Source organism: Neopsephotus bourkii, unplaced genomic scaffold, assembly GCF_033783945.1.
Source record: "Neopsephotus bourkii isolate Nb327-2 ecotype Australia unplaced genomic scaffold, CSIRO-AGI_Nbou_v1 NB_1350, whole genome shotgun sequence".
Lineage (NCBI taxonomy): Eukaryota > Metazoa > Chordata > Aves > Psittaciformes > Psittacidae > Neopsephotus > Neopsephotus bourkii.
In genome coordinates this window covers 1,942,223-2,003,170 of record NW_026901829.1, presented here as the reverse complement: position 1 = coordinate 2,003,170, position 60,948 = coordinate 1,942,223, and the positions used below count along the sequence as shown (strand labels likewise).

At 44.2% G+C, this 60,948-nt stretch overlaps 4 protein-coding genes across 11 annotated transcripts; 1 reads left to right on the top strand and 3 right to left on the bottom strand.

Moving 5' to 3' along the window:
- Positions 1 to 1,243: 1,243 nt before the first annotated feature.
- On the bottom strand, positions 1,244 to 18,339 carry LOC133219374 (protein spire homolog 1-like). 6 transcript variants are annotated; one of them, XR_009727418.1, is made up of 17 exons: positions 17,865 to 18,339; positions 17,080 to 17,111; positions 16,423 to 16,587; positions 15,661 to 15,786; positions 15,336 to 15,398; positions 12,850 to 13,011; positions 10,696 to 10,761; positions 10,125 to 10,254; positions 9,561 to 9,685; positions 9,196 to 9,271; positions 8,512 to 8,663; positions 7,293 to 7,424; positions 5,855 to 5,919; positions 4,980 to 5,007; positions 4,426 to 4,568; positions 3,090 to 3,216; positions 1,244 to 2,253 (listed from the first exon to the last, which is right to left on the bottom strand). XR_009727418.1 is itself a non-coding variant. In XM_061366647.1 (17 exons), exons 1-16 carry the CDS (start codon positions 18,103 to 18,105, stop codon positions 3,101 to 3,103), a joined length of 1,878 nt encoding a protein of 625 aa, XP_061222631.1. In that variant the 5' UTR covers positions 18,106 to 18,339; the 3' UTR covers positions 1,246 to 2,253; positions 3,090 to 3,100. The 6 variants fall into 6 exon arrangements, 5 of the variants coding, with proteins under 5 accessions (XP_061222631.1, XP_061222630.1, XP_061222632.1 ...); XM_061366647.1 differs by having other exon boundaries at positions 1,246 to 2,253; positions 3,090 to 3,272; XM_061366646.1 differs by lacking the exon at positions 1,244 to 2,253 and having other exon boundaries at positions 2,846 to 3,272.
- A 1,307-nt stretch (positions 18,340 to 19,646) lies between these two features.
- On the top strand, positions 19,647 to 25,551 carry NEPRO (nucleolus and neural progenitor protein). The gene is made up of 9 exons (XM_061366645.1): positions 19,647 to 19,798; positions 19,934 to 20,088; positions 21,095 to 21,171; positions 21,279 to 21,410; positions 21,715 to 21,792; positions 22,700 to 23,061; positions 23,784 to 23,845; positions 24,256 to 24,506; positions 24,996 to 25,551. The coding sequence occupies exons 1-9, from the start codon at positions 19,708 to 19,710 to the stop codon at positions 25,390 to 25,392; spliced, it is 1,605 nt and encodes a 534-aa protein (XP_061222629.1). The 5' UTR covers positions 19,647 to 19,707; the 3' UTR covers positions 25,393 to 25,551.
- Positions 25,552 to 26,663: 1,112 nt separating this feature from the next.
- Positions 26,664 to 28,839, bottom strand: TAF13 (TATA-box binding protein associated factor 13). Of its 2 annotated transcripts, none has more exons than XM_061366642.1 (4): positions 28,738 to 28,839; positions 28,467 to 28,586; positions 27,896 to 27,994; positions 26,664 to 27,014 (listed from the first exon to the last, which is right to left on the bottom strand). In XM_061366642.1, exons 1-4 carry the CDS (start codon positions 28,762 to 28,764, stop codon positions 26,844 to 26,846), a joined length of 417 nt encoding a protein of 138 aa, XP_061222626.1. In that variant the 5' UTR covers positions 28,765 to 28,839; the 3' UTR covers positions 26,664 to 26,843. The 2 variants fall into 2 exon arrangements, with proteins under 2 accessions (XP_061222626.1, XP_061222628.1); XM_061366644.1 differs by having other exon boundaries at positions 26,666 to 27,014; positions 27,896 to 27,993; positions 28,508 to 28,586.
- Positions 28,840 to 32,003: 3,164 nt separating this feature from the next.
- Positions 32,004 to 36,396, bottom strand: GTPBP8 (GTP binding protein 8 (putative)). Of its 2 annotated transcripts, none has more exons than XM_061366640.1 (7): positions 36,082 to 36,396; positions 35,906 to 36,004; positions 35,278 to 35,408; positions 34,867 to 34,966; positions 34,372 to 34,490; positions 33,854 to 33,980; positions 32,004 to 32,202 (listed from the first exon to the last, which is right to left on the bottom strand). In XM_061366640.1, exons 1-6 carry the CDS (start codon positions 36,364 to 36,366, stop codon positions 33,896 to 33,898), a joined length of 819 nt encoding a protein of 272 aa, XP_061222624.1. In that variant the 5' UTR covers positions 36,367 to 36,396; the 3' UTR covers positions 32,004 to 32,202; positions 33,854 to 33,895. The 2 variants fall into 2 exon arrangements, with proteins under 2 accessions (XP_061222624.1, XP_061222625.1); XM_061366641.1 differs by having other exon boundaries at positions 36,133 to 36,396.
- Between the last annotated feature and the right edge of the window lie 24,552 nt (positions 36,397 to 60,948).

Sequence of the window (60,948 nt, the reverse complement as noted above, 5' to 3'; positions counted from 1 at the left end):
ATGTCCTAGCCGGCCTTGTCCCATGTATCCTCACCTTCCACCTCACCACAGCCACTGTGGCTGCCCAGACCCAGTGTGCCAGTGGGAAATGCCCACTGTACTCGCCCAGTACCAGGCTCAGGACAATGCCGTGGGACAGACAGAAATAAAGACAAACGAGGACGATTAAAACCCCTTATGTTCTAGAAGCGGCTAAAGACTGGGCACGGGCAGTAACGGAGCCTGCAGCCAGGCACTGCGAGGCAGCCCGGGCCTCACCGCGCACCTCCACTTGCTCCCGGCCCGGCCCGGCCCGGCCCCGGCGGGCAGCGCGGCCCGCGGCTGCCCCCTGCCGGAGCGGCCTGCACGGCTGGCTGCCGCGGGGTGCCGCCACCTCAGCTCCCCTCGGGGAGGCGGGCGGGCCGTGCCCGCAGGTGCTACCTGCAGGAGCCATGAGGGCTCTGTAGCCGGGCGCCCAGCCGGGAGAACCACCACGCTCAGCGGCGCGCTGCTCGGAGACCCCGCAGAGGCAGAATGAAGGGTGTCCCAGCTCAGTCCTGACTGCCCCTCCGATTAACCGAGGAGGAAAGAAGGTAGAAGTAAACTGGCCTAGACTGCCCGTAGAACGGAACATAGAACCGTTTGGCTTGGAAGGGACCTTAAGGCTCATGTAGTTCCAACCCCTTGCCACGGGCAAGGGCACCTCCCACTAGATCAGGTTGCTCAAAGCACCGTTCTTGAACACTTCAGATCTCCCTGCTCTGCTCCCAGTGGCCCAGTCCAGGCTCCTTGCTATTTGCCAGTAATAACAATTAGACTTCTGTTCCCATTTTTCAGCCATGACTCACTACTGGGATAGGACTAAAAACTGCACCTATGCTTTAAGGCAGAGAGCCATGTGATGGGACCCAGCACTGGAGCTTGTACTTCCTGCAGTGGTGGGAGAATACCAGAATGTCCCCATGTCCATGGGGAGGTTTCGCCCCAGCAGTTGGTTCTTGAGCAGGGAAGGCTCTAGCCCATATGAGAGCAACCCACAGAAGACTAGAAAGAAGATCAAGTCCTGTCCTCCAAATTACCACCTTTCAGTGGCTCCAAACAGAACAGGTTTTGCAGTCACTTCTCCATCCCTGGAAAGGGCTGCTCTTGGAGCCTTTAAAGCTCAGTCCCAGATCTGTTCCACAGGGTAGTCTCCTACTCTGCACCCCAGCTTCAGGCTGCCTGTGCCTCCTCCACCCAACTCCCAGCTAGTCTCTGCTCCCTGCAATGGGCTCTCCTTGGCCACGGCTCTTTTAGCTGTATTTAAAGATATGTACATTTCCAGTAAGCGTGCCCAAAAGCTCTCATTACTTACCTTTGTCAAGAGCAATGGCTGCATGCCAGAGTTGAGAGGACTACATGCCACTCCTGTACAGGTGGACAGAGGTTGCACTAGGCCATTACATGCCAGTGCGACCAGTACAGTGGAAGAGGAGTGATGGGAACATGGGTCTTACTGACAGCTCACTAGGTCAGGGGCAGGGAAGGTGAGGCTGTCCCTTAGCATCCAACTCCCACCCCCTTTTGGCTGTTTGTTCTGCCAGTGAGGGCATTTCATCACTCCACTCACTGCCACAAGGCAGGAAGATAAAAAGCCAGTAGAAAGAGCCCATATGGCACCACAGCAGGTATGCAAGGGACAGAACCTAGAACCACCTTTGCTCTCCAGGCTCACTTCTAGCTATCTCTAAACTACCTCACTCAGCAAGCGTCCAAGAGCACCTCCTGCCCCTGGCCCTGTGCTGTACTCATCTTGCCAGCAAGCGCAGCTGTGGCTTGGCTGCCATTCCCTGCAGCCTGCAAGGAGCCCACCTGCCTGATATGCATGTGCCTCCCAGCAGCACCAGCAATTAGCACATGCAGGAGAGGACCTGGGCAGGCAGGCTGCACCCCTCCTAATTGACTCAAGGAAGAGGAACACTTGAACTTTCTCCAAAAGGAAGCACAAGCTCCAGCTTCCCCACATTTATTTACTCACTGAGCTTGCCCAAACCTGCAAGTAGGCATCAGCTTGCAGACAGACAGATGAGAGGAAGCAGAGTTAGGCCAGCACAAAGCAGCTGGAGGTACTGACCCTTCTGGCAGTTTGGATGCAGACCTTGGGCTCAGCTTAAACATGTCTTTCTTCCCTTCTCATCTCATGGAAGGACTGGCCCTTCTCAGTCATTATTTTCTTCAGCGTGACTCATTCTAGCTACAAGTCCATTGTATCCTTCAACACTGCCTAACCAGGCCCTGCAGAACACACCAGGGAGAGCTCCATCTGAGCACCTATACCCCTTCCATACAAGCAATTTCTGAGAAGCAGACAATCACATATCACATTTTGGTTTAACCACACAATGAATTTACCAGTATTTTTCTAGAATGTCATACATCATAATTGTATAACTTAGAGTAAAGCTTAAGACCAATACAGAGAGCAATAACCTGTTGAGAACAATGTGCTCCTCAGGTGATGATGGCATTGATATATACTATGTAATTCAGTGACACAAACTGAAGAGCTATGGTGGCAAAGCACTGAGAGCACCCAAACAAAAACCGAATCAAGAGCTAGCTTCCCAAGCAAGCAGACTGAGCAGGCTGCCTGACAGCCACCAGAAGTGTTACATGCAGAGCAGTGAGTTTTAAGTGCTTTCTAGTGAGTTACCAGGAAGGACTAAGTGTTTTCAAAATGCATGGTAATACGAACAAATAACCAAGAGCTTCACTTAAGCCTCTCTGTGACAGTTTTAGGTTAAGAGTTCTTACATAGCACAAATTCTGCTCAGCAATGAATGCAAACAATGCCACAGAACAATAACTGCAGATGCAAAGGAGGACATGCTAGAGGCATGACAGTGCTTCAACCTTTATTTTTCTCAAAAACACAACAAGAATTAAAACAATTCTAAAAGCCACAAAGCTTTATAATACTTCACAATACATACATACCAACTGCGCTTCCCACTTAGACTAACCAGGCAGGGAGGTCTTGTATTCAGGCCTTTATGTCTGTGGGTGCATGAAGCCACTTCATTTACTTCAGGTACAGAACAAGTGACAGGACAAACGTATAGCAGACTCACTCCAATTTGGTTCAAGGACAGGAAGTTCTCCTGAGAGGGATGCTCTGCTGTTGACTGGAAGCCATGTTCAGCAGATACTGCTCACATTGTCTACAGATGTCTACAGTCAGCCAGTCTGCCACAGGCCCTGTGTAACAGCAGAGAGGCCGTGCTAGGCAACGGGGTTCCAAAGTAACAGGTACACTGGAGTGGGAGAGGGGAAAAAGAAAAGCAGGAAAGCTGGCACAGGTTTTTGTTGCAGGACGTAGCACTCTTCCACCCTTCCCCGCCTCTGTGGTCCAACAGTGCTAAGTGATTTAGCTAGATGCACGAGTTCAACAGAGCAGCCAGCTTCACTTAGGAAGGCTACTAAGCACCAGAACAGGTTAATTTACTGACACCTCTCTCTTGACAGTATGCCAGCCAAAGGGCTGAGGGCCAATGGGTATCTGATTGATCCAAGGTTATGGCTACATCCTTATCCTGTATGTTTGTGTTTGTTTGGTTGGTTTTTTTTTGCCATCCTGAAGTATGGCAGTAATGCAGTCACTCAGACCTCTTCTGCAGCACCTGCATTATAAGACAGACCAAACCACCACCCCACGTAGCTAACTTCAGTAGTGAACACTACCTCTGTTTTTTGGCAACTGAATTACAAGCCTTTGAACCAGAAACTGCTGTGACTTTGACCCATTAAAGAATGGGTTCAGAGAGAAAAGATGCCTATTCCCCCAGTACAGCATATAACTGATCCGGAAAGATAAGAGATAATACATCTTTTCAGTCCCTAGATATTGCACGTATACCCACAAGGTCATCCTTTTCCACCCAGAACTGTCAAAAGCTCTTTTTGAAATGGTTTCCTTTCTGTGGACAAAAAAGGAAAGAGTGTGTGTATGTATCTGGAGAGACTGAGAAGCCATCTGTGGCATTACTCTTCAGGCACTTGCAGCTGAGACCATTAGCACACTAGGTAGAAGGGGGCTCTCTTGGGTTGTAGTGACAGACCTCTGGCTGCAAGGGACAGAGTATTATAGGGTCTGGAAATTCTCATACAAATGAAGCTGTCACAAAGGAACCTTCTATGTCTGGACTAATATGAACACTTCTGAACCCAAGTAAGAAGTCTGTTAGCTCAAAGAAAAACGGATTTCACCCACACATCCTCCATTTTGGTCATCCAAAATTCATACTTCCAGAGAACAGTAGAGTAGTTATATGAGTGGCTAAACCAGTCATTCAGCATAACATTCAGCTGACCAGCACAATACTACGTACTGCTGTAAGCAAGTCTGTAGACTTGCATATACAGGCAACATCTTTTAAGGCAAGCCAGAACATCCCTGTCCTAGCTTACCCAAAATACTCCCAGTGCTCTATTTCATGCAGCAACTCTAAGCTCTTCTGCTCTTGAGTAGCTGGGTCCTCCTCTCTGGAGAGTCTCAGAAGTTTCAGAAAGTGAAGTGGGAGATGTACACATGTTCTGAAGGGCATGGACATCTGGAATCACAACACAAGTCACCTGAGTTCCCAGGGAAAACATATGCTCTTCCTTAGCAGGAAAATTCACATGGCATGCAATTGATTTATTGGTGCACTTAGAAGATAGACATTAATGTAGTGAACTTTCTGACCCTTGTATAAATAGAGCACATAGTAATCCCAACCACTTCACATAGGATGAAAGAAAAAGGAACCAGAGCTGTATTAGCTAAATATGACAAGATATGTCTGTGGCATCCTGGCTACTTTTGCACCTTGTAGTATTCCCTCTCCTTTATTCTCAGAAACAAGCTGGAGTGTACACCTGAGGTATGAGTGGGATGACAGAAAGCTGCTTATGACTAGGTAAGGTGCAGGGAAAACAGAAAATGTAGAACATCCATATGCTGTTGTAAAGACTAGACTTACCTTGATGCAGCAGTCACAGCAGACAACACTACGAGAAAAAATGTTCCCAGCATTATCATTTGAGCAAAGCTCCATGAAGATACCAAAATTGCAACTAAGGGTGACTCTCCCATAGAAGACTTAATTTGTGACTGTGGCACAATCACTTGATGGCAAAGTAAGCAAGCTTAGAACTATTCAGTTTGCCAACCCTCCTATATATCCTAATTAAAATAATCCGAAATTATGTACAAATGCAGATCTGAAATGAAGCATACATAGTTTGAAGGCTTTAACTGGAAACACCCACTACTTTTCATCCAGCACTACCACCACCAAGTTACTCAGTTTCCAATGGTTATTTACTCATTGCTTCTAATCAATTCAATGCTTCAAATAGATTTAAGATGAGCCTGAAGTTCCTCTTTTGCCCTCCCATGAACGAAAACCCTCAGATGAATAAGTGGATACAAGTAGGTCCAACTCCTTTTCCAGTCACAGGGTCTGAAGTTCAGTTTTTCAGTCCTCACCAGAATATGCTGGTACACAGTCTCTCCCACAACCTGCTCAAGCCCCTGACAGAAGTTAAATCCAGGCTTCAGAGCAGAATGTAGAGCATGATCTCAGAGAAATTTAATCTAATACACGCACAATATATTTGGTTATTGCTAGCTTAATACTAAGAGTTAAAATTGAGATACCACTTCAGAGGCAAGTTTTTCCACATCCTCTGCAGCTGTAGACACTTCAACCTGGCTTGTGCATTAAGACAAAACTGAAGGGCTCAGCAACCTGCTCCTATCCAGTTCTGCAACTGTTAGAATACAGAGTATTTTTCAGCACCGTTTCTTTACTCTTTTTCCCCCTCCTTATTCAGTCCTTTTGTACCAGCTCACCTGCTGCAGAGGTAACAGCTGTAAGGCCACTTAAGGAACATCTGCTTATGGCAGCTGAAACAGATCTGTGGAAAGAAAAGTTACTTGTGAATGCAAATGGTAAATATCTTTGTGCCAACAGTATCCACTGCCTGCCAAAGAGCAAGCATATAAACCAACCTTCTAAAGGCTTTAGATTCACATACAATAACAGAGATCCAATAAAGGATAGCAAAGACACAAGAATTATAAAAGCTAAAAAGGCAAAAAAGGTCTTACTTGTAGGCCAGTGTTTTTATGATGCAGAGGTTTGGGGCAGCTGCCAGATAACAGGAGTGTTAAAAAAAAGCTCTCTTGAGCAAACAATAGCTGTATTGTGCAAGAGTGTAACAGTAGCTAGTTAAGACAGAGAGAAGAAGAGAGACATTCTTTGAGGTAGACTGCAGCAGTCCCAAAGAGATTAAGTTGGGGCAAATTTCAATCGAATCCTGAAGCAAAAAATGAGTCATAAGGAAGCTGATGAGTCACTTGAACTTTATAAAAAAAGGAATACATTCATACACAGCTGGCAGTCAGAAGTGATATTATCTTGAGAAGCAGAGCTTGGGAGAGCTAAAAAAACTTCAGCAGCGACAACAAAGAGAGTAAGAGAGCCATTTTAGAATAGGCAGGCAGCAGGCAAGTTAAAGCAGGGTTAGTAAGTCCTAGGCAAGAAGAACACAAGTCTCAGGAGCATCAGACAGATTGTGGCAGCAGCACAGCTCTGCTAGCAGAACCCTTTGGCTCTGCCTGTACTGCTAAATAAGTGAGGGCAAGAAGCTGACCCCAAAGCCAAGTAGCACAGACTTCCTCACATCTGTGGTGTAAAGGCCTTGTACTCACAACATCTGTTATAGCAGGACTGGTTACAACACCCCATCTAAAGGGGCTCAGTGAATAAGCCAGCAGTTGAGCAGAGTGGACAGCCAACAGGACTGTGCTGCAGGTCGCCCTGTCCCTCTCATCTCACTGAGCTCTGCCTTTACTCAGCAATTCAGCTGCCTTCACAGTCAGCATAACTCAGGTGTGGGAGCCTGAGTTAAGAGCCTTTGTCTGTTTAGCAGTACCAAACACCAGCTGGTTACTTTGTGATTTCAAAGCTGGCCAACAGACTTGGCAGTCTGCTCTCCTAGCATGGAAATAATAGTACAAGAAGTATTAAGCAAAGGCTGGGTTACTTTCTACACAACTCACACAGCTTAAGCTTGATTAGAAGCCATTACCACACAATGTGTTAAAAGATTTTTACAGCCTAGGGCCAAACACAATGTATTAAAGATTTTTACAGCCTAGGGCCAAACATGGATCAGCTGTATGAACAGGATATATTGAGACAGAGCACCTCAGAGTTCAGCACTAAAGGCCACGAAGCCAGCCAGCTTTTGAAAAGGCAAGGACAGCACAAAGAGAAGAAGCATACCTTTGCTCTTGGAAAGACACCATCACTACCTCCTTGGAAGAAGCCTTGCCCTTGCAGCACCATCATTGCATATCTGGTTCCAATCAGCTCAGCAATGGTAGGTGTTGGCCACTTCATAGGAAAGGGACCGTCCTATCAAAAAGACAGAAGTTAAGCATTCAGAGAAAGCTGAAGGAAGTAGATACCTGAGGAGGTCACGCTCAAAACTCAGTCCCAAAAGGCTCAGGAGCATTCATCCCCAAAACTCAGCTTTGCCAGTGATGAGAAACATCAGCTGACTCTTTGACAATACTAGCAAAGGGACTACTACAGGGGTTTTAGTGGTTGCTACAGTTTTCAAGCAACTTCCTGACACCTCATTAGGTAAGCAGGTTACTCGGTCCCCATAGTAGTTAATACCGTGTCCAGAGCCAGCCTTCAGGGAATTTTACCCTTTGGTACAGATCACAGCACAGATGGCCTCCTGGCCCCTCTTTGGTACAGGATCTTTTCCACAGCATAACACTCTCTTGCCTGCTCTTTCGCAAGACTCACTGGGCCCACACCAATGGCAGCTCTGGTCTGGTGATTAACCAGGAGAGACAACAGTGCTTTTATCCCCAGATAAGGAGCCCAGCCCACCTGCATTCACTACTGAATGAAGAGGTCACACAGAATTATGGCCAGTTTAGAGACTTGCCAGGGTGGGTGCAGGAGATGCAGAAGGAAAGGAGGCAAGGGCACAGCACACTTCATCAGGTGGGGCCATAATTCAGAAGGCTGCACAGGTACACCCAAAACACATCATTGCTCCCACAACAGTCATTCAAAGCCTGATGACTTCAGTACCACATATATTTAGAAGTTTGTGATTGTATCAGAATCTAAAATGAATGAGAGGAGAAGGAAAAAGCACAAACAGCCCCACTGTCAACTACAGTCTGCTTGAGGAAGCCTTGACAGACACTTTCAAGTAATGCAGTGGTATTTTTCCCTTCTTGTATGAGGACCTCTATTTCCTATCATGCAAACTGGGAAGCCTCCACAAAGACACTAGAGCATCCAGTCTTCAATTAAGCATCTCCAAGGAGAGAATAATATATCAGCTTAATATCAGTATACAATATGGTGCAAGATGAAAACCACAAAACATGCTTACTGCTTGCAGAGATCAAGGTGCAAGCTCTAGTCGTTACCAGATGTATCAGACCAGGTGTGCTAGCAGACATGCTGGACTTACAAGCTCTTTGCTTTGAAGGCCTCTCTCTACAGAACTGGACCTTCCTCTGTAAGGAGGCAGCTGCATTTGGTCAGCATTCAGGAAGCCATTAGGTTTAATGTCTCCTAGCATGGGTGCACTCACAGGAGGACATGTGCAACTTGCAGCAAGACCTGGAGAGGAAGAGAGTTTGAGGGTATAGAAAACCAGCAGGCAGTTTCTAAGTATTCACCCCAAAAGCTGAATGCTTAAGAGCATTACACTGCCTTCTGAAGGTAGCAAGGCTTACATTTCTCTCCCTCAACACCCATTAGCTCAGATAACAAAAAGCAGAGGTTACAGTAATTACGCTTGTCAGTAGGCAGTGACAAGGTTTCATTAGCACTATTTAGTTTAATAGTATTAAGTGGTGCACTTTCTACTTGAACATTCAAAACACCCATTTAGCTTCTACTGTGGATTCCAATTAGGCCTTTGGGAACATGCTATCATTGTTTTGAAGCTGCAGGAGCTATACAAATTTCAGTCAACTGCAGAGCAATGGTTTTCTAAGGGCACCTCCCCAGAAGCATTACTTAGCACTGGAGCTTCTCCTGTTAAAGTGCTTTCAGGTGATCAAAGGGTACGGTGAGCCCACCCTAAGGCTTTGGGAACCCAGCAGGCCACTGACACCTGGTCTAAATGTGCAGCTAAAAGTACACTGACCTGCACTGTTGCTGGATACTACTGCTGACCTAGCTGAGGCAAGCCAGGAGCTGGAGGGCAGGTTCAGAGTGTTTTCCTATAAGATGGAGGACAGAACAATCACTCCTATGAACATTAAAACTTCTGCAGGATCTAGTTTTAAAAGACCAGAGCAGGCCTTGGCTCTATAGACTGCTATCATGCCACAGTGTTTAAACATGGCATGAGCTTCTGTAGCAGGAAGGACTTCAGGGAATCTAGTAATACCACATTCCTTCACTTTGGAAAGACAAGACTGCCCACACTGGGATTTGAACCTGATGTCCCAAGCTATATGTGTGTGCAGATCTAGTGCCTCTCCAGACTCCTTTCACTTAAACCTTTACCTGAAGTCCTGGTCCCAGATGCTGTCTTGTAGTGTCGACAATTTTAAACCCTGTACTGTCATCCTGGAGAGTCTGGAAACTATCGCTTGGAGATTTCAAGGCAGTATTTGGTGTCACAAGCATTTCTGCATGGGAGAGGGGAACAAAAATCCCCATACACACAGACAAGATAAAGGTATCGTGCTGTGACAAAACAACAAATTTAATATCCACACATCAGAATTTGCTATTTGGCTAGACTTTGTCATGCTAGTAACAATATTTTAGCTTTAGGTAATGGTCAAAATCTTGTTCTTTCACTTAGTGGACAGACAAATTTGAACTCCCATTTAATAAAGGGTAAGTTGAAACATCTTTTGAGACTTAATAAGCCTCAAACAGATTTTCTAGAAAGAACCATTCTTATGCCATACCACCTCTATCACAAAACATTTGCATCCCACCTCCCTTGCATTTTATATGCTATGGAAAAGATGAGTGGTCTTCCATTTCAAAAACCATCTATTACTTTTAGTTAACACTGACTTTACTTGCATGCTTGATAGGTCACTTTGTAGCGGGTACCTTTGGGCCTGCTCCCATTTTCCCTTGCTGCTGATGACTGAAGCTTCTGCAGTTGTTTTACTTTCACCATGAGCTGTTCATGCCAGTTGGACTCCTGTGGCATGTGCTCTTTCAGCTTCCTCTCCAGCACCTGGGAGCAAAACACAGGACAAGAAAAAGTCAAGACCAAAGTGGCAACAGAGCTATTTCTTCAGCAATGGCACTGTTTTAACAAGTGCCTCTCACCCACTGGGCCCTGCACACAAACAAATTCTAGATAATGCATACTAGAATACTTTATCAACTCTCAAATTTGAAACTGAGAACTCCAGGAGTACTTTCAGGACCACAGAATGTTCCAAATGGGAGAAACAGTGGAGGAATTAGGGAGATTGACTATCTTTCTTCTATGCAGATGTCACCCCCCATTTTCTAACCACGCATTTTGGCAGTAGGGTGTGCCCAAAAGTTAAGTGTGATTAATATACCCTCCTCCCAAACCCAAACCAGTAACCCTATATTCCTAAGTTGTCCTGTCAGCTGCAAAATCATCTTGTTTTGCTGTCACTAGACACAGCACCAGGTTACCTACAGGTTTCAGATGAGGCTTGGGGACAGCTACATCAGCTTTGGGGGTCCTGTGTTTCTGCTCGATTACCTGAAAGAACAGAAATTATGCTTGAACAACAGTTCTTTCGCTGCTCCTGATACACACTCCTATTCAGTGGCACACTGAATGACTCAAATCAGGATTTGGGAATGGGGAGGTAGGAAAGGCATGACAAAACTGAGTTGGGAAGAGAAGAATTATGAGATTAATTTACATGGGGTTTGGTAGAAACATATTTACAAGGCTTGCACAAGAAGCATACAGCCTTCTAGCTTGTGAACTGATCTGAAAAGCCACTAAATAACATTGTACTCAAATTTTAATATCAGGAATGATCCTGACAAGCAGGATCACATTCAGCAACAACTCAAGCTCCAGGGTGGAGAGTAACTGAATGGGTTAACAAGACTGTAACAGGAACAGTAGAAGCAGGCAGCTGTATATATACAGCTACATATGTAATGTAGCTTATGCATACAGCTACGTATACGTGCGTAAGCTGTATACATAAGATATATGTAAGCCAGAGACTGGCTTACAGTCCTACACAAACTAGGAACACCAGCAAGATAGAATTGCAGAGCAGGTATTCACAGGAGGCAGACTGTCTCCATCATCAAGCCCTGTGCTCGCTGCATAGGAGAGAGCTGGCAGAAGTTGCACATGCATGTCTTTAGCTGCCCCATTTCACTTATTCTTACTTTGAGGCTATGCCATTTACTTTCCCTGTGTGTACAGCTTCCGAACAGGTGGGAGTGAAGGTAGAAAAACACTACAGCTTCCCACAATAGCTGTAGTTTTCATTCATTTGCAAATTAGAGTACTGTTTGCTAGAGAAGCTTTACAATAGCTGATGAGGAAATTCTTGTTTAAAAGCCTTCACAAACACCTGAGCAGTAGCACTCTATGCTTTCTTCTAGCACTTCTGACTACTACTTTTCAAGCATGTTGGTGATTCTCTCTCAACCACAAAAAAATAAAAAAAAGGAAATAAAATCAAGACCCAGCTCATACTGCCACCTTGAGTTATGGTTCTGTACTGCACAGTGCATTGGTACACAGTGCATTGCAAGGAGCATAAGTAGTTACGATGTACTGTCTCCTTTCCACTACTATTCATTTATACATCAATGAAGATATCGCCTCCAGAGAAATGTCATAGCTTTATCTGGAGGCTGGAGTCACAGTCAAGACAAACAAGACTTGGATTTTATAAAAGTATAGGCTTTCGCTGAGACTTCTAAACCCCCTGCCCTCCAGCAGCACCAACAAGGAGAAAAAACCCCAATGTCTAGTGCTGTATGCAAAGTTTTCACCTTTAAAAATACTCTTCATTACAAGTAGAGTTGTCTCATCTTCTGCCAAGGCGTCTGTTTGCAAAGCATGCCAATGCCACAAAGCCTTATGCCAGTGTTTTAGATCTGCTCATCATTTCCAGCTCAAGCTGCAGCAAGTGAACAGCATTACAAGCCTTTGGAGGCATCCCAGACATTTTTGTCTCTGGTCATCTTCACCAACCAGCCACATTGTTGGAAGCCCCTGCCACTTGAGTCAGCACAGCAGCTGCCCCTGGAAGGGAATCAGCAGTTTTTCTACCCTGAGTAAACTCCTGCAGTAGCTCATGTACACTGCCTAGAGGCCTCTGACTGAGGCTGAGCAAAGGACTCAAAAGTGCTTTTGCACTTGCACATATCCTATATCTGTGAAGGCAAGGAAACAAGTGAGAGATGCCAGGTACAGCTCAGCTAAAGGAGCCTGGGAGGACACAAGTGTCCCAGGTGGGAAGCATAAGTGGGCAAAAGCATTTCATGAAACTGTTGCATACAAGGCAACGCAATTGTTCCAGGAAAGGAAGTCGCTGACCCCTGAAGGGAGAAAAAGTTCACCATCCAGCTTTAGGAAAGAGTGGATACCCCCCAACTTAAAAAGTTATAGGAACTTAAGAACCTGAGTGGACAAACAGGGTGAATTAATGCTGAGCTGCAGCTGAGAGGGTACTTCTAAGTCCAGATGCTTCTGGACTTGAAAGTACCTTTGAGAAAGCCAGTCTTTCGGAGGAGAGGTCTCAACAAATACTATTTAGAAATGAGGTAGAACGGGTGGTTTCAAAGTCGTCCATTGACTGCAGTCACTCACCTTCCGAAGGGTGAACCTCTTGCACTGAATATCATCCAAAAGTAATTCATAGGGAGAATGGGTACGTTCTGCTGGAGGCAAGCGATGCTGTGGCCGCTCAGTAGCTTTACGCAGCTTCACACCCTTCTGCAGCTCACGAACAACACTGGACCACAGGAATGCCTCAGAGAAACCAGTCAGGGCCTAGTCAACAGCTGGCTAGAACACATGGAGTAGATCCCATCCCATACCCTCCCTCCATGTAATGGGGCACATTTAGCAGCTGAAGTCATTCAGAAATACAAGTGTGTCCTTAACACTACTTTCAACTCACTGCCAGATTAGGGCCCAGTACCACAGCAGAGAATTGCTTATCTTTGCAGAAGTTAATTTACAACAAGGGAGCTGGCTCACCAGGCTTATTCCCAAATTTTGTCATTAACTTCATGAACATACTTCAGCAAAACACAGCTTCTGCTGCCAGGTAGCTGGAGCCATTTTCTTGAATACCTGAATGCTTCCTGCTAGTGCTCCAGGTGCCAGAGCTTTTTCATATTATTTGATCCAAGAAAACCTTGGGAATTAAATACCTAATCTTACCATTAAAATCCTCTGAACTTTCAGAAACCAAGGGTTGAAGGGTCCACGGACAAAGAAATACTTCACACACACACACACAATACTACACACAGACAAAATCATACTTCAACTTTCCCAGCAGCCTACATTAGCAGTTTCAGCCTGGAGACACAACCTGGTAATTGACATCTGCTCATCCTGTTCCTGTATTAATATCTGCGGATGCTCAGGCATGCAGTGTAACCCAACACAAGTTAAAAGCAGAAAAAAAAAAATAAAAATCAACTGAATAGCATGTTTAAACACCACTGCAATGGAACTGTTAAGTCAACAGCTTATCTGGATCCCAAAGGCAAACTGAATGAGAACAAGTGATTGTATTATAAACGGTGAAAGGGAAGCAAAATATTTTAGACCACTGCCTCAGCACAAAGTTTGACTTAAACTCCTCTCCCTTTTCCACTTACAGTATGAAGCATCTTCCCTCAACTTACCCCTTCAGCCATTCCATGGATTGTCACACACAAAATGCTGCAACACTCTACACCCACTGCCTTCAGTTCAACAGATGAGTGGCAAGACAGCTATATTCTCACTGCTTAGATTTCAAGGCAAAGATTGTCTTGTGACATGTACGGATAAGCTCTGCAGAGGCTACATGCTATCGGGCTGTGATCTAGGTTTCAGAAGGCCTGCATTGTAGCAGTCCACACAAAAAAGTGTGGCCCAGAGAGAGCATTATCTGCTTGGCACCACTCAAGGCATCAGCTCTAATCTGTGGGATCCCAGTGAAGTTGGCATTCTGGTTATTTTAAACTGAAGAGTTTGTCAGAGCAATGCAACCAACTGGTGCTTAGGGACTTGGAAACTAGACATCCTGCTTTGGAATTCATGCCTCCTGAAGGACGAGAGGCCAAATACACTGGCCTTCAGGCCACATGGCAAAGCCCATGTATTATTCATGTATTCCCTACAGAAAAGAGCTATAGCAGTTGATGAGTTTGTGGTTTCAGATAGCTTGCCAGTTTATTTTAATAGATCACAAAATTGAGAATATGCCCAAACACACATTTCACAAACATTTTCATACAAATAGTTTGAGCAAGCTTCAAAGCAAGTGCTATTTAGACAAAGGGAGCAAGTCCACGAGTCTCTTGGGGCTTGCCGTTTGCCTCTACAGACTCTAGACTACAGTGCATTTGTTTATGCTGGGCAGAGCTCCAGCCAGAAGAGCTATTTGTTTCTGATTGAGCCCTGACGGTGCACGGCCTTGAAAAGACTGAGTTGCTTTATTTGCCCCAAAGAGAGTCCAAGTTCTATGGAAGGAGAGGATGGAAAGACAAGAAAGGCAGTGAGCAGAAGGTAGTGGGTACATCTCCAACCTCGCCCTCCTTCAGCCCTTTGTTTGAGCTGCTGGAGCTACACAACCACAAAGATGGACACAACTAACGGCCTTCAGTTCCCTCCAGCCCTGAACCAGCACAGACTCCACACAGAAAGAGTGAACTAGTCCACCCCAGTGCTGCCACCAACAGTTTGGGCGTTTTTAGTCCAGCTACAAGGGAGGAAGAGATTGCTTTTGGCAAATATCAGTCGCTGCCAAGAGCTGGAGGCTCACTTGCAGGAAAAAACACTTACTCTGAAGACTGCCTCAAACTTCATTTTTAGAAGTTATTTAAGTTGAACCACGAAGACAATCTTTGTGAGGTGTAAATGTCCATGTGGGGTTAACACACAAACTGGTTTAACTTCAAGTCCACTCTCCAAATTGTTTTGGAGATGACTCTTTAGCTACTTAAGCTTTGAACAACCTAACAAGTTTCATTTGATTTCATGCTCTACTTTTCATAGAGGAGTCAATGAAAAGCCACAGAGCCAAGGTAAACAAAAACCACACCCCCTCATAATGAAGGGATTAGGTCCCTTACCCAGTGTTTGTCCTTCTGAAGGGTCTTTTCCACCACACCTTCCGCATCCATTTTTCTCAGACTCTGAGAAAGAAGCACATGAAGTCATGATCTTGTACTGTTCAGTACCAATTACTAATGTTAATCTGAAAAGCCTAGAAGCCTCAGACACCTCAACTATCAAAAGCTACAACTTACTAACATGGTGCAGAAACAGTAGACCTTCACATCGTGAAAATAACCCTTCAGCTAGGTACTGTATTTTTAGTGCAGCAGGAAGGTTACTTTAGAACTAGGTGTGTGAATGCAGAGGGAATAGGCAGCTAAGTAGTGATCTCAAATGTACCTCTTTGGAGGTCTGGATGACAGTTATAAGCTTCTTAAGTTCCATATATCCAGTAAACAGTCTCCTACAGGTAATTTGGTAATGGCTGGTAGCCTCAGAAGACCTGGACAAGTGCTCCTCACAGGCCTGAAAGAAGTGCAGCTAGTTAAGAGAAATCTTAACATGAAAAATAAGTTTGGATGGAATAAAGCAAGATTCTGTTTTCTCAATCCATAGTTAAAAAACATCTTCTTCACAGCCCCATTGTACCTTTCCCCCCAACTATTGCAGATGCAGAGGAACAAAGCAACAAGATGTCCCATCTTGTATGTACAATAATGTAAGTAGCTGTGTTATTTATCTTGTTCTCCATAAGATGGAAAGTTTCTTATACCTTTAAATTATGGTTGAGAGGAAAATATTACTTTGAGACATTCAAATCCCAGCTTTTGCAGAAACTGAACAGTAAGGACAAGTGATACCCCCGCCCCCCCCGCCATTATCCATAGTCTTCTAGGTATTGAAGACTATGTACAGAAGGGCTTTGTAGACACAGCTGTACAAGAGACATGTCCAGTCTTCATTCTTATTTCTTTTCCATAGGCACTTGGGTGCATTTAAACTTGTTTTGTGATTTTTCTCTGATTGGAAAGCCACATGCTCCCTCTATGCCCTCCAGCAAGCTGCTGAGCCTTTTCCCAGAAGTGGTCTTGCCCTTAGTTAACAGCATGGTTCCTCAACTCTTCTAAAGCTATTATATTTATTAAGTGGGAAAAAGGAAACCTTTATAACATCCTGCAGGGTGACTGCTGGTTTCATTGCCCCATCATCCAATTTCAACATTAAGTACAGCAGTTTCTCCAAAGGATCACTCAGTTCTCGCTCCACTTGGTCACTGATTCCCCAGTCCAGGGCTTCATAGATCACTATTCCCAAGTACTCCAACAGCTGCAGACAGAGCCAAAGGAAACAGTGTAGTGCAAAGTGTTGTGGAAAACTTCACAGCTATCACTTTCCAACCATGAGTGCACCCTCCACTGCTTCTCAGGGCAGAGCACCTCTCTCTGGACAAGAAGGCCCCAAAAGGCAGCTAGATGCTCATTGGATAGCCTGAGATACTACCTAAATAAGCTGCTTTAAGATTTTAAAGCAGCCTTAGCTAGCACCTCTAAGTTGTAAGTCATTAAGACAAAAAAAGACTGTGGGCTATTCCACAATAGGCAGCATCTGTCCACATTGTTTCCCAGCCCCACTGGCTTGCTGGAGTTCAGTCCTGGCATTCTGTTTCATTTTCCAGATTGCAAGGGACGGTCACTCTCAAAGGGCACAGCAAGTTTAAGCACTTTCATAGTTTAAAAGACATCTGCATCTCCTGAACTGGCTTTCCATTACAGCAGCATTGTATCTGCACACATAACAAATGTGAAGACACAGACTTACCTTGTCCTCTGACTGCTGAATGCTGCCAACATCTGAAAGGGAAAGAAAAGAGGAAGAAAAAGATAACTGCATAGGCACTGAAAAACAGCTTTTGGAATCCCTCTCAAGAGAGGGAAACTAGAATTCTTGGCAGTAAGGAAACAAACCCCTCTAACATCAGACTCCTGAAAAGCAATACAGGACACTCTCCTTGTTACAAGCATTAACCCCAAACTAACATCTGCAGAATACTTTTATACTTTAACTAATACATATCTAAACACAAGGAAGACCGAGGATCTTTTTCTTCATTCTTTAGTACCAGCTCTTGTCCCTGGAGGGTTAGCCCACCATTGAAAAGTGCAGTAGCGCAGCCAAGCTATGTGTAAGAAAGGCATGTTGCCACTTGCTGGCTAAATGTAGTGACAAAAACAGGGAAACTGACAGTCATAGACCTGTCTTGAGAGATACCATAACAAAAGAACCATAGTTTGGAAGATTTGACAAGGACATATAATAAAACTTCAGATTATTTATTTCAAATAACACAAGCAGTAACAAAATTTTATCCCATCTATACCCTAGAACAAATAACTCACTAGGGCACTACCAGAAAAGCTAGTAGGCTGTATGTGTGTATTATCACCCATCTATGGTCCTTTGAAATTAAGTTCAGGCAGCAGAATAGCTTCATGACAATATATTAGAGGGAAAATGGGGGAGAAGGGAAAGGTATTTCCTCACTTCATGCCCCACATGCCAGCCCATTATAAGAACAAGCCTTGGCAGCCCTTACACACACTTACCGGACTCATGGTACACCATGAAAGAAGCAGTACCATCAGCATGGATAAAGATGCTTTCAGGACCATTTATGAATACAGAATGGAGAAGTGGACACAGCCCTTTGGCCAACTGCTTCATTTTACAGCAACATTGAAAGCAGACAGCCCAGGCTTGCTCCTCACTCAAAGGATGGTCAAAACACCTCAGAATCTCAGCTAGAGAAACCTTTGTAATCCTCTGCTCACACCACAGAAACGCCATTTTCACTTTTACCTCCTAACTCCCAGCCTACCCTAAGAAACCCAACACTCTCCTTCCTAGCCCAGGCTTCTGCCTTTAATCCTCTTTGCCTCCTGGTTTGGTTTGCGCTCACCTTTTTCCAACAGGTGTGAGCATTAATGCTAATTTTGCTCTATAGCTTTAAAGGGACACCACTTTAATCTGCATTTGCATGAGGCTCCTTGACAGAAAACAGAAAGTACACAACAAATGTACTGTAAAGAAATCATACTCAGGTTTTACTCTTATCATTCCTAACAAATCTATTAAGTGGAATACTAATGCTGGCAAGTAAGAAAAGGCTGCATTCAACTTCAGGCAGAGGGAAGGACGGAGGAAATAATGTCTTATACTCAGGAGAGAATAACTCACAGATAACCATGAAAAGTCAATCCATTTCATGGGAAGCTATTCTGGGAGCACTAATACATTACAGCAATCAACTCCACAAGGCACCTGTGTCCACCACAAGGCCCACTCCTGCCTGGCCTTGACCCTTTGGCTCTGCCATAAGAAATACCAACAGCTAGAGCTGGGAGCAACCAGTGCATGCAGGGACCAGGCAAGCCAGGTGAGCACTGAGAGCAGAGGCAGTTCAAAATGCTGTCAGGAATTGCTGCTGGTGTGAATAAGTTACACAGGGTTTTTGCACTTAAGGGTGTGTGTGAGGTAAGAAGGGACAGTTGTATGGCTTTGATAGGGTCATCCCCTGAAGAGCCCTATTGCAGCCACAGTGTCTGCAGCACATTGTGAGGACCTCAGCTGCTCCTGCCCTGGCTCTGAAAAGCTGAATTCTGAAGGCAGGTGCTGAATTACAAAATCCTAGAATGGTTTGGGTTGGAAAGGGCCTTAAGTTCATCCAGTTCTAACCCTCCTGCCATGGGCAGGGATGCCTCTTCTAGATCAGGTTGCTCAAAACCGCATCCAGCCTGGCCTTGAGCACTGTGAAGTTTAAGAACTGTGAATATTTCATATTTATTTCCCTTCTCACTTAATGACATTCTAGGAATGCAGTGTCAGAGTCAAGGCCCGGGCCTTGGAAACATGTTGAGGCCAGTGTGTTCTGTGTCACTACTCCATGTGGTGAGTGCTCACAGCCAGCAATGGCCATCACGGCCGGGCACTGTTTTCTGGGCTGACCCATGGCCTCCAATCTGCCCCTGTGTCCTGGTTCAAGAGCTGAACCCAGGACACCCGGCATCAGCCTGGTCATGGTGCATGGCAGGGCCGCATCTGCACTGTCGTGGGGCCGAGCTGGGCTGGGCTCTCAGGCTCGGCCCTGAAAGACAGGAGGCCCGGGAGCTTCCCCTCCGCGACTCTCAGGTGCCCGCCTGCCAGCGGCCCCGCTGTGCTGTACGGGAAAGGGCAACTGCACCCCAGGCACTGCGGACCCCAGCACCAAGCGCTACCCCAACCAGCTGCCTCTCCGCCCGCCTGCCTCCTCCGGCCCTTCCGCGGGGATCAGCATACCCCCTGGCCTGACTTGGTCCGGCCCGCACCCTCCCTTCCCGACCCGCCAACATAGTCCCGCCCGCGTCCGGTCTCCCTCCTGTCCTGCGCGGCACCGCCTCCGTGTGGGGAAAGATGGCGGCGCCCGAGGCGGCGTGGAACCGGGTGGAGGTGCCGTGGCCGGCGAGCAGCGCCACGGTGGCCCTGACGGCTGAGCACCCTGCAGGTCCCTGCCGCCGGCCGGGGCGGGTGGGGGGGACGTTTTAAGTTACTCTCACGGCGTTCGCGGCGTTTGGGGGGCGTGTGGGGGCTGTCGGGGTACGCGGTTGGTGCTGAGGCCGTGCTTGTGTCCCGCCCGCAGTGAGGTGTCTGCCGGCGCTGCGGCGGCTGTGCGCCATGGCCCGGAAGCGGCTGTCGGGGACGGGCCTGGCCGTCGAGGAACGCGTGCTGCGGGCCGTGCTCTACGTCTACCACAGCAGGCTGCTCCGGCACCGGCCGTACCTGGCCCTGCAGCAGGTGAGGAGCAGCCCTGGCTATGCAACAGGGACCTGGCGGCTGGGCGCTGCGCTCCGGGCCCCAGTCGGCAGTCGCCTGGGGTAGTTCAGTGGGATTCCAGGCTCTATGCAACCAGTGCAATTTCGGCTTTCCAGATCTCTGGAATCAGTACTTGGATTTTTTACACCCATGCTGTAGCCTAAAGTAGATACAACCGCATACGTTTGAATACAGGCTGTGTGTAATATATGGTACTATAGAGTAATACAGTGATTTAGTTTTCAATTAATTGTAAGGGGGGGGGGGAAATCCTAGGCTGCTCTATTAGGCATGTTCTGGTTTAACAACTCTTTAACCAGCTTTCTAGTAAAGGGACTGTTAGTATCTTCAAATAACAGTTTTAAATAGAACAGCAATTATCGAATCACAGAATGGTTTGGATTGGAAAAGACCTTAAGATCATCCAGTTCCAACTCCCCTGCCAGGACAGGGACACCTCACACTAGACCATCTTGCCCAAGGCTCTGTCCAACCTGGCCTTGAACACCACCAGGGATGGAGCATTCACAGCTCCCATGGAGCATTCACAGGCAACCCATTCCAGTGCCTCACCACCTTCACAGTAAAGAACTTCCTCCTTATATCCAATCTAAACTTCCTCTGTTTTAAGTTTAAACCCATTGCTCCTTGTCTTATTGCTACAGTTCCTGATGAAGAATCTTATCTTCTCTGTTTATGCATTTTCATTCTTGAAAGCCAAAACCAAGGGTATGCAATACTGAAGGTATGCAGCACCAGTTAACAGTGGCCTACTCCAAACCTTCACCTCATTCTGTATTGACAGTGGTGTGATAAAGGGAACTTTTTTCATCATAGTGCAGATACAGGAACGTACCAGAATATTCCATTATGCAAACTTGCAATTTATTCTGTTAAACTGATAGTGTCACTTGATAGAGTAACAGTTCTTAGCCCAATGCACTCCCATCTCTCAGAATGCCAGTCAAAGGGGTTTTCTTTTTTCTAGGTAGAGCAATGCTTGAAGCGCCTATGGAAAATGAACTTGGTGGGCTGCATTGAAACCCTGGCAGAACTTATTCCCAAGTAAGTGTTGTGATCCCCTATGTTATACTATCTAGTAACAGTATGCAGAGCTAAAGGAATGGGGTGCTAGACCATAACCATCTCTCCTCATCTGTGTATCAATACAGGAAAAATACATCCCAAGGCCATGCAGAGTGCTTAGTTCCCAGCCAGCCTATACTGGAAACAGTGGCTCTGAAGGTATTGGGAGGCTGCAAGCTCATAATGCGCCTGCTGGACTGTTGCTGTAAAGCTTTTCTGTATCCTTTTTTCATAGTGAAAATGTTCTTAAAGTTCACCAGCAGCACCTCATGAGGCCAGAACTGGGTCTGCTGTAGGCCCTGTATTGCTGATATACTCAACTGTGCAATTCATGTGTGTAACTTGAAGCTTCTTTGATAGCCAAACACCTTATTTTCAAGTTATTATGGAGGAACCCAAAATATGGATACTTGTCTCCCAAATTATCCAGGATATTGCCTGGTGAATTGCCTCTAGTTGGTGTGTTCAGCAAGTCTCATTACATGCTGTTTGTTTTTTATCCTTAAGTGGTATAATTTTCAGCTTGTCCATTAAACATCTCTGCTCAGAAGAATTCATACTTTTAAACACTGTGGCTTCAGGGATGTTGAGCCGGCTATGGTTTGTGTGTTCAAAAGTCTGTTGTCTGTCTGTTTGATGTGCCTGTCAGGGAGAGAAGGCTTGTAATTAGTCCTTGCTGCTGAGTGAGCTTTATTCAGCTGGGAGGAGGGGAGTCCCTGTATCCTTTTGGACTTGATTCTAGCATCTGAGGAATTGTATAAGTGGGGAGAGACTTCTTACATGCTGTTACAGAAGGCTTTGTTCTTGGTTCATAGCAAATGTTATGTAGCACTTATGAAATCTTGGAGTTAATGCCAGCTTGCCAAAAAGGCTAACATCTGGTACTCTGCAGCAGCCATAAGTCCTGCCTCAACCTGAAATGGAAAGGCTGAGATAAAGTTGTTCTATGATATTGCTGAGTTTTCCAGGAAAATCAGTGTTCTGGGGTCTCTCAGTTCGAGGAAGTAACTGCTGTTTGTAGCTGAAGGAGTAACAGCATTATGTAAAGAACTTGGTAAAACATTCTTTGGCACAAGAAATCTGTCTCCCCAGTAAACATCAAGTAGGCGATTGTATGGCATCAGTGCTCGTACCATTGTCCTGAGGTGGTACAAGTTGCTTTTGGGGAAGACCTCACGTCAAAGGATTTGGCTGTGACCTGACTGGCTGGTAAGTTCCAGGTGTGCAACTCAGCAAAGCTCTAGGGAAGCAGAGGGGTTCCTGATCAGGAATTTATGAGTCAAGTCATTCCTACTTTCTGATCTTGAGCTGTTCATTAATGGTCAGGCTAACATGAAGGAAGTGTGGTGATGGGACCACAAGAAGATAAACTTGTATTGACAGGGAGTAGGGAAAGGGCAGCTTGGAATCTCTTCCATCAGCTCTCTGCGTGAGCTGAAGGTAGTTGTTCAGTGAGCACAAGGTTTTGCTAGAGCAGACTCCGTATCTTTCTGTCTTTTCTCTTCAGGATTCAGTACAGGTGTGTGTTGCAGAGCCTTGTGTCCTTGTATGGCGTGTTATCAATATCGCTTCATCTGGTATCTGAGACCCAACAGATGCCTTACATCAGGGGTTTTACCTTCCCGTCTGATATTTGTAACTTCCTTGGAGTTAATGTTTCTTCTGAGATGAAGAAGCAAAAGGCTAGAATGCTTACAACAAAGAAACCTACCAGCTGGATGAAGAAGTTCTTCCCAGCAATGCCAGAGGCAGTGTCAGACGTTGGGAAAAAGAGAAGTTCTGCAACCTGCAGGAGTGCTGTGAAAAACTGTAGCATCCCATGCCTCATGGACATTGGAGAGCCAGTTCTGGTGACTGGAGCCAGCAGAGGTAAAGCCTTGTGCCACAGTGCTACTGGTTTCTGACATCTCAGAGACTGACCCCAACTTCTGTCCAACAGAGCCAAGCACTCCTACTATGCACAGAGTGCAGTTCTAGTACAAACTCTCCTCTGCTGTCCTTGGAAGAGGAGGAGAATGCGACATGAACTCTTCCCTTATAAAGCTGTGGATAATGTCAGTATTGTGATGTTTTGGGGTTTTGTTTTTATTAAACATGATACATTGTTTCATAGCAATGCTTGCAGAGAAGCAGGTAATGAATGCGGTATACTGGTCTTGTAAATATTTATTTGTATTTTCCTGCTTCTGCATAGGTGGGGCCCAAGAATAGTGAGGGAAGGTAAGAACATTGTCTGCAGTTCATACAAGAGCAGATAAAGCTGTAAATACAGGATGCAGGTATCCTGTGCTTACTGCTTCTGGGCTGTGCCCAAGTCTTCCCCTTCAATCAGGGCTGTGGACAGTGACTCCAGGCATTCAGGTGTTTGCATGGAGCTTTTGTCCATTAACTTCTCCTTTGCCACCATCTGCAAATCTTTGCATCCTCTTCATCCATTGAGTGTAATCCTGTTGAAGTGCTGAGTGCAGGAGTGAGGCTGCTAAGGTGGCAGTAGATCTGAGAGCTCAGCAGGGCTAAGAACGTTGCAGTGTCTGTGCAAGGACTTAAAATGGTCTTCACTTTCCGATGGGAACTTTCCCCTTTCTTTGTAGGGAAGCACCTGGGGCTTCATGTGAAGAGCTTACTTAGACCATCCAGACCTCCAGCACAAGAGGTTTGTATGGTACCATTTTACACTTTTTAACTTTAAAGACCCCAACACTCAAAATTATATCCCTGATTGAAAATGTCCCTTTTCCTGCCTTATTTTGGCTTGTCCAACAAGCCAGGTCAGCATGGAAGCTTTGCACTGAAAATCACTACTGATTTCTGCTTAGGAGCTTGAGCATTTGTTGGTATGTCAAGTGAAATGACCAGAGAGCAAGCCGGTAGTAGACAGCAATACAGATTCTTGTTATCTGCCTCTTCTTGTATTCCACGAAACAAGACTGCTCTTCCACTTTCTCCTTAGGAAGTAAGGAATGTTCTCACAAAAACCTTGGTGCTCGGCTTCTCTCCAGCAGAGAGGGTCAGGCATGTCATGTTTTTAGAAGACTTAACTATTTCTGTTACTCTCTATTTCAGCGTATAAGCATTGCATCAACACCTTTCAAAGCAAAGTCGGCATCACTTTCCTCTCGTATAGCAAAACTGGAGCATGCTGGGTTTCTTGTACAGTTGGTCCAAAGAGCTACATCGTTTGGTGAACTGTCAGAGGCACTCAGAAAAGTTATTCTGTGGTGCAAGGGCAACAAATTCAAGCCAGAAGCTTATTTTCTGCGTAACAAGTTGTTGAAAAGCACCCGGCTGCACCATGTGGAGGCTCAAGGATGCAGGTAATTTTGCATGGGTGTGGAGCTTCTGTGTCTGACACCTTACATTTTAATATTATGTATTTTGCTACAGTGTAGGGAAATACAGTGGTCTAACCCATTCTTTGTAAATTCTAATGGGATCACTCATTCAGGTTACTGCAAGCTCAGACGAACATTGTGTTTAGCTTCAGTCTTTTGTGAAAGGATTTAAAGGCTACCAGGTGCACCAATACTTAAGAGGGAGGATGAAAATGCAACTTAAATTGTTACCATTAAACATGTGCATGTTTAATGATAACGATATGATACAGGGGGTGTCGTCTTTCTTCATGGAAGATGAAGACAAGGAGCATTCACCCTGGCTACTATTGTACAAGAGTACAAGGTGCTATCATATTTTCTTGGGAAAATGGTAGAGAAGGCTAATAAACCAAATCTCTCCAAACCCCAAATGAAATAATATTTGAGCAGCTGATAAAGTTATGATTTGTTTGCCTTCCTCCCCTTAAGCTTGAAGAAAAAACTGTGCTGTGTCAAAACATCTGTCCGTAAATACCTCCTGTACGGGTCACAGAAGGCATGCTGGCCAAAGCAGCACCTCCAGGCACGGTTCTGTCAAAGGAGGTTCAAATCATCCACATGTTTGAAGAGAACTCTGAAGACTGTTTGGCAAAAACCTCCTGAGCTTGCTGGAGTCTGTGAGCACAGTGCATCACCCATTCTCCCAGTTTACCAGGATGGGCCTCAGAGTCAGGCAGGATGTTCCAGTGCTGACAGAGGCCGTGTCAAACTAAGCACAGCAGAGACCCCTAAGCGGCTGCTGCTAGAAGGAAGCCCTGGCCCTGTGTGGAAAGAAGGTACTGAGAACATGGATATTGATTCTATTTTTGCAGCAATAGGTGTCTGATGGTGGATATGCAAGGAGGAAAAGGGTCAAGTCATTCCGATTATGTATATTTTTAAGTAAAACAATCAGAATCCTAATGGTGTCTTGGTAACTCACACTCTGAATTCTGCTAAGGAAGTGGCAACTGGTTTATTAGAGTTTTGTAAAACAGCTGTTTGGTTTTTTTTTGTTGTTTTTTGGAAGGGTGTACCAAAAAAACTGAATAATCTTCATCCTTTCACTTGTCCTGGAACAGAGAGTTTGTTATCCTTACTCAGTATTCTTTCTCTGTTGTTCAACCACATGTTAAGTGCTGCTGTGAAACCCACAGCAGAATTAATTACTACCCATGGCAGAAGTTTGTGGCTGATCACTTCCTGCTGCTTAGGACAAAAGACTTGTCACTTTTCCAACGAAGCATCTTACACCCTTCCTTCTGTGCTGCTTGTTTAGGGAACAGCCCTGATTTGCAGTGTTATTGTTGTTCAATATTGTCCTTTTCCTGAAACAAGGTATTAACTGAACCTGCCCCTAAGCTGCTGCAGAAACAGGGTTTCCCCTGCACAGCCACGTGCTATGGCCTGCAGCAGTAAACTCCTGACTAGTGCATGTGTTCCTGAAATCTTCTAAGTGCCATTTCTGCCTGCTTGGCAATGTAAGGCACAGCTACTCTGACATGTATTATGACATAATGTTAGAACAAGCAATGGAGTTGATGCTTTGTGCCAGGCTCTTGTAACTAGGTCCTAAGATCAGGATCACCAGGATATACTAAGAAAAAATCGTTCCCAAATGCAGACTAGAAATCTGCTTTGTTGTAGAACACCTGTCTTAACAGGGGTAAGGAAAGTCTGTAAGTGAAGTCAACCTATTCCAGAGCTACTTGCTAGTTTCTAGGCTTAATACTGGTAGAAAACAAAAGAGCTATGCCAACTGGGACAGAATTAAAAATAACCTTCCCAGCCAAGGAAGTGATAAAAGCCCCTGTATTACAGACCTTGTGTGAACTGATCAATTCAGTTACGAGAAGTGGGGACAAATTAAAATGTTTTATTAAAAGAGCAGGTACAGAGCAAAGAGCAGAATTCCTATAGCCGACTGGGCTTGAAGGCAAGTTGTTTCAGTAACTGAGATCCATTGTTTAGGTTTCCTGTCACAAGAATAGCCAGCAGTAACTGAAACAGTTGTAGAGAATCATGCATAATTAGCCCTTTAGATATCTGATTCAACACAGTTCTACTTTGGACTTTCTGCTAGAGCTCTTTTCTCAATTCATAGACCAATAAAAAATACCCAAGTATACCGCATAGACAACATCCAGCTGCTTGGATACTTCTCAGAAAAGGCTAGGAGCGAGGGCAGACATTCCAGCAGTGACCTCCACCCTGAATAGTTCCTCCAAACAACATGCATGATGTTCCTTTTGGGCAGCAAGTGCCCAAGTAATGCCTCAGTACAGCTTGTGCACAGAATCAAGATCCATAGTTTGCTTCATCAAAGGCCTTTCTGGCTCGTTTCAGTTCTTCATTCATAGTTAGGAGGTCTTTAACTCTGGCAAACTTCCGGGGGTCCTTGCGTATCAGAAAGACAATGTCCTCCACCTGTACACGACCCTGCCGCCCAATTGACATGGCCTTGTGTGTCTGTTAGAGGAAAAAAGGAAAGTCAACACAGTTCCTTTGCTCCTTAATTCTTTTTTAAGCTCTCAATTCCACTTTATTTCTTGCCACTTTATAATCAAAAAGTAAGCAACTGCAGGATGTGGGCACCATCACAGTCACAAGAGAACTTCCCAGTACACCACGGACTTACTGTTGCTCTGCTGTCCCTGTCTGCCTGTCATTTATACCCAGCACATACCACTATATAGATGTAATAGTAACAGCATCAAAACTGAAGTCAGATTATATGTAGGACTCTCAGCCTGCAGAGTGCTTGAAGGTGAACAGCAGCAGGAAGAACATGAAGCAATGTGAGGTAACGTACCACAGGACAGTTTAGGGCATTTTGATGTGGGGAAAGCAAGACCAACCTTGCAAAGAAAAGGGGTCTGCAAACTGTTGGAATAACCAGTGTGGTTTTGTTTTTTAAACGAACTTTCAAACAGTATCTAATTATCTGGGACAGTGACGACTTCAAGCCCCACCTGCATTTCTTTTGTAGTGCAGAGCTACATTCCCATCCATGTAAAGGCATTGGAAGAACACAAAAAGTCAACAGACTTTCAAAGCTGAGCCTTCTCTTTTGTCAGATGCATATACAGTGATGCCACAGCAAACCCCAAAGTCAGTTGTGTATTTCCGCCCCTTCCTCCCAATACTGAGCTTAAGGACTTGACACCATTTTAAATCCACATAGAGCAAGATGCATGGATTTTGCTTTAATCTTGGCAGAGCAAGGTTTAAGTTTAGCTTTTTCCTACCAGCATCAGAGTTTTGGGCCTGCGATAATGCAATATTTGAGTCAGAGGTATTAACCCCCTTTGTTGAGGATGTTTTGACAATGCTGTCTAGAGCTGACTTACCATTTCTGTGATAAACTCTATTACCAGGTCTTCAAGAATGTCCACTGACTCTGTGTAAGGGTTCTGGTCATCCCCAAATCCATACATCATGCATCTTACTGCAGAAAGAAACACGCAGCATGAGGCTTCTTTCCTTCATTTCAGCTGCATGCATCTAGTTAGAGCCCACACGTACGTTATGTGCACCAGGATGGCACTTGTCTGTTGGGCCAGATGATTCTTGAACAAACGTACAGGAAATAAGCAGATAGAAGGCAACAAAACTCCAGTTCTGTATATACATAAGCATGGACGATGACAACTTTTAAATATGGATTTAGCCCTACCAGGTACTGACTGTGTGACTGACCGCTGGTGCACTTCGGTTCAGAGAATGAATTAGCAATGTTTTTTAGGGGGCCTACACAACAGCTTTCTGCACTTTACAGCCAGGGCACAGAATGGAAGTCGCGCTTTTGTTAAGGAAAACAAGTTTGTAGCTCTACAGCTACCTCCTCAGAGTTTCAGCTGTGTTTGGGGGAAGGGCATCGTCCTTAAACCAATGCTGCAGTAAGTTCCGCAGCAATAGATCCGTCAGCGCGGCGCTGGGCTTTCTGGCCGGGCTCGACTCACATTCTTTGGAGAACAGCCTCTTCCTCTTGCCTTGCCCACCATCCAAGCCGCCTCCAGCTTCTTCCGCGTCTTCTTCAAACTAGACGAGCATAGCGGAGGAGAGACGGCCGTCAGCGCTCGGGGCGGCGGGGACCCCTTCCCTCCCCTCTCCTCTCCCCACATCTGGGATAGGACCCAAAGGGTCCCGTCCAGCAGGAAGAGGAAGGACACATCCCTTTCCCATCACTCACCTGCGCGTCCTCCTCTTCGTCAGCCATGCTGCCAAACCGCGCCGGGTGCCTCCGGGCGGCCGGAAGGGCTTCCGCTTCTCTAGCCCCGCCCCCGTGGGGTCGGCTCCGCCCGCGGCGGCCGTGGGTGCCCTAGCGGGGAGTGGTCGGTACCCGAGTGCGTGACCGCTGCAAGGGCCATCGTGTCGGCGGTTGCTGCTTCCAAGGCTGGTGCCGTTTACCGCTGCTTTGGTGTCAGAAGTTTTCTTCAGGAGGAAGAAAAAAACCCTGTAAAGTTTAATTCCCTTTTGTAGGTGTAGACCTTGTTTTAGTCCTCTGGGTACAGTAACTACCTATGTAGCCACTTCCCAGTCCAGGCAAACGCTTGCCTTGCCTGAGAAACTGTTTGATGCATGCAAAGAAACACAGGGGTAGGACCAGAAAGTTCTCTCTCCCTGGCCGGGGTGCTGCTGCCTCTGGCACCAGCCTGTGTCAGCATAAGGACTCCAGAGAGGTCGCTGACCAAGCACACACAGCTTGGGGTTGGGCTGTACAGGCACTTGCCTTGGCCCAGAAAGGGCTAATTTGGGGACTGCAGAGAGAAGCTGCAGTATGAATTGTTTACCTTGAATCAATCGCTATTGCTACTGACTATAACTAACTGTAAAGCAAACAGCTTTGCCCACAGTGCAAAGATGAGCATGCTTAAGCCTATAAAATCCTATTCCTGCAGAAGCAGGGATGGTATGAGCATCCTTTTCCTCTTGTAATTTCTTCAATTTACAAAAGCAAAAGTTGTATTTTTCCAGATTTGAATTGTGGCACAAACGAATTACTCTGAGATTGATTTGGCAACCCTCTCCAAATCTGTATATGATACCCATTATTAGGATGTCAGATGAGGATAATGTGGTTTGAAGGGGGCCTCGTGAGGTGTCTGGTACAGAAGCTTCTTGGAGTTACTTGAAAAGGGTGAAACATCCATCCACTTTCTTACCCTGTTGGGTAGTCTGTGACATGTTCTCACCACGCAGTCACGCTTACTGCATCTCCTCTCATCCCAAAGCTTGTGAAGAAGGTACATTTATCATTGTAACAGGTCATTATGGAACAGCTAATGAGATCAACTTCCTCTTTGCCTTTCATTGGAAGCTGATTTGTGACTTGAGGCCGACTGTTCCTATGCACTTACATACTAAACACAAATGTGTGTGTTCTGCAAATACGAATACCAGTGGATGTGCTGTGTCAAAGCTCAAAGTAAATTTCAGTTTTCATCTTCCATTTCTGGAGAAATAGCAGCTACAGTGTCACACAGAAGTCAGTGGGCCTGTTAGTTTGGGGTTTTTCACTGGTACTAAGAAGTTGAAAGATGGTACACTGCTTTATGACAAGGTCTTATGGAAAGAGGATCCCAAATGAACTCCTGGAATTTCCCTTTCAGATCCTCTGTGACTTGGGAGACAACACACTTTTGCTGATGCCCAGGTCTGTTGAGGAGAAACTGAAGATGAAACTTAATATTAAGGTGAGACACTGGTGCCTGCCCTGTCAGGCTCCATACAGATAAATGTCCTTGTAATTTGCATGAATTATAAATACTGCAGACTTTATAGCTCTTAGACCATTAAAAAACCAAAAAGAGGTAAAAGGTGAAAGTAAACTTGTAGGGGTTTTATTTCTTTTCTTTCTTATAAATGCCATGGTTTTAAATACAGGCTAAGTGAATATAGATACGAAGGGAGAAAACTGCAAGCAGTTTTAGTGCTTGAATGTAGCAGCAATATGGCTTAGACAAGACAGAAGACTGGACTTTATTTTTCTCTCTGTTGTTTTTAGCATGATTTGGGATAAGTTCCTCCTCCTTGCTTGATAAAGTGAGCATGGAACATGTAATCATGCTTGGCAGGTATTGTTTTGTATTTTTTCCATCACCAGTTTCTAGAATTTCGGAAATCTTTTGCAATTGGGGACAAATAACGTGTTTTTTCGGATGAAAAAGAATCTCTAAACATTAGTGCAGCATCTTTTATCATGTCCAGGCACAAAGACAGCTGTGGTTCTGATGTCCTGTTGAATCGACATGGATCTTGATTCAAGTGTTTGTTTTGCCCTGTTAAATACTACTTCTGAACTGTACAGTAGTTTACATCCTTCATAAATTGTTGTGAGCAGTTACTGCTGACGCTTGAGAAACACAAGTTTCTTGTGTCTTTGTGAAGTTTTGGTTTAAGACTTCCTCTTAATTTTTCCTTACAAATAAAAATCCATTATGTCTCCAGTAGGAGGCTCACTCTCCTAGTGTAATAAATGCCTTGTTCACACAGGGCAACATTTTTTCTCTAGGAAGATGAAGAAGGAAAAGGTGCACCTGAGATGCAAACATTGGAGAAACAGGAACATACTGGAGAGTAGTCGGAGTCTTGATGAAGCAGTGAAGGATCCCAAGGAATGAAATCAAAAGAAGTGAGTACACTGCCTTCTGGTGTCTTGAGTCTCAACAGCCTTCCCTGATGGAGATCGGAGCTGGTGCCATCTGTACACACCACCTTCTGTGCTTGCATCAGGAATGAGAGCAACAGTCTCATCACACAAGATCCAGTGGAGGAGAACTTCTTGGAGAACAGCATTAGGAAGAAGAGTACTAAAATTTATTCCCTGCCCCACAAATCCCCTACTGCTTGGCATACTATGTTCTCCATCATTCTCAACGTTTTTCAAAGAAAATACTGGTTCATGTAGCTACATCTGTGCAAGTGGTGGATTTATTGTATTGTATAAACTTTGTAAATGTGTCACCAGTGCACAAATACCACTGCAGGTTATCAGAATACAGAAATGTGAGCTACCTGTCCTGAAAAAGTATCTGCTGTGTATTTAACTAAACACTTGATGGGTCTCAGTAATTACCTTATTGAGCAAACCAGTTTTCTGTGGTTATATATGAAATGCTTAAAAGCAGACTAATTATATCTGAAGTAATTAGAGATCCAGTATTCAAGAAGTGTTTGGACAGTGTTAAGTTAGTGTTAAAATAAAGCTGTGCTTACAGGCTTACTGCTGCAGTTATTTCTTATGAGCAGATCAAATTGCAGTTACCACAACCAGTATTAATATCATTTGTACAGCTGAGGAAAGGATGCCTGCTTTACTTTTCATTGGTGGTGCTTTTAGATACCAATTGGCTGCAAATGCATCGGATGAGAAGAAAAGAAAGTTACGGGACTGGTTATAGTATATTGCAGAGAAGGTGGCTTCTCATCTAGAGGGCTGTGGAGGTAAGTCACACCTTGTAATTTATTCACTAGTCATTTTTATTTTGGGATGTAATATAAGGTCAGTTTGCCTTTTCTTACTTCTGTTCCTTTCGTCATAGCATGCCCAGTTTGTAGGATGGGGAAAACCCCCAACTTACTTCTCCCTCCTTTCACTCTTCTGTGAATGGGTTCTGGTCCTACTTTGTTTCCACAACACTTAAGCAGGAGAATGCTGTAAGAAGCATAAATAGAATTACTGACATAGTACCTGGTCAAGGTCCCTACTAAAATGCATTCTATGCTATAGTAACTGTTGCAAAAATACCAGCTTTGTAGTAGACTACACCAGACACCAGGGGAAGAAAGACAAGCAAGTACTGCTGAAAGAGCAGAAAAGATGCCCAAAGTGAAATCCTTTTCCACAGAAGCTAGTACTTGACATCATTTCTGTAAGTAGGAGCTGCAGAAGAGGCAAAGCTTTACAAGGCAGTGCTGGGTGCCTGCAGTGTGGTGTATACACTGCAAACAATTTAAGACATCAAAAGCTTTTAAAACTGAAATGATCTCCACTGCTTCAGTACACTGCCAGGCCCATCAGTGATCAGCAAGGGGGGAAGAAAGGGGCACCAATTCCTGAGTGTAACCAACTGTGGTGTTCCCTCCTGCAGCTGGCTGAGAGAAATGCGAGAATGATTCCAGTATTTGAATCACTTGTAAATGAAGATCTTTTGACCAACGCAGCAGAAGACTGAGATGTGTCTAGAGGTAAAGCTGGTTCTTCAGGATAAGGTTGTACCTACTGTTTCTAGTACAGCAGTAGCAAAATACATGACCTAGCTCTGCATGGCTTCCGCTAAGGAGACACCTCAAGGCAAGGATCATGGCGTCCAGTTCACAGTCTGCTTCCATTTCAATACATTTTTAATATAAATGGATTTACCAGACACATCTACTGTATTAAAGTGACTAATAGATTTCCTAGCACTTTAAGGGGTTTTGTTTAGAAGAGGGACTAAAAAGAGAACTAACCTTCTTTTATATATACAGGCTTATCTTCAGAGGCTCTTCAGTCAAGGCTGAGATCTTGGCAAGATTTATGGTCATTTTGAGATACTAAGAAAAGATTACTCCCAAAGTATTGCCCTGCATGTGTTCATATGTTAAGATACTACTGCAATTTTCCGTAGGATAAAGCATCCCATCGGCTCATTTGTTCTGGAGCATTTTGGTATTAGAGGTAAAATATTAAGAGAGTCATAGGTTTGATTGCTGCTAAGACATGGAAGCTAGAGATCCAATTGACCTATTGACAGCACAATGCAGAAGAGTTACAAAAATAAGATACATGAGAACTCCTAAACACACCTTCAACAAAGAATGTGGCTGTTTCTACTCAAGATCACCTTAAAGCAGGCAGGTTGCATAGGGGCTGTGGTTTAGCCCCTGCTACATAAACAGAGAAGCAAACCTCTGTCATTCAATTCAACTCTGCAAGTATAGTCTGCTTAATGTTAGGGCTATAGTTTTTCTTCTCTAGACTAAATGCCTTTTTATGAATGGGATTACTAGACTATCATCTCTCATGTCTTAAACACAGTAGAGCTTAGGCATGCAGTGGTCTTTGAACATTTTGGTGGAAGGAGAGGAAATGATGCATTAAACCCTAGCTTCTCTTTAGAGGTTCTCTTCCCCTTTTTCTCTTTGACATGGTCACAGAGGTTTTATAAAACAGTTTGTAATAACCTGGATAAATTCATAGTGCAAACTTCCTGAACTGATGAGTTTCTTAAAGAAAAACCTTAGCCTGATAAATATTTATTTATCAAAAAATGAAGCCTAGTACCTTGGGTTATTTACAACAATCCAGACTTTTGGGTTTGTACCTTTTGTTCTGGAGGTGCTGAACAGGTGAGGAACCAGTCTTTTCAGCTGGCCTCTACCATGGGCAGGTTTCCAGTAACATGGGCTACAAAACACCTTAGCAGGTGAACTCCTGAAAACTCCAGGGAACTGTGGAAACAAAGAAGAGATGTTGACACAGCTTGGAGCTATACAAGCAAACTCAGCGACTGGCTGTATTAAATGTAAGTTCCTGCAGTGCAGTACAACCTTGGTAAACAACCACTACAACTTGCTACTGTTAACTCCAAATAGAATGGCAAAGCCCACTAGCATGCAGCGCAGGGACTGCTGCCCCCTCAGAGAAGGGCCAAAGGAACAAGCAGCCTTGAAAACGGAACTGCGTGCACATGCATGTGGGGTGCTCTGCTATCAGCCGCCCACCCTCCATCCTGGGGTACAGAGAGCTGTCACCTCTAGAGCAGACAGACCCTTTTCAAGGAGTGTGCCCCACTGAAATCATCACCTGACAGGAAATGGCTGCAATGGAGAAGAGCTTTACCTGACCAGGAATAGCTGTGGAAAGCATCCCTTAGTCTTCTCCTTCACATACTCCTGGATCTCCAGTACATTCTTTAACAACAGTCCTCTGGAAGCTCGGTCAATTTTTGTTAACACTATCTGCATGGATACAGAAAGGGAGAATTAAGAGGAAAAGAGGATTATTTTGCTGCTAGCCTGAAACCTGCTAAGAGTCCTGGACCATCCTCCAAGGTAGGCTGGAAGCTCTGAATCATATCTGGGGGGGGAAATGGTACAATACAGTTCACCAAAACGCTTCTCTAGCTTGCATAACTAGCAGAACATTTCAGGCACTGAAAGTGTCCATTTAATAAGCAAAAAATCCCTTAAATCCCACTTACCCCTTTCAACATATTTATTAACAAAGGGGCTGTTACCACTTTGGTAAGATAACTTGGATAAGCTCAGGTAGAGAGTACATGCCTTACAGATGATCTATAGTTTATAACCAAGATAAGAACAAAGCATTACCTACCACATAAGGAATCCCAAACTCTTCCAGCATCTCTGCTGCAATATGATCTGTCTTATGGAGTCCTGCTACACCATCGACTAACATAAAGGTCCTCTTCAAGCTGCCAGAAACACAAGCAACCGTTGTTTCATGCCTGCTCTGCTACTTCCAAATTCATAAGCACGAACAAGTAACACAGAATCTGGGGACAGGAAGGGCCAAGAAAAGGCAATCTCAGGAGCCAAGGGCCAGCATGGTGCAGCACCATAATCTTCTCTGTTATTCTGATCTAAGCATGAATGAGTGCCACTACAGTGATTCCCAGGGAAACAATGTCAGAACTAATCGACAGTACCACTGCTGCTCTTCCTGCATTTACCATCTAATTACATGACACTGTATCAAGTTTTCATTGCCCTGTAGGGCCCTTACTTGTGCCGTTCCTGCAGGTAAGCCTCCACCATCTCCACAAAGTCTTGCGGGGCACGGTAGCCATATCCTGGCATATCCACCAGAGTAAAGTACTTCCCTACTTTGAAGAAATTCATCTTCTTGGTGTGGCCCTGTGGAGAGTATGTAGGTAAAGTGAAGGAAGGAGATGGTCTTAAAAAGTTGCTTTAAGCAGTGGACTAGATGTCCCACAAAATGGTACTTATCTGTACCATATCCTACACCATGCTATCCCCTGCCCAAAGAAGGCTGCAAAAATACTACAGTTGCTCTAACCTGCCCGGTCTCCTGCCTTTGTAGTAATCCTTTGTGGCTCTATCCTTAAAAGAGACTAAAAATGTCTTCATGGGTCCTCTGCTCAGCTTGCATGACTCTTCTGTCTGGCACATGTGCTAGCCCTGGCTGTAGGGCTAAACTAGGCTCCTTCCACCTTCTCCTTTGCTACAGCAAGGCCCACATCAGCCACAGGCTGGCTGCCACCATGGCTGGCACGTTCTCCTGCTGCTTCAAGTTACCCAAGAGCTTGGTTCCTCCTGCCCTTCTCAGCCCCATCCTCTAGACTGGCACCAACCGTTGACCAAGGGTGCGGGAAGTTACAAAGGTCACTCACCGGGGTTTTTGACACCCTGACCTCCACTTCTGGGGACAGCGAGAACAAGGCCCGGATTAAAGATGATTTCCCCACGTTGCTTCTGCCGATGAAGCACACCTGCAGGAGGAGAGGCAGTGAGAGGCTTCTACACCACCCTCGCCAGCCCACCCGGCCGCGGTGCGCTGGTACCTGACCTCGGGCAGGGCGAGCAGCGGAGCGTGTGCCATGCGCACGGCGGAGCTCACGTAGTCTATGGGGTGGTCGCGGCCGGACTTGAACAACGCCTCTGCGCGCTGCAGGGCGGGCAGGTCGGGCTGGAAGAGGCAGAATCGCGCCGTGTCGGTGCCGGGAGCTAAGTACCGCTCCAGCTTCTGCAGCGGGAAGAGGAGGCCGGTGCGGCGGCCCTGCTCCAGCCGCAGCACCTGCGCCAAGGCCGCCAGCGGCGGCGGGGTCCGGACCCCCGCCCGCGGCAGCACCATCCTGAGCGGGGCCGGCGCGGAGCAGGCCCGACCGGGCCCCGGAAGGCGGAGGGCGGAGCGGGGCCCCCGGCTGCCCCCGCCCGGCCGCTGCGGGGAGGGCCCGTTGCTGCGTGCTGCCGGTGGCCTGGTCGCTAGGTGGTCGTTCCTCATGCTCCGAGAGAGCAGCACGTCTTTCGTAGGCTCGGCTGTTGTGTCTGGCTCTTGCTTGTCTCACGTTCTTTACAGAGCCAGGAACATCGCTGGGCTGCTGCGGGCTCTGTACGCTGGAGCCCTGTTTGGCCACGAAGCGGAGTGAAGCAGCAGTGTCCTTCGGCATGCTCCATCTGTCCGCTGCAACGATCCGTTTTCCTAAGAGCTAGTCTGATGTTCGACCTTGCACCCAGGCCAGCCTGAGGGCCCTAGGGAACCCTGCCTCTCCTTTGAGACAGAGACACATTCTTCTGCCGTCAGAGCCCTCTGTATGAAGCCCTGAAAGTTTGGCAGGTTTAATTATTGCACTGAATAGATTAAAGGCCAGGAAGGACCGTTAGAAGGTAACACAGGCTATATCCTGCTTCTCTTTTAATGTGCCTGGTTGCAAAGCTCTAGGGCAAAAGTTCTATCCCCTAAGGAAAGGCGAGACATCAACCTGCATGTTCCTCAGGCATAGCTTCAGGGCTTTTGGAATAAAACACGTTAACTTGGAGATATATACTCTCCTTCTCAAGTTCATGATCAGTGAAAGCAGTCAGTGGTCAGAGTTAGGCTAATGGTGTAAACACAGGGTAAATAAACTGTATTCTATGTTAGCCCCATAAATTAGGCCTCTTATAATCGGCTTTGTTTAGCAGTGAGACAGAGCTCAAATGCACCTAGCTCAGGACAGACCACAGTCATATGTGCATGCTTAGAAAAGCACTCCCCGATAAATCTACAAATTACCTTTATTTAGTTCTAAACCAGTTGAAATCCACAGGGCAGGTCTCTCTCCTGCCATCCCTAGTGGTGCAATAGCCACAGGTACATGGTTTTAAGCGGAAGAATAAACCTGTCAAGAACTACTTCAGGAGCACTGCTATATTTTATTTTTCTTGTAATGCAGCAGTCTAATTTATTGAAACCGGTGGTGAGTCTAGCAACAGAAAAACCGCAGTGGCCAGAGGTGATGCTTCTAAACACTCTGGTAAGCAGATTTCCAATTTCTGTGCCAACTGTGACACGCGAAACACAGCAAGCGTTTTGCCTCAGCATCCCACGCAGCTCACCGCTGCTGACAGCGGACCTGTCTGCTTGAAATTACCCTGCAGTAGTTACCCTCACCAGGTACATGCTCTGCTTTACCCCTGTGAAAGGGCTTCAGCACGAGTGTGATGCGAACAGTGAGATGGAAGGTGCAGCTAGCGCCTCGGCCCTGACAAAAGCCCACACAAAGGGACTGTGCGTCAGCAGCAGCAGCAGTACAAATCCAGGGCTGCAGAGCTGTGCTCTCCCAGGGGCTGAGCTGTTAGGAACCACTGAGTAACTCCACAGCAGCACACTCTGAAACACACAGGAGGGTAGCTAAAACCAGCAGTTGGTACCTCAGTAACTAGGTGGGGAGAAGGGGGAGGCAAGCCCCTTTGCTAGAGGCATGATGTACCTATAGAGCTCTTTAATGGGGCTCTTGCAGAATGGCTAAAAACAGTAAGGTAGCAAGCGAGAAACAACACATAGAAACAGGGTATCACGCAGCTGTTGATGGTACTCTGTGACAGACTGTAATCCAAAGAGTAAAAACCCAAAAGGTCAACTGAAGAAACACGAACACGATTTTCACTGTCAGAGAGCAAGAAGAATCTCTAGCAAAAAAATAAAAATAAAAAAATAAAATAAAATCACAATTTGTGATGAAATTAGGCCTCACCCCAAAGATAGCTGGACTAGGCTGCACCACATGCTGCTGTAGAGAATTCTCCCTCCCCATTTATCAGGACTTTTCCTGTCTTAGTTTCCAAAATGACCCTAGATTCTTTGAGGTGCCTGGATGCATTGTTCACAATTAAAACGCAAGTAATTAGGACCCTGGAAGCTTCTGATTTTCGTGACTTGGACCATTGTTTCTTGCTGCCTCTGCCATTTAGTGCTGAGCTATGTAACCCACAAATTCTGTGGCTGAAACTATGGTAAGTGTCACACTGCAGTGGTCTGAATGTGATCTTTGCATCTTGACAGGCCTCTAAACATGAGAAATGGTTGTTTTGCACTTAACCAGCAAACAACACAGCACTGAAGCAGAAGCTGCACTGACCAAGGTGCAGGTTGCTGTTCGGAACTGTATGATAAAATGACTTTTGCAAAGTGCAGCTCCAGCAACAACAGTCAGCAGCAATGAATGAGCCAGTTTGTGTCCAGGCAGCCCTTCCTGACACTTTGCAGTCCCCCCCAGGCTGACCCTGTACTGCGATGACCATGGGAACCCCGTGTGCGAGGCAGTGGCAGGGAGGCCGGCTGCTCGGATCTCCTGGGTGCTGGAGAGCAGCTTTACCCCCAGGGAAGAAGGCCATGACAACGGGACAGTGACTGTTGTCAGCAAGTTCACAGCACATGGCAGCAATGTGACTTCATGTCCCACCCAATCTGCTACATCTCCACAATGAGATGTTGATGATATTCCTCTGAGACGTCAGCTTACATAAGGGCAGAAGTGGGAAGGTACTGCAGCAACAGCTTTACTAGGTCTAGGCATGCTTCCCTGTGTCTGTGTGCTTCACAAGCCCAGGTTACAGAGCTGCTGGGCCTTTCTACACTCTTCACAACCCTTCCAAAAGTAGCCTTTTTCTTTTCTCTTTTAATTTTCTTTTCCTTTTTCTCCTTTTTTTTTTTTTTTTTTTTTTTTACCCTCCTGTTACCTGTTATAGCATCTATTTGATTTTTTGGAGTATCAGTTACGCAGCTGATAGTAGCTCTCCACCAGCAACCTGGGCTTAGAATTGGGGCATTAATATGGTACAGAGAAGGTAAAACACAGAAGACAAGGCACTAGGCACTAAACTCCTCTGGGTGCTGGGGCTCTCTGAGGGGGCAAACCTACACAATTGTCCACAAACTTCAGCTGGTCTGAGGGCATCAATGAGCCTCAGCCTGATTTATTAGCTTTGTAGTGCCTTGTGCACATGGACCAGGTTTAAGGCTAACAAGGTGGGTGATTGCCCAAACCCCAGGACAGAACCTGTCTAAGGCTGAGTTAGAGCATTACATGTACAAGGAGGAGGAGAGGGTAGAGAACAGGGAACTCCATGGCTTCCACAGAGCTGGAACATGATCCTGATCTTTGTTGTTCATTCATTGTTCCTATTCATGACTGACCACATGTCAAGGCCTGTGAGCCTCATTTCACATCTGAACCAGCTACTGAAGGAGCCATGGCCAAAACCTCACCTAAACTTCAGTAATTAAGAAAAACATCAAACCACAAACCAAACAAGCTTTTCAGTCCCAGCACATTGACATACAGAAATGTTGTTTAGCTTTATAGGAAATGCCATATCGCTGCACTCCCTTCTTCGTGCAGCTTTTAGGCCTCTACCTTGCTGCCCCTCCTCCTTTGTAGTGCAGCCAGATAAACTGGTGTAAATTGCTGCTTTGCGTAGTTGCTGCAGGAGGATGCAGACAATGATTCTGCTGACACAGCACCATGAAACTGCTCCTGTCACATTTATAGACACAGCCCCATTCCATCCATCTATTGTCATCTGTGACTGTTTGGTCACAACACAGTCTGAACTCTGCAGAGCTGACACAATACAAATGAACGCAGAGACAAGAGCTAGAAGAACAAGCAACTTGGAGGTTATCAAAAACTACTGCTAATTCTTTGTGGTAACCTAATTGCTTTATCAAAAGGCTAGCAAGCAGAAAACAGCACTGACTTTAATTGGTATCTGTAGCTATTGTGGTAAATGGGTTTCCACAGTGCACATCATGATTGCACGCAAGTCATGCTCAGCTCAGTCTCATTTCTGCATCAGCTAAGCAAGCATTGAGCACCTGCACATACAGATCTACATGCAAACAACTGCTGCACCAGCAATCTTATTTTAGATTAAGACCATCCTCAAAGCTGGAGCCCTGCTTGGCTCTTACTAAGAATGTCACAGAGAAAGCGAGTACACAGAGGAAGACTCACCTTCCTTTTCTCTCTTCACAAACTGCAGGGCAAGTAAAAATTTTATGGATACCAACAAAGATGTATCCTAGGTTAGCAAGAGCCCTCTGGTGTCAATGGTATTCAGGATATGTTCTTGTTGAGCTCTACTTATTAATTTTTTTTCCCAGATTGGTCAGGTTTTCATCCAGAAAGAAAAATATCTCGCATCATTTGCTGCAGTTTCCATTTGAATGGCTTAGAGTCTCTCTATCCTCCGTCAGGGATAAAAGAGATCAGAGTCATGTACCAGAGCCCACAGGGCTCTGTAACCAGCCTTGCCTCTACTCCTTGGTCTATTTACTCTCCAAGCCATCACAAATCCTTCTGAAAGAGGGTGGATAGAGCAACCTAAGCCTTCTACAGTCAGAGTTTCAGCCCATTCTCCTGGGCAACTGCCAGAGCAACTAAGAACTTTTCTTCCTTTCTCTCACTGGCCACCTATCTTACTTGTGTGTTCACCATGTGATAATGAAAGATTTGATTGGAATGTGTGAGATTGAATTTATAGCTGTTATAGCTGTTTAGGTATTAATTGGCAGGCTTCTGTGCTGCCATGGTGCTTGCTTGCCATACTGTACATTAGAATCTAGTGCTCACTGATGGCTGCTTTTTGTTTTCACTGCTTGCTGTACTGCTTATTATCTTACTCTATTGTGTCTGCAACATTTTGATAACAGCAATGGCAGTGTGCTTACACAGAGCCAAGGCCTTTTCTGCCTCTCACCCCACCAGTGAATTGGGAGTTGGACACAAGGAGTTGAGAGGGGACACAGCCAGGACAGCTGATCCCAACTGATCACGGGGCTATTCCACACCATATGGTGTCATGCTGAGCATGTAAAGCTGGGGAAAGAAGAAGAAAGAAGGGGCTTTCAAAGTGATGGTGTTTGTCTTCCCAAGTCACCATTACACATGATGGAGCCCTGCTTTCCTGGAGATGGCTGAGCACCCATCTGCCATGGGGAGTGGTGAATTAATTCCTGTTTCACTTTGCTTGTGCATGCAGCTTTTGCTTTACTTACTGAACTGTCTTTACCTCAACCCACGAGTTATCTCACTTTTACTCTTCCAATTCTCTCCCCTGTTCCATCGGGAGGAGCAAGTGAGCAAGTGGCTGGGGCCGGTGGGGGTGGTGTTAATTTGCTGGCCAAGGTTAAACCACAGAAGCAGGAGAAAAAAAAAAAAAAAAAAAAAAAAGCTTACTTTTTTTTGGGCCTGGGCCCCCCCCCCCCCCCCAAACTTACACCAGACTGGACCGGTTGTTCTCCAAAAAAAAAAAGCAACAAAAAACAAACCAAACCAAAAAGAAATCCTACCATAAAAAAAAAAAAAATCACCAACCTCAATAATTCTTCTCCCCTTACCCATAAATAAGAACTGTCTCTTCCCAGGCTCAGGCCTTCCCCAGCAGGCATGGACGACAGAGAGCACAGACTCATTTTTTCACTTGGTGAGCCTGCCCCAAAGGATGACATAAAACTCTCCTCACACCCTGTTCGCTTACAGGTTGATGGCAGAGACTGCTCCAGCACCACCAGCTGTGTCTCTTCCATGTTACCACTACTTCAGTTTAACAACTTCTTCATACAAGTCCCTTCATATCCCTACTATTATGCTTGAGCATGGTGAACAGAAGCACTGGGAGACCAAGGATGCTCTCACTTCACAGTCATTCTGAAGCTTGGTACAAGGGTTCAAAGCTAAGTCATCCCACTTGCAAGCTATCACACCAACCAGTAAGAAGAAAAGCAGGATGGTCTACATGCTATGATTCATACATTGAAACAGAAAATGAACAGGAAAAAGTGTATTTCAGCGATTTCTCATTTCATGTGTATAAACACATGGACAAAAGTGGCAGGTACATTTGTTTCCCTATATCTACATGCTCTAGGTAGAATAAGACTGGATTACCTCAGAAACCCTTATAAAGAGTTCATATCTTTTTGCTCCTATGTCCTCTGATGTCTGTGAAAAAGTAACCTGTGTGCTAAAGTGCCCAAATTGGCAGAGCACTGGCCAAAATAGGCCTGACCTGCCAGGTGTTTTCAGGATGGATGGCAAAAATTCTGACAACAGACAGTGAAGCTACTCCAGCTCCAAGCACAGCAGCTACACCAACCCCAGTGACAAGTACAGCAGCTATGCAATCCCTGACAACAGATACTGCAGCCACTCCAACCACAGTAATAATCACTGTAGCTAAACCAGAGGACCAATTCGTGCCTATACCAGTTGCCCCTGTATGCAAGGGGAAAAGCAAAAAAGAGGCAAGAAAGATGAAGCAAGATGGAGAAACAGTGCACTAGGTACCCGGGACAGCATCTGATCAGGAGTTATTACTATGTGAGTCAGAGGAAGAGGAAGAGGTGACTTCTCAACCCCAGACCTCAACACAGCTATGGAATACGCAAAAAGATTTTACCTGTTAACCAGGGGTGCACATCATCACCTGGTTGCTTCAATGCTGGGACAGTGGGGCCAACAGTCACAAACTAGAGCATAGGAAAGCTAAGCAGCAGGGATCACTGCTTGGATCCGGCTGGGTATTGGCTCCCTTCAAGACAAGGGGGTGGTTCAAATGGATAAAGGTACCACAAAAGGTACACCCAGAGCTAAAGATGAAATCAAAAGAAATCCCAACCTCCCCCTCAATCTACAGTTTGTTGTATCAGCATGATTCATACCTAACAAAACACTACTGCTTGTGCACTTTGTGCCATCACAAACCATCCTCAAAGTCCCTCCTGCCCACCCCACTGTTACCAGCTTATTCCTACCTCTGCAATGTCCCTTTCACTGACATTGGTATAAGTTTATGTGGCTGCTCACTGGAGTTGAATAACTCAACAGGCAAAACCAAGTTAACTTTGTGGTCTGATTTACCACAAGGCAGGGTACCACAGGGGTGGAAAGGATTGGCCAGTAACAGGGAAGGTGAGGACACCTGCTTTAACAGCAGGGCCCACTTAGTCCTCTCAAGCGCTAACTGTGGTCAGGTGTGAGTGGAGCAGTGTTCTAGTCAGAGACAATATCTCTTTATGGTGGGAGAGAAATTGCAGAGCAGCCTGCAAGGGAAGACTGATAATTTTAAAGGATCCTCTTGTATGTAAAGATGAATAAACCACAAACATTTCTATTTAACCCTGCTATTCACAGTTTCCCCCATGGCGGCACAGTAACTTCCTGCAAAAGCAAGTTTAGAGCCCCTTTTCTGTTCCAGGACACAGTTAGGCATGACTTGAACCTTTACATTCCTTACTGCACAGATGGTGAGGCACTGGCACAGGTTGGCTAGAGAAGCTGTGGCTGCCCCATCCCCAGCAGTGTTCAAGGCCAGGTTGGACAGGGCTTGGAGCAACCTGGTCCAGTGGAAGGTGTCCTCCCCATGGGACTGCATGAGCTTTAAGGTCCTTTCCAACCCAAACCATTCTATAGTTCTACAATTTAAAGAAAAGATCTCAGGTTATTATTTTTGGAAGTGAGGAGGGAGAAAGCTAGGGTCATGTGTCAACAGTGCTAACACACTGTCAGTACTGGAGATAGAGCATTTCCTCCAGCTCCCTAACATCTAATGGGAAATTTATCTTCACCCGGCTGTGAGAAGTGAAAAATAGAAGGCATAGTTGCCCTATCTGTTTCCTCATGGTTTCCCAGACTGACAGCACAGGAAGCTTTGGTGGCAAGAAGCAGCTTAGGAATATGTTCAGCTTTTGTTAGGAGCATGACAAGCCCCAAACTACAGGCTTCCAACTACACATCAACACATGCCAGTTGCTTTTGTGGGGCTTTCTATTATTCTATTCTATTCTGGTGGAAACTTGTATTTTCCCTGTCTTCAGGCACTTGCCAAAAGGTTTTTTTAAAAGATATTTTAAATCCAAAGATTTTAGGGAAAAATCTTTTATTAAAAGCTCACAACTAAACCTACTCAGAGGCATATGCATCAAACCATGCTTCTTACTGATACTTAAGGCTGAGGACAGGTTGCTTTGGAGCAGGCTACAAATCCAAGTGGCCACTTGGGGCCTCTGTCCATTAAGGCAGAAGACAAGGCACAAGCTTTCAAACAGGGCATACCAGCACTGGACATCAGCCAGAAGAACAAAAGCATTTAAGCATTCTGGGGGGAAGAAAAGGAGCACATATTAAGTGAGGACAGTTGTGTACCACAAAAGTTTATTTCCGTGGGCTATTTTTGGCCTTTCATGCTGGCACTGGAGCACATCCACTGGTGATAACAGGCTTCAGCAGTGACTAACCCAGGTAGCAACTAGACCTGTTCTGTGCAGCAGGGAGAGCAGTGGATGTTGTGTACCTCAACTTCAAGACTTCTGGCATGGTCTCCTACAACATTCTTATAGAGAAGCTGAAACTGTTGGCTGGGTAAGCACACAGTGACACTGGTTTAAAACTGCCTCCTGAACTCCATCATTGTACAAAACCTCAGGGCACCAGATATTCAACCACTTCAAACCCATTCAGGGCTACAATTGAAAACTCAGTGCAGAGATCACCAGAAAAGAATCCTGTACCAAGGCAGAGCTAGGAATTTATGATTTATGGATTAGGAATTTGTAAGATTTATGATGGATGTTGAATTTCTGAATGCCTTGATTTGCTTCACCCAAACAGCCTTGGAATTAAACATTCAGATCCAACATCTAGAAATCTTTAAGTCTTCCCTGAAGTCTAACAACAATAAAAAAAACACCCATAAAATCCCCTCAATGAATCAAGTGCTGTTTTGGCTCAGTTAGGATAGGTCTCATTCCACCCTACAAGGTAAGTGTTATTACTTGCTTGACACACAACGTTATGATTAAAGAGCAGACAGTATATTTTATAACTGTTACCTTGGTTTTACACACAACACCACATCAGAAAGAACATTACCAAGTCTGTGTATCCTCATGCACCAAAATATGAATAACCAAATTAAAAAATACCTGGAGACATATCAATAAATATATTCCCATGGTAATGAATGAGAAATAGAATTTTCAGTCTACATTTGAATCAGGGCAAAGGCTGGAGGTGAAGAGGGGTTCCCCCCACATTCACCTAGATGCTTAATTTTTCTGCATGTCTGCTCATAATGTAGCAGCAAGATATTGTATTAATGTGACATTTGGCATTATGCTGGTGAATTACTGCTCATTCCCAATCCTCCTCTGAAGAACAGCACAGCCTGAGACTTGACGCAACTGAAATTGTGATGTAACTCTAGAATCTGGGGGTTTATTTTAATCAGATCTTTGCTTTTGTTTCTTCTTCAAACGTGAACCCAGTTATCACCTCACCCTGATTTGCAGACATAAAAGAAACAGTGGCTCCTTCTAGAAGGCAAGCAGGTCTCCCCTTGTTCAATGTATTTCAACTACAGTTCTTTGTTAGCATGTCTTTTAGAAACATTTTCCTGGAAGAAAAGTACAGATTTTGCCCCATATCCTCCTGAAGCAGGGATAGTATATGTTTTCCTTCATGCAGAAGAGACTGAAACTGTCCTCTTCAAAGATTCTGTTGTAAGTCCTCACCATCAGGGCATAACTCTTGGAAAACACCAGAACTAGTTTTAGCCTTACATAGAATTATATAAACATGTGCCTGCTTTCCTGTTTGAATTTGTTTGGCTATGCTTTCCAGCCATTAATGGGCAGTATAAATTTCACATAGAAAACAGGATCCTTTAACATCTAGTGTTTCTTCTCAGGTGCATTCAGTAGATTATTTGTCAAAAGCACTAGTTTTCAAGCAAGGGTTTTTCAAGAGATCAAAGGAGCAGATAGTGCCCAGACATGAAGAAAGTTAGTGGGAGGAAAACTTTTGTTCCCTAGAAGAAAAGAACCTTTTTACTCATAAATGGACATTCAAGACTTCTGGACCAAAGTTTTCCTAAGCAGTCCCCATCCACTGGAGTGAACGCATTCTCTCATTCACGTCAGCAGAAAGTTTGTCTATAAGTGGCTCAGTTTGAGATGGATTGATCTGAAAGCAGTTGCTGGGGAAGAAAAGTTCTGTATCCCATAAACCTGTTGGTCTTCACATATACCACCAGAAAATATCTTGTTAAACTCATACAGCTTCAGACTGACTACAAACATGCATTTCTGTGCCAGAATATTTGTATAGTTAGTTGAGTCATTTCAATCCTACAGAGCAGGGATGATATGCAACTAAATCATAGGCATGAGAAAGGACTTCATCTCAAATCTCTCTTTTATGGCTACCGTTATTGTTTTATGATAAGCTCATAAAAGAATTTGGCCCTATCTGGATGCCAGGTGTCTACCAAAGCTGCTCTACATCTTCCCCCACTAAGCTGGATGGTGGAGAGAAAATATAAGGAAATGCTCATGGGACAGGGAGAGATCAGCAATTACTGTGACAGGCAAAACTGACTGAAATCGGAGTAGGGTAATGAGAAATAAAACTAAACCTTAAAAATCACCTTCCCCCACCTCCCCCTTCTTACCAGGTTGAACTATACTCCCAAGCTCTCTATCTCCTCCCCTCCAGCAGCACAGGGGGCAGGGAATGGGGGCTGCTGTCAGTACATCACACATTGTCTCTGCCGCTCCTTCCTCCTCAGGGGAGGACTCCTCACACTCTTCCCCTGCTCCAGCGCAGGGTCCGTCCCACAGGAGACAGTTCTGCGTGAACTTCTCCAACACGAGTCCTTCCCACGGGCTGCAGTTCTTCATGAACTGCTCCAGTGGGGGTCCTTCCAAGGGGTGCAGCCCTTCAGGAAAAGGCTGCTCCAGCATGGGTCCCTGTGGGGTCACCAGGCCTGCAGCAAACCTGCTCTAGCACAGGCTCCTCTCTCCGTGGGGCCACAGCTCCTGCCAGGAGCTTGCTCCAGCATGGGCTTCCCACAGGGCCACAGCCTCCTTTGGGCATCCCCCTGCTCCAGCATGGGGTCCTGCAGGTGGTGATCTGCAGAAGACACTTATCTGAATTCCAGTGCATTATTTCTGTTAAGCAAGTGAAAAACAGCCCTATTAAGCTATCACCAGTACTTCTAACAAAGCTGTTTCCCCTGTTTCCTACAGACCCAGCTTGCCTCAGCTGCAGGACATTCCAGCAGATGCCTAGCCACAGTCTGGCAAAATAATGAAGCCCCTCATTAATTCCTTCTGGACAGTCTTTCCCTTGGCCTGAGTACACTGTCCCATTGTGCATTATTTTACAATCTGTAATCAGTCACATACGCTGTGCAATGTTTGGGCCTCTCTTTACTACTTCTGACAGCTTTATTTCTAAGCCTTTAATAATATGCACTTACCATATGAATTTCTTTGCCTTTTTTTCTTCTATCACCTTCTTGAAGTAGTATGTTTACAGTAATGGTACAAAGTGAGCAAGAAGTAGGTGGAGCTTCTTGTGAGAAAACCAGCCTTTAGTTCTAACTTTCCATTACCAAAACAAACTGAGATTAGTAAGTTTCAAGTCTTCCTCTGCCACACACGCTCACTTGCAAGACAGCAAATCTGTGGCCACAAGTTCTTTATGTTTTACTCAATGTATCTGTCCATCAGAGGATTATGAAAAATCCACCCACATCTTCTCAGCATGTGAGCTCCCTAATGACCTCCATCCTACCTGCCTCAAGCTAGCAATACCTTGCTAGGCAAGCACCGCTGAATCTTCAGTGAGTTTACTCACACAATAGCACTTTTAATATGCATGTGATTATAGTTAGAAAACTACATGCAGTTACATGCTCAAGAGCAAACAGGAAGTCAGAAATCTAGAACAACATTGATTTTAGGTTGTACTAGACAGGGTGGCAGCTTAACCCATAGACCCTCTTCTTTCCTGCAATATAACTAATGGAAGTCATAGGAGTGACATCAGGACCTTCTGCTAACTGGACCTTGTCACAAGAAAAAAAGCTTTAATCTAGAAAGGAACCCCTGGAAACAAGAGTAGGAGGAAAAGCCTTTGACAAATTACACTGTGTTTTTTCACAAGTAGGCTTTATGCAAGCACTGTACAGAAGCATGGGTGGGTGCTTGTAGGTGGGACTCATACAGCCATCTTGTAAGATTGTGCAACAGTTCCCATTAGAAGCATCTGTTTTCTACAGTTTACAATATTGCTAAATGTTATGAGTTTGGGCTAGAATTATCTGTGGTAGATGTCTGCTTCAGCCCAATACTTATTTTTTTTTCCCTTTCCATTTTAGCTTAGATCAGTAATTCAATAACATTATACCAGACAGTGTGGACAGTCTGCCATTTGAAAACCCGTAGCAGTGACATAGCAGTTAATGTTAGGCAGTGTTTGCCTTTGTTAGTGATATGCTGTGCCAAGTCCCATAAAGGCCAAAGTTGGCCCAGGGACAAGATTTTGTAAATCCACAGCTCATACATGCACTGCACTGTTCACTGAATCTTTCTTCCCAAAGGAACATGTATGAGTTCCAGGGAATGAAACCACAGGTACAGTCCAGTGTCACTGTAAGGCTTTACATGCAGAAGTGACTGTAGACCAAGACCCTAAGGGTCTTTGCAAGAGCAATTATAACACTTTGAAACAGGAGGATTTCCAAAGACAGGAAGGTGTCCATATAAATTCAACTCCAAACCAATGCTAGGCCTATAAGTAGGAACAACAAAAACAAAAGGCTAGGGCTGCAGTTTCAGAAAAGGGAGCAAGAGTGACACAACTCTTTGCATAGCAAGATTGTGGACAACACTTGTTGTGTTGCTTGAGTCAGGTGGATTTAGGATTGCTAGATTTATCATGGCAGAAAAACACAATGAGCCTCTAGGGTTCAGAGGGAAGTACAGTAGAAGAGAAGAGATTTAAGAAACCTATAGCCATGACCATTAATCCAAATCCCAAATGCTGCTGAAAAGGAAACTGAGGAAAGGTGACAAGTAAGTATTCCCTCTTTAGTCTCCATGCCCCCCATGCTGTGTAGCAGAAAGAGCTTGCTTTAGAAACTTGCTTGAAAAGTCTATTTGTATGTCACATTACCCTGAAATATAAGGGTGTGTACCAGAAAGGTCACACGAGTGAAGCAATGGGAAAATGAAGTCTAACTTTAAGCTGCCCTGTGTGGGCCAGTAGCTGTTGGGGGTTTGTGGCACCGGGATCCTTGGGTTCCGTTTACAGAAATAATCCACATAGAGACACTTTTTCCTCAGAAAATGGGCCAAAACTAGCAGAGCCAGTGACTGAAGCAGAAAGTCATGCACCAGCCTTTCTGCTGTTTGGCTCTAGCTGTGTCAACACCATTGTCAGTGGCAACTACTTTTAGATAGACCCATATTGTAGCCTGTCATCACAGAGCTAGCCATTGGTGAGAAAGAGAATCACATAGGTTCAGTACTGGATTACTTGTGTCTGAAGTAGAAATGGCTCCATTTTATGAAGTATTTAGTATTTTGGTGTCTGAGAGGTCTCAAATCTGTCAATGAGCAAGCCTCTCCAGAGGGAGAAATTGTAAGCACACTTTCTACAGGAAAAATTCTACAATTGTCGTTTCTTCTGGAGCATAAATAAATCAAACTATTACTTGGGAACAACATGATGCTATGGGTAGGTTCCTTTACATTTTTGTTCTGTTCTGTGTCACTGAGACACGTGGAGTTGCAACCAGTGTTGGATATTCCAACAGAAGCCATACTATGACTGTGTTGGACAAAACCCCTCTTTATTTTGTTCTTTATGACCAGCATGGTCATACACCCTGACATACCAAGCTCTTCTCTTATGAGCAGGAGAATGACCACATAGACTGCTAGCACAAGAGGCAGAGCCTGAGACAACCTGTTGCAGTCTGAGCTTGGAGGTCTTGATGTTTCCTTTCCCCTCACTGTTTCTCATGCTGTTTCCCTCACAGCCACTCTCTTGGCAGCAATATAGCTGGAGAGCACAGGCGTGAGCCAAATTTCCACCTTCTACAGTCAGCATTTTGACTGTTAGTTAAAAGAGGTTTCTGCACAACCGCATCCATGTTTTAGGAAGTCTTTTGAAGAAAAGTTAACCTACTAAGAAGTATCACTTAGACGTACAATTTTGTGCATGCTTGTATAAGCAGTACAGTTTCTGAACAGTCTAAACCACATAGTGTGGTGTGTAGATGAGACCAAAGAGAGCATTTTGCTTTTGTACTGAGAAGCAGCACAATGAGCACTGCACAGGACTATATTTGGGCTGCTATTAGTTCTTTGTGGTAGTGTAACTGCATGACCAAAAGCCACAAAATTCAGTACCAGAAAACTGCACTGTCCTAAGTATGTCCCAGAGGATTCCACAGAAGCCCACCCACACCATCTCAGTGTGCAGAATGCCTTCAGAGAAACAAACTTGCTGCTGATCAAGACCTCTGTGGGTCAGAAGTTACATTTAATCTGGTAGCTAAGCAGATCACCCCCTATCACTGAGGTAAGCAGGTGATTTCATTAGTATTTTAGAGATGGAGACCAAAGGACAGAAGCATATTCCCTGTGAGGCCTGGGAATAATTGCCAGGTAATAAAAAGCACAGTAGCAACTTAAAAAAAACCCAATAGGGTTCTTTCCAGCACAACTTCTCACTTGGGTAAGGATCCAGTAGACCAATAGATGCACAACACTCTCCCAGGCTACATGGTTTTGCTTCCAATTATGCTAGATTTTCCAGAGATAGTATGCACAAGAACAGTAATATGGAGCAGGATTGATACAATTTCCTAAACCTGAGAAGAATGTGCCAGGTGTTCATCATATCTGCCCCATTCCTCACAATCTGTCCATGTAACTGGGATGTCCCTTTGGATATGGGCTCCCAACTGTACTCCTGCTCATGCCAAAGTACCTCTTCACTTGGAAAAGTATCAACACCACAAATGTAAACAAATAATATATATTTATTACTTTGTGGAAGATATAATTTTAACATTTTCAGTGCTGAAGGAAGAACATTTCTTCCACTAGCTCAGAATAAGAAAAGTCTCTCTGATATGAAACACAGACAGGAAGAGACTCCTACCCCATCTGAGCTCTGCTGTGGGGTTTATCAGCCACAAATCAGCCTCATGAGGAGAGGCAAGGCAAAGAAGGGGCAGGAAGCCCAGTTCTGCTAAAAGGCATGGGGTGGAAGCTCTCCAGCTTCAAGGACACAGTCTGCCAGAATAATGGGGAGTCACAACACAGTAGTGAAGAGAGTGCAGTGACTGGTTGCTGAGGATGTACTGGCACAAGAGGAACTGGCACAAGCCAGACTCTCATCCAAGATGGAGACAAGAGCAGGCTTGAATACTGAGTGCAAAACCAGCTTGTGCCTTGTGTGAGACCTCAAATGCAATGGGTAGAACATGGCACTGTTACACACTAGCGCCAGGGCTCTGTGCCCAGGCTGTTTCTGTCTAACTTTTGTCGCACTGTTAGCTCACATCAGAGACCAGGCCAGAACCCCAGGTGTTCAAATGGGGTATGAGAAACAAGTTGTGGAAGCCACGTGAGGAAGGGTTACCTCACTTCCTGGAATGGCATGTAGGCCAAATGTCTATCCCAGTTGACCAGTGAGTAAGTTCTGCACTAACCCAATCTATCAGCAGCACTACTCTTTCAAAGATAACCATGCTTCAGATACAACAGAAGGAGCTGGCTAGACACCCAAGTCTTCCGGAATTTAACCATACTCATGCTGGTATCAGGACAAGAGACTATCGGGAGGATAAAGAACTTATGAGAACTATGTATCAAACTTAAAACCTTTCTTATGAGCTAAATATTAAACTTACAAAAACTAAATATCAAATTAATATTGAGGACCAGGAGCATACATACAGTTTTTCTTTTAGTGCTTAAAAGGTAGTTCTAGGGCCCACAACCCTTTGTAATATCTCTTCTGCTCAGTGCTGAAACTACTACAAGTCTTACTGAACATGACATTTAAAGGCAAGTAGTGTCATCCCTTGATTTCTGCTCACCACACTGTTGTATGGGAGCTTTAAGATCTCATTCAGATACGTAATTCTAAGACTGGATGGAAACTTTTCTCCTATTATTATCATCATATGTAATTTAGGTACTTTTTTCTTTAGAATAAAAAGACATTCTGAAGAAATGATAAGAAAGCAGTTGAGATCACCGTGTCTTATCCCATTATCACTGATGATTTAAGCACCATTAAAAATTCTTATAGTCCCCAGATTAACAAGACAGATACAAGGTGTCTACCAGAGTTTGCAGATATGCCTTCATCCAGATTTCCCTCATAATGAGATTGCAAACCTAACAATAGTGGAGTCAGAGTTAGCTCCTATTTACAACAATATCAGAGGACAGAATTTCTACTACAGGCATATGTGCAATAGCAAGGAGTTAATAACAAATTGAGTATCCTTGCCAGCACAATTCAGGATGACATTTACACAGCTAACAACATTCTAGTAAGTAAAAAAATAATATCACCCTCCCCAGCTATACTGATCTAAGACGTAAGCTGAACTAAAGCAAGAGTTCTGCCTTATTTATCTTTCATGTAGCACAAGGAGAAACACCACACTGGCTGTAGATGGAACAGCAGCAGCCTGGGACTGAGGAATACCCATGGGTCAGGTGCTGTGACTATCAGGGGTATGACCAAAATTACCCTCTCACCAGTCTTCCATCAGAGAAGAGCAGGGTTAGAAGGCTTCCTCTTCCTGAAGGGTAGATCACAGGACAGTAGCCCAGTCCAGATCATCAGGCAAGTTCGTGGTGGTAAGGGAGAGTCAGACAGGCCAGCAATCATGAGGTATCTTCACAGCCATAAGGCATGCCTGGGGTCAGGCTATGAAATCAATCCAGAGCAAGGCATAGCTATAACCAGCACAGAGATCAGCTCTCCTACAGGGCAACTCAAGAAGGAAACAATGACCCACACCTGAGTTTACATGGTGCTCCTGGGCCTATGGGCAGGGAGCCTTGGTGAAGGTCCAGGTGAAGCTAGTCAAAGCTATTAAGGCTTGTTAGTGCACCCTGACAGTAGGAGCCTAATCTCTGTAAAGGGCAAAGTAGCTGCACAGGGGTAAGTTTTATAAGTCTACCCAGAAATGGATTTCAGTTGCTGGTTACTAGAGCCTTAGTTGCTGCACTGTAGAGTTGCACGTAGTGCAGTCACTTTTGATGACTGTAATGTAGATACAGCTGCAGAAACAGACAAGAAACTAGCTACACTAAAGTTCTGCATCAGTGTATTAACGACAAAGTGTGTTGCTTCTTGTGGGACTGTAGAATAGGCTGTGTCACTCATAGCTACCACTGAGAAGAGCCTTGCTCCAGAGGGGTGTGCTTAAACTGAACATAATGCTAGGGCTTCATATAGGCTTTGTCAGCATCCAGACTTTTATTCACTACCAAAATCGTTTCTTGCTTCAGTTTGTTCATTCCTTGGGTAATAATCAGCCTAGAGAGAGCCGCTTGTGCAAAAGGAATTCCAAACCTAGAAGCTGTAGTTTGACCAACAGCACAAAAGGATCTCCCAGTTGGGATGATCTCAGTGATGGATGACTGTCCCGTGCAAAATCTTCAGGGTAAGACTGCAAATCTTCATAATGCAGCTAGTGTAACTGTGCAAAAATAAGTACTGCCTGACTAATCTTCACTTATTGCTATCTCTCTTTCCATCAGTAGGCTGGTTGGGCCTTGTTTATTTTTACTGTATGTGGTATTTCCAATTATGCATACAACCTTTTTCCTATTAAGTAATTTGCTTAACATCTGTACATCAGGAGGTTTATCTACATTGCATCAAATAGACTTTATTTATCTCATGCCAGTGTCATGTGTGTTATTGAAATGCAGCACGCACAAAGAACTCTAACCCAGTGAGTCTCAGCTTTTGCAGGCAAGTAGCCTGTTCTACCATGAAAAATATTTAATTGTGGAACTCCTTCCTATAGGTACCATGTCACAGCAGAATCTGTGCCTGTATTCAGTAGAACTGGCCCTTTCATATACACTGCATTGAGAGGCAAATACAAACTCAATCTTGTATTTGAAAACTATGAGTTAAATCACAGTTATCAAGTACATCAGAGACAATATTCCTCATATCAAATTCAGTTCTGCTTATTTCAGGTTTTATGCCAAGAGGTTCAGGCAGCAATTCTTATGATGCTTAAATGCTTAAATCTTTAGATTTAATGAAAAAATATCATTAATTTGTTTTTTTCTCCTATTTCTGGTTCTTAGATGTACAGAAGAATGAATTTAACTTTCTTAGACAAAGATGAATCTTCACAGGAGTCTACATGCAGGTGAATAGCAAAATGGATAAAAAAAATTCTAATAAAACTTTTCAATGTAAGTATTTTAAAATAAACCTACATATAATGATGACCATTTTGCCATACATATTCAAACAATTACAGTAGGTAAAAATCATACAGTAGTACATGCCTTCTCCTAAGGTTTCACAGAAAGTAGACCTTGAAAAATACTTAACCCCCATACAAATGCCACTCCTTTGAACAAATAAATTCTTTGGCTTTGAGTTGAATAAAGTATTTTATTCTATCCTAAAATGTATGTCTGAAAGATGGCACCGTCATCTGGTTTGACCACAAGGTGGAGATGAATGGGCAACTAGAATGGGTTTTTATAATCTAACCTACTGAATTCACCCACAAGACAAATGCGCATTATCCCAACTGCCTCGTCTTGTGCGCATTGAGACAAAACAATGAGAAAAAAGCATTTTGAAACACCTGGGAAAGAGATTAAAAACCATTTCCATTCACTGTGAATTCTAGTGAAACCCATGGGATAGAATGGAAAAAAAAGAGACTGTTTTCTCCTCTAGAAGAAACATAACACCCATATCTTAGATCCTACTACTAGAATAGCTGAAAAATACGGTGGAATGTAAGTAGAAGAACCGTGCAACATAGGTGAGATGTTCCTTCTAAAGTAATTTCTGGTCCGTAGGTATTTCTGGTAAAACAGGTCCTCATGGTACATTTATCAGCAGAGAAACCCAACTAGGGAGAAAAGGCAGCTGGTAACTGCGTAATTCTTCTCACAAATGGTATGGATGGCCAACGCTACCAGAAAGAAAGTCCATGCTGAATGTGGATAGCAATGCAAGAAATCTTAGTTACTTCAGCTGGCTGAAGGACAGTTATTTTTAATGTGGTTACGTGATTTGAGTTCTCAGATCATTATATTTACTTATGAAGACAGTACCTGAGAAAAGATTTGGGCTATTTGTGAGGTGCCAAGCCTGGGCTGAACTGCATGTTACAAAGTGTTCTCCATTGCCTTTTCTGTTTGTTCTGATCATTATGGACTTAGAGGTCTATGATTCTCACAGAAATCAAACACTAATAGGTACCAAAAAGCTTCTGTGATTTCAAGGCATTAACTGTATATGACATTTGATACACAGTCATTCTATCTTATGGAGGGTATGAAGGAATCAAGCATTAGCAAAAAAAAAAAAAGTTGGAAAACATCAACTGTTTTAGATTAATGACATAAACAATCTATGTATCCCAATCTACCTTGAAAGGAAGCAGAATATTTAATCCCAGAAGATTTAATCTGAAGTTGTACTCAGTAGGAAGCTATTTGGATCACAACAATCTATTGACAAAGTGATTTTGGAAGAAGAAAAGCTCCCATACTCCTGCTGCACACTTGCTGACAATGGGAAAAACTCATTAGTAAGCTGCTGTTGGTATTTATAGCTTATCAGGGTAAGCAGTTACCCTTTACAGGAGGAGAGATGCAGACTGCAAATGTCATCACCTGTAATCACCAATTTAGTTCAGAAATTCTGACCTGATTAAAACAAAAGCCATATTTATTGTAAATAACAGAATTTTGCCATGTTCTTTTCTTCACCTGGAATGTTCTCAGTACTGCCAAGTTCCCAAATTAAATGATATCTAGAATTCTTCTGCCGCAGCTGGAATCATATGGTTCTCTGCCAAGGCTTAGCTCCATAATACCCTCTAGAGAAGAGCATGACTCTGTCTGTTGTTATACAATGAAACTGCCCCAGCAAGTGCATTTCTTTTGTACTCATATGATTTGTGGCCAGCAAGTTGAGGCTGTATTTTACAGCTCATACAGATATCCTACACCCCCCTCACCTCCCACCATCCCTATAGTCATACATCGCTAATAACTGTAGGCTGGTATTTTTCCTGTGTCAGACAGGCCTTGTTTGTTCTTGTGTAGCAAGCAGGGCTGATTCCTAGTCATATGTTAGTACCAGAAAAACTGAACTGTTTAGCAAGTCTCCTTGCATGGGAGAAGCCCATTTGTTTTGTTTCCAATACATGCATCCCAATCATAATATGACCACTGTATGTATAGAACATATGTAGCTTTGGAGGTTGAGCGTAATGACAGAAGCAGTTTCTACAGTTCACTTCTAAAAAGTGAAGGTGACAGAATGAGCCATTAGCAAAGCTGGAAGAGAGATCTTTACCTCCAGCCTATCCTGAACCCCTCAGATCAAGTCTCCTGCCTTCCTCAGAAAGCGGCAAGAACAGCAACATGAAATCAGGCAATTCCATCCTACACATTAAAAAATTGAGGTTATCAGGCAAAATCAAGGCTTGATGAATAAACTGACCTTTCTGGAATTATCCTAGGGATTCTTTTGGATTTGCACATCTTAGTTAAACAAACTGTAACTGAATGAACACAACTGTGAAGGACTAGACTTGGCTAACAATAGCCACGCAGCTGCTCATTTACTATGGGTACCCTTCTCAATGGAGAAGGAGAAAATTTCATGGGTCAAGATGAAAACAAAGAGATTGTTTAGAGATTACCCTCATGGGCAAAAAAAAAAAAAACAACAACAACTTGAATTGGGGCAACTTAAAAACATTTACTTAGTGATTTGGGTTGTGGGAAACAAGAAGACAAACATTAAGACAATTTCTTCTTCCCTTTTCTATGGTAAACTTAATTCTCAGGTCCTCTACTTTCTCCAGAGGCATACAGGGGTTGCAGGGTTAGTCAGCCCAAAGCAGATCCTCTCTGATTCTCCTCCTCTTCACACATTTCCTGTGCTCCATACAGGTACTCCATGGGCTGAAAAGTGAAGTATCTACTCTGGTGTTATGCAACATCCCCTCCCCTTCTTCTGACCTTGGTGTTTCCTTTTCTGTTTCTTACTCTTTCTTACTCTTTTTGTTTCTAATTTGGTGGTTTCTGCCTTTTCTTAAAAGTGTTTTCACAGAGCCACCACCAGCTTTGCAGATGGGCTCAGCTCCGTCTACAGTGAGTCTACTACTCCACTACCAAACCTTGCTACTGACACCTAGTACATAAATCTAAGGAAAAATCTCATTGTGGGGAACTCCTAAAATGCTAAATGTTTTTCAACTAGATTAGGACTTTCTTTTATTAAATATAAATTGTGTATTTTTTCCTGAAATTAGTAACATGTGAGTTGATTAGAGGTAAATGCACCACAGAAGTAATCTGAATAATATGGAATATTTCCAAACCTCCCAAATTTATGGCTGGCAGCCCAATCTGGAGGTAAGAATTTCCGTGCGATTTGAGTCACAACATAGATCCTTTGCTAGGAAAGCCCTCTTTCATAGAAAAATATTTTCTTCAGAATATAAGATACGTGCTGCTGGAACGGAGATAACAGATTCCCTCCTCCATTTCAGGTTCTAGAGACCGATGAAGTTTTTATCGGTACCCTTTGGAAGGAGAGACATAGAGAAATGAGATAAGGCAAAGCATGCTACAAGATCCAGAGACTGTATGCTCACTCAGATTTTTCATGGCCTTGAAGAAATTTTGAATCTGGTGTTATTTTTCCATTTAACCTCCTTTTCACCTTTCTTCCAATGGAAAAACGAAGAGTAGAGCAGGGTAAAAGCCTAAAGGTGACAAGCCATAACTTCCCTTAATCACCTACAGATTGGGTTCATCACTGCTACATAGTTCACTAAAGCGTTTAAGATCAATCCTAGGAGAAGTGAATAGGTATGAATAAAGGGTGTTTTGAACTTCATGTGTATCCTGTTTTTCATCTCACTAGAGGTACTACTAGTACTCATTCTCTGTGGTGAGATAACTCAGCTTCCATTAGAATACTTTTCTAAGAAGGCATTTAGTCTTTACCTGAAGGAAATGAGGTATGGGAATCATCACTTCCTACAGTACTTTGTTCCAATACTTAGTCACGCTCACTGTTAAAAGTACGTGCCTGGTTTATAGTTTGAATTTGACTGGCTGTAGTTTGGTGGGTGTTGCACACTTTTCACTGAATGAAAAAGTCCTTTGCCTCCTGCACTTTTCCCCTGTGCACATATTTGCATGTGGTAATCAGATCACATTTTTAACCTCCCTTATTTCCATTTACTTTTTTGTTTATGTGCTATTAATAGCTATCTAACTAAAGGATTAGATCTTTGGAAAAGGGATTTCTCAATATGGTTGTGGAAATGAATGTGTGCACATAAAGGTAACCTGTCAGTTTGTTTCCAAGGTGCTTCAAGTCTTGCGGCAAAATTTCACTGGAACTAATGAATTTGTCCCCATTTAGCTTGAAAAGTTTGGCCTTTTCAGGACAAGATATGTCACTGAATGCTCTTGGTCAATTTGATGGTGGTGAACCTAAAAAGAAAAGCTTTCTTTCCCATTTCTGGTCCCACCACTCAACAAGATTACACAAAGCTGAACTCGATGCTGTTGGGAAGCAAGTGTAAAGTGCAACCATGTCTTGGTTGCAGCTATTAGTCACTAACATTGATGTAGCATCACATAGTACATACAATACTGTCTTGGTGCCCTGCTCTGCACACCGTACCTCACTGTGTGCTCCACTCAGCCCCTCTTGTCTCTCCTTTCATCTCAACATCCCATTTCATGAAATGGGATGCCATCTCTCTCTCATTCTCTCATGTCTTCTCTGCTCCAGCAGTGCAGGGGAAGGTGAAGACTCCCATATCCCAACAAATGCAGGAGAATGGAGCTGTCATGTCAGCGGGTCACAGGCATAGAGGGGAGCAGCTGAGGAGAGGGAGTCAGAAGAAAGGAATCACAGCAACTTCTACACTTGCTTTGGCTGTGGAGGTAAGAGCCTAGGAAGAAGTCATGCAACCCTCATACCCCACTTGTGAGATCAGATCACTTGAACTACGGGAAAGGGTTAGTAAGACCGGAGGAGATATGTCTGCCTCCATCTCCTGTCCCCTGAAGTTCCACTTATCTCTGTCCAGAGGTTTTAATACAATGCAGATTTAGCATGGATTCCTGATGGCTTTTTCTTTTATGAGGGAAAAAAGCCCATCCAAAATTAATTTCAAGCCTCTATGACTGCATTAATAATGTATGAATGTCATGGTGGATCTTAATGTAATGTATGCAGTTTAAGGATGATCTTGAACTGTGAGATTCCTGTGGGTATCTCTGTGGTAAACTGAACTTCACTGAGAAGGCAGGCTATGCTAATAAACCAGAGGAGCTGACAGAGGTTTTCCCGCTAATGTCCAAAAGTAAAATGTTGAAAATAATAATTTTAAATGGCCATTTTTTCAAATGACTTGAAATTTTGCTAATTCTCTGTGAAAGTATAGCTGTCTTTTTGATGCAGAAAATGACAATGAACCTAGCATGCATTTTTAATCGGTATTGTGAACTTCCCACACATAAATGAACCATGATTGACTGATGTTATCTATAGACAGCAACAAGAGCAATATAGATGCACACATTTAAGGCTAATTATTTTATGCCTTTACCAGACTTTGGGAAGAGTGCAGGTTTTTAAAGTTACAGGAAACATTCAGTCATGGCAACACTTTGAGTTCTATATCTTTCTCCAAGTGTAATGGGAATTAGTTTTGCACCAAAATCCCTCCTAAACTGTGGTCTATCATTTGACATAGGCCTAAAAACCCTGGTCATATGTTAGCAAAGCCCACCACCATCAGATATTTCAGGCTTGAATCATATGCTTTTCTTCCTTCTGTTTTTCTTTAGGTCATGTTAAATGCGGTCTGAATAGAAAGAGACAAAAAATTGAGTTCTTAGAAGAAAGGCAAAAATATAGGATTCGGGCTTGGATAGGTGATGATGATGATTATTATTACTACTACTATTACTATTACTACTACTACTACTAGTAGAAATCAGTTTCCATTTCCTTTGATCCCCACAATTCAAGAGCAGAAAGATTCCTCACCTCACCTCATACTAACTTCAAGGCAAGAAATGAAAGTAACTTTATTTCAGTACATAAATGAGCTGCATACATCTTTATCACCAGATATTGCTGAAATAAGAAAGCAAGACTCCATAAAACATTAAATAATAATGAACTGTGGAAAATCAGAACAATTCAGATGCAGTACTGATACAGATACTAAGCTTTGTGTACTGTCGCTTAAACCAATACTTATCTCCTGAGGATTAGAAAGTATCTTGCACCTTTCTGTGAATGATCTGATGCTG

Coding starts and splice junctions, on each gene's coding strand:
- LOC133219374 (XM_061366647.1), bottom strand. CDS start 18,105: ATGGCGTTTCTGTGGTGTGAGCAGAGGATTACAAAGGTTTCTCTAGCT. Junction 10,255..10,695: donor CCAAGCCTCATCTGAAACCT/GTAGGTAACCTG, acceptor TTTTGCTCCCAG/GTGCTGGAGAGGAAGCTGAA. Junction 5,920..7,292: donor GTGTCTTTCCAAGAGCAAAG/GTATGCTTCTTC, acceptor TTCTTTCCACAG/ATCTGTTTCAGCTGCCATAA.
- NEPRO (XM_061366645.1), top strand. CDS start 19,708: ATGGCGGCGCCCGAGGCGGCGTGGAACCGGGTGGAGGTGCCGTGGCCG. Junction 19,799..19,933: donor GACGGCTGAGCACCCTGCAG/GTCCCTGCCGCC, acceptor TCCCGCCCGCAG/TGAGGTGTCTGCCGGCGCTG. Junction 24,507..24,995: donor GTGGAGGCTCAAGGATGCAG/GTAATTTTGCAT, acceptor CCTCCCCTTAAG/CTTGAAGAAAAAACTGTGCT.
- TAF13 (XM_061366642.1), bottom strand. CDS start 28,764: ATGGCTGACGAAGAGGAGGACGCGCAG. Junction 28,587..28,737: donor ACGAAGAGGAGGACGCGCAG/GTGAGTGATGGG, acceptor ATGCTCGTCTAG/TTTGAAGAAGACGCGGAAGA. Junction 27,995..28,466: donor AGCCCAGCGCCGCGCTGACG/GATCTATTGCTG, acceptor TTTCTTTCTGCA/GTAAGATGCATGATGTATGG.
- GTPBP8 (XM_061366640.1), bottom strand. CDS start 36,366: ATGGTGCTGCCGCGGGCGGGGGTCCGGACCCCGCCGCCGCTGGCGGCC. Junction 36,005..36,081: donor CGCTGCTCGCCCTGCCCGAG/GTCAGGTACCAG, acceptor CTCCTCCTGCAG/GTGTGCTTCATCGGCAGAAG. Junction 34,967..35,277: donor TACCTGCAGGAACGGCACAA/GTAAGGGCCCTA, acceptor TGTTTCTGGCAG/CTTGAAGAGGACCTTTATGT.